Source organism: Rousettus aegyptiacus, unplaced genomic scaffold, assembly GCF_014176215.1.
Source record: "Rousettus aegyptiacus isolate mRouAeg1 unplaced genomic scaffold, mRouAeg1.p scaffold_m13_p_1, whole genome shotgun sequence".
NCBI classification, from domain to species: Eukaryota; Metazoa; Chordata; class Mammalia; order Chiroptera; family Pteropodidae; genus Rousettus; species Rousettus aegyptiacus.
The window spans coordinates 88,647,234-88,719,322 of NW_023416284.1; the positions used below are offsets into that span (position 1 = coordinate 88,647,234).

A 72,089-nucleotide genomic window follows, 5' to 3' on the forward strand; every position below is an offset into this window, starting at 1 on the left:
TCCTGGGGCCCTTGGTTAACCTATCCTATCCATTCCTTATCTCACAGGCCTGCCAGTTCCGGAAGGAAATGAGTGTGGGGTGTGGCTGTGGCTCTGTGACCCCTTATGGCTGCCACCACGAGGCTACCAGCCAGCGCTACTTGGTCAAGTGAAGGCATGGGTCAAGATAGCCAAAATCTTTCTTTGGCCTTTCTTCTTCCTCTCTTAAATAGACTCATTCAAAATGAAACAAAACAAAACATAATAAAACAAACTCATGGAGGTAGACAATAGATTAGTGGTCCCCCAAGGAAATGGGGGTGGGCGTGGGGATGGAGTGAGGAAAGAATGAAATGGGCAAACGGGGTCAAGTGTATGGTGATAGATGGAAATTAGACTTTTGGTGTGGCGAGCACCATGTAGTATATACAGATGTTGAATTATAATGTTGTACACCTGAAACTTAGATAATGTTATAAACCAATGTTACCTCAATAAAAAAAAGACATTTGGGGGACAATTAAGAAAAACTAAACCCCACCCTACCAAAACAAAAAAAGACACAGCCTTCCATTCACATTAACTGGGACCATTTCCTGAGGGTGGATTCCTGTATAAGGGAAAGTTCACTGTCCATCGCTGAGGGGGAAGTGGAGATTTCAATCTGGCACCTGCTGTCAGCATGCCATATGACACCTAACCTCTGACAGTTTTCTCATCTGTAGAAGGAAGGACCAGGACTAGATAGTGTCTGGGGTCTTCCAGCCCTCACAGCATCTGGCTCCAAGTAGTTGGAACCTTTGCCCCTCACCTTTTCTCCCCATTCTCACCCCTTTCCCCAACTATCAGAGATGCTCCTTAGCTGAGGACAATTTGCTTGGGTTCCCTAGGACACAGGAGGGGAGCTACCCCTTCACAACTCTTTTCATATGGTGCTCCCTTGGGCTGGCTCCGTAGAGCCCCAATTCTCTGAGCTCAGGACAGGTGAGGAACCCTGCTCTGTGATGCCCACCCTGGGAGGGTGGTGGACAAAATTCTTGCTAAGTAAAACAGCATCTCCTCCGCTGGTCTCCTAGCCATTGTGTATTTGCTCAAGAGCTTGGGCTTTGCCGTGGGGCAGGAACCAGCTGGGTCTGGCCTCTGCTGCTTACCAGCTGTATGACCTTGGGCAAGTCACTTCTTCCATCTGAGATTGTTTATTCTTACCTGTAAAACAGGTTTGACATTGCTAACCTCAGAGGTTATAACAAGATAAGGTGCTTGGCAAATTCTTCCATGCATAGAAATACTCGAAGGTCAGTAGCTAGTAGGGCTGTTTTGTGACCAGCTCTTCAGTCTGTAGCTCAGACATAATGACCTTGAATTACACTTGAGCCTCCATCTACCTCCAGATTCTTCTACCCCATATACCTGGGACCTCTGGGAGAGGTTGGAACGAAAAAGAAGAGGGGATGTTTATTTACTATTGACATGTAGGACTGAAGCAACATCTCTGGTTTCTACCCACTAGACGCTAGTAGCAGCCCCCTTCCAGATGTGACAAAAATGTCTCCAGACATTGCCAAATGTCCCCTGGGCGTGTGTGTGTGTGTGCAAAATTGTCCCTCCTTGTTGAGAATTGCTTTCCTAGAGGCCTGGGTCTCTGGGGGAAAGGGCGGGCTGGCATACCAAAGGAAAAGGGATTGTCAGTCACTCCTGAGTCCAGATGGAGTTACAAGGGAGGGCCTGCCTCTGCCTCAGTTTTCTCATCCTGCAGGATGCATTGCCTGAGAGGCAAGCTGCCCAGTTCTGAGTAGTCAGTCTTGGCCTGACTCCATGGAGCCTCATTAATCTCCCATTAATTACATTAATGAACAGTTGGCCTGTTCTCTTCTTCCCACCTATTCCAGCCCTGTCTATGGCTTAGGGACTAGTCATGCCAAATAATGGGAGAAATTCACATGTTCGGCTATCTAGTTCTCCCATGAGCCCCACTACTCCAAGGCCATGGCCTCTTGCCTTCTAGGTCCTGGCCTTCACTCCCTGTGTCTGCACCACTCTTCTAGAAGGGCAGTAGTTAGCTCTGGCTTCTATTCCATTCAGCTCACTAAACACTTTCTGATTGTCCACTGTGTGCCAGGTACTGATCCAGGGGCTAGGGAGGCAGCAGTGACCGAGGCAAAGACCTTGTCTTCTGGGTGCTTACTTTCCATGAGAGGAGACCCACAGTGAACAAATTAAGGGAGCAATGGGGTATGACTTAGATACCTGGATCCACAGCTTTCTCACTCCTTAGAGCTGTCCCCCCCAACTCCCATAGTCTGTCTTGTGCCACCTCAACCCTAGGCACTGCCATTTAGGAGCCTAGTATATGAATCTGAATAGTCTCTGACCCAGTGCTTGCTTCAAGCAAGGAATCAGGAGGAAGGGAAGAGGGAGACTCTGGGAGACCCTAGAAAGGAAAGATCTGCACTTCTGTGTAGGGGTAGATGGGGGCTTGGAAGCAAAGACAGGGCCCTTGGGCTAGAGTGGGAGTGAAGGGGTGAAGGGAAGCCAGAGTCTCCAGTAACTGAACATCTCTGCCAAAGATCTTGGCCTCGGCCTCAGTGCTTCTGGGTGGCCTGAACCTGCCTTTGTCCCTGGTGAGGCATTCAATGTCAGATCCTGGGGTTTTGTGTCTGTCTTGTCTCTTGTCTCTGTCGCTGACTTCACCATCTCTACGTGCTATGTCATCTTTGGACATCTGGGGGTGCCTGTCCACAGGGGCAGGCCATGCGAGGGCTCCTTCTTCTTTGCTCTTTCACCTGATATTCATGAGCAGCTCCACCCAGGGCAAAAAGAGTGGCCATGTGTTAATAAGAGGCGTGGAGGGCTGGGCTGACACGAGAGAGACAGGAGAGTGAATGTGAACCTAGAGAAGAACCAGAATTTGAATCTCCTCCCGAACCCAGGCATCTAATCTTCCTCCTCCCCATCCTGCCCAGACAGAACTCAGTCCTTCTAGAACCCTGCCATCGACTCCTCACCTCTCCAGAACCCTGGTATCCGCCCCCTACCCCCAATGCTCTCTCCCTCCACTGGGCTGAGTCAGGAGTCTGCCCCCTCCCAGCTCCTTTCCCTCCCTCGGATCCCACCCCTGTGGCAGGCACCCAGGTACTTGGCTCCCTGACGCAGCACCTGCGGTCTCCCATTATCAGGGCACCCCTGTGGGGTGAGGCAGCTCTGTTTGTTTAAGGCTTAGGCCTGAGGGGCCCCAACCCCCATGACGTCAAATCTGGCTGCATATAAGGTGAGGGACCCCAGCCCACAGCCTCAAACAGCCATCCAGTGCAGTCGAACATGGCCCAGCTGGCTCACTGCATCCACTCCACCTTTGGCCTCCACTGCTGCCTCCTCTTCCTTCTAGCTTCTCCGGAGGCAGGTAAGATGCACTCAGAGGCAAAGGGGTCACCATTACAGAGGGGGATAGAAGACAGAGAGGGCTTGTTTCTTAGCATTTATGAGGTTGAATGACCAATCATAGAAATGAACAGTGGATGAATGTGTGATGAAAAGAGAATTAGGTATGAGGCTGCAGCATACAGTTGTCAAGGGTGTTCACTGCTCAAGTTTGCTGACTGAGGGGCATGTCGGAGATGAAATTCGGTCTAGGCTCTGCTCCTCATAGTCACCAAGAGAGGGCCTTCTTCTAGTTAGCATATAGACATTGTATGGGCTGACAGTCCTTGGTGGGCAGCAGCAGGAACCTGACATTCCCTGAGCATCTGCTATGTGCAACGAGCTCGCAGGGGCTCAGGGTATTTCATCTCATTTTATCTCTTCAAATTCCCTGAGATGGTTAATAATATCCCATTTTATAATGAGGAGAGTGAGACTCTGGGAGGTGAGGGCCTTGCTCAAAGTCATGGAAGCAAGCAGGTTTCCACCACTCTACATTGACCACTGCCCTTGGGAGGTATGGGGTTCATTTGTCTCATGAGAGTTTTATTTTATGCTGACCTGGGTTCCAGTCCTGACTCTGGCCCACTTGATTAGTTCACACATCTTTAAAATGGGAACGATGCTACCCGCACAATGCCAATCATTGGTGTTTACTGAGCATTTACCATGTGCCAGGCATTGTTCTAGGCACTTCATCCATGTTTACTTATTTAATCCTCATGGCAACTCAATTAGGTGAGTGGGGTTTTGTCCCCACCTTATGGTCAGGAAACATCCCCAAGCTTAAATGAGAAAATGAATATGGAAAAGTTTGACAAGCTAAGCAGACTCTACAAGATAAAGTGAAATCACCAAATTATTTCACTTAGTTAAGAAACAGTTCTGTGACTGAACCCAGGGAGTGGAGATGCCAAACACAGGGGGAGATTGAAGGGGGCCTGGATGATTCAAAGGAGGGTCTTCACAAGGTAGACACACAAAAATTGACTCAGAGAGTCTCTATGTCCTAGATAAAGTCATCTACAGCAATGGTGCTGATGTTAGGACCAGGGCCAGGAAAGTCGTGAGTCTGGATGCTCTGGGCAGTATCTGGGGTAGGGCAGGCTGCAGCTTCCCCTTCTAAGTGTGTTTGACTAAGGGTGGCATTAGAGTATGTTTCTCCTTCCCTGAGTTAGAGGCAGAGGATTGGGTAGAATATGGATGGTAGGGGTAGTGGCTGAGACATCTTCAGGTTGCCTCTGCTAGGTCTCAGCAGTGTCCTGACTTGATGCCTTCCTCCCATATCGAGGTTTTTGGTACAGAGGCACCAGAGTTGCTGTCAGCTGCCCAATCTAACTGTCTTCAGGTCCCCTTCCTGTCAGGCTGATTGTGCCATTTGCTGCTCTGTATTACCTCCTCCTGTGGCTGCCCAGGAAGAGGAACCTGTACGGGTAGAAGGGAATGAATCATGAATCTGCTCCATACACATTCACTTTTGAGAGAGATTTACTCTAGGGCACAGGGCAGATTTAGAATTTGAATTCTGAGATAAGACATTATGGGCCAGGTGAGTGTGTCCTGGGAGATGGTCACACTAGAACTTGGCTGGAAGGGATAGAGAGGAAGGGTAGGAAAGGCAAAGATGGCTGGATGTTCAGATCTGAAGAAGAAAGCAGGAGTGTGTGAAAGGTGGGGAGAGCTTGAAGCTGGGCTGGGGTTGGGATGTGTTCAGGGTGGAACGGGGTGTTAGCACATGACTATCTAGCAGAGAGAGAGGCTGAGGTAGGGAGGGAAAAGTGATGTCTGGAGTGGATGAAGACCTTCATCTTACAGTTCCAGGAAGACCTCTGTCATTTATCCACAGGACCAGTGAGTTTCCAGACTTAGATAACTAGATCCTAGAACCCCAGAGTCTGTGTCATGCAGCCACAGAAACATAGGTTAAATCATCCAGATTAAATCATTTCTGAAGAGAACACAGGTGAAGCTGGGATCCTATGGAGACTAAAAAAGGACCTTTTCCTATGTTAAATGTTATTTCATTTAATTTCTATGACAAAAATGATATCTACTTATTTTAGAAATTAAAAAATAGAAAATATTAGAAAGAAAAAGAAAATCTCTCTTAATACTCTCTAGCCACCTGGGCAACCATTTGAGTGTATTTCTCTTTAGTCTTCTACTATGTCTGTGTTTTCGGTCACATATTGAGCTTAAACTATATAGACATTTTAACAAGCATTTACCTACATCATAGAAAATGAGGTAGCCATTTTAGAGAGGCAGGACACTAAGAAATACCAGAAATGCTCTTCTGGGGGAGACTGATCTGACGGTATGAGTTACTTAGCACCTTGCCCACCTTCTTTTCAAGCAAGTAAATGAAACAGATTGAACAGACCTTTAGAGTTGTACATAGTTTTGATGTAAGATTTGTTTTTAATTTTTTTATCCAGGCTAAACATCTATGTCCAGTGTCTTCTGTTAATGCCAGATTTTCTTCTCTGCCTATACCTCAATGACCAAAAAAGTTCTTCACAGGCCACTATTGCAGTCAGTGAAATGATTATCTCATGGTGAGAACTTCCTAGGGAAATAAAGTTGTTACTAATGATAGATCTACTGAAGAGAAGAGATAGTCGTCTTTCATGGGGGTTTAGTTGCTGATTGGTGTCATGGCTGGGCCCAAGGGGTCCCTGCAGCTTTGACTCTTTGTGAATGGAGTAGATGCTTTTGAGAGGCAGATTTTACAGTCGATGGTCCCACAGCTGTGTGATGTGCATCTGAATTCCAAGATCAATTTTCCGAATCTAGTTTTTGACTGTGTGGCTGCTGTGGTTAAAAGACAACTGGTGTCCCAGGACTGGGCTAGAGGCCTTTCATTGTCTTTCATCTCAGGGGCTCAGTTACTAGCAGAGCGTAAATTTATCCCTTGGTATTTCAACCCTTGGAGGTCACAATATGTTGTTTTATACATAATGTGCATAATGAAAGGTTGTTAGCAAGGCTTCTAAAGAGTTCATCAGTCTAAAATATTTCCTCGTTCATTCATTAAACAAATAATTTATGAAGTACCTCCCTCCTTATGAACCAGACACTGTTCTAGGCTGGAGCCAGCAATGAATAGAAAAATAATAATCCATACCATTGTGAGAATTAAACAATTGATTGTACATTAGAAAAGTATGAGTGTTATATGACACACAGAAGGAAGTGGTCCAGCAATGCTTCAGAGTTACATAGAACAGGTGGGTCAGGAGGGACACGGGGGACTGCAAAAGGCAGTCCCAGCAGGGCTGCGGCTCCTTGCTATCAGGGGAAGAATAGGGCAAAGTACAAGGTTGTTTGAAAGACTACATTTCAGATTCAGTAAATACTTTAAAGAGTCAGCGATGCAGCAGAGTCTTCTCTGCTCCATCCTTCCTTTAATCCTCAAACTAAGCTGGTGAAGTTGGCATCACTGTTATGAGAGACCAAGCCTAGACCCCAAACCTGTCCTTTGATTCTTTAAGGCCAGCGAAGTCGTCATTCTGCGCTGCTGCCTGCTTATTTACTCTGTGGATATTTATTCACCCCTTATCACATTTAAAAACATCTGAAAAGTCCGACTTTGCCAATCACTTTACCTCTTTGAACCTCCTTTCCTCACCTGTAAGACAGTAAGATGATATATTTGCCTCACAGGTTTGTGGTGAGGATTAGAAAAACAAGTATATAAATAGCATCCTTCAGGAGTTCCATAAATGTTGGCTGATCTACAGGCTGTGCAGTGTGGTAAGAACCTGGGCCTGGGCGCCAGGAACCCAGAATGTATGTTCAGTTCTGGCTTAACTTCTTACCTTTGGAGGATCCTTGTGGAGATACGTAACTCCTCTGAAACTTGTTTTCTCATATCTAAAAAGGAGAGAATAAGAAATAGCTCTCGACCTCAAAGGGCTGTTGTGAAAAGTAATGAATTAATGTATGTCCTCATTTGTAGGACATGCCTGTCTCATAGTCAGTGCTCAAAAAGTTGGCCAATGCTATTGCTGGGGATTGTGTGCAAGGCATCATTCCTTCGTGAAACTCAAGTTTCTTGGCTATAAGATAGGGAAGTTGACAGTTTTTAAGGTGCCATGTAGGGAGCTGGGAGATCAATCACTGTAGAAAAGAATTCAGAAAAAGAATGTCTGTGAGGCAACAAAAGTGCCTGACCTAGAAAAGATGCCCAGTGAACGATAGCTAGTAATAGTATTGCTGTCAGGGGAATCAGAGAATGGAGCCGGCATAGTCAGGTGAGGGCCTGACAATTCAGCCCTCTTCTCTCTCCCCAACCCTAATTTCCTCCAGGGTCTTGGGCTTCTCTACTACTTTCACCCTCTTCTAGTTTCACCCATATTTATTTTAAGTACTGAGTTTTCCAGCCCCCAACTCTCCTTGTCAGCAGGGAGGTGGGTAGATTACGGTTTCCTGTGATTGGGAATGGGTCAAAGTTCTAGTTGCCACCTTGAGCTAATAGAGACTGGAAACCTCAGTTATGTAACAACACTATCTCTCTCATTCTTTGACAATCTCCTGGCTCTTATTCTCCTGGCCAATATCAGAGACATCTCCTCTGTCCTCATTGGTTGTTTTCCTACAGAATTAAGGCCCATATCTGTTCATTGATAGGGGTGTTTTCCCTCACACTCTATCCTTAAACATAGTCAGTTTCTCTCAGAATACAGCTGCCTCATTCATTCTTTTCAAGACTCCTGAGCAAGTATCTTTTTCTCTCAAGAGGCCACATTCATCTATCCCAGATGGTTTTAGTTGTGATTTTTCTAAGAGTGGGATCCAGTGGTGGAACCAGAGAGCTGAATCATCTCATCTACTTCCCTCCATCTAGACCAAACTCCGTCAACAAAATGAAAATTTCCCATTCTCCATTGCTCTTCTTATCCTTCTCTCACTCTGTTTCTACTTACTAATCCTTATGGGAAGTTCTGCCAGAGGTCTTACTTCAATCGCTCACATTGTCACATTTGGGATGGAGCTGGGATGTTATGGACAAAAGAGGATTCTGTTATTTATTCTCTTTCTCTCTGCCATCAAAAGGGAACTCTCTTTCATAAGTATTACAAAAACCTTAGTGAAGCACTTGTGGAGCAAAATGCTAGTCAATATCTGCTCTCAAAACTTATGATTTGAGAGGCAGGGCAGTGGGTAGAGGTTGACAGTCACACAGACATCTGTAATTTCAAGATGAAGGTAGCAGGAAAGAGTAATTAACAATTTTTTTTTTGAGCACTGAGATGAAGCTGAATCTTATCTGCTTGGAAGGATCAGGAAAGACATTATAAAGCTAGAAAGATCTAAAATTGAGAAATGAAGAGTGGAGGTGGAGAAGAGGTGAAGTGGCATTATTGCTGAAGGCACAGCCTGAACAAAGGTTCAGAGACTGGAGGTGAGAATGGAGATTAGTTATCATAGTATTCTAAGGAGACTGGCTAGGGAGATATATCTGGAGTAATAAAGGGACCTCTAGAGATGGAGGTAGGCAGGGAAGCAAGAAAGGACATGGAGAAAGTTTCTTACTTGATTCTCTTTTACAGGTGCTACCCCATTTCAAGAACTTCATACAACTGGTGAATCCACCAAATCTGGTCATTTATCTGCTCCTACACCAGGATCTGTTTATAGTACTCCCTCTGACCACATTGGTCTTCATTTAGGACACAGACCTATGGACCACACTAAGTCTGCAGAAACCTATCAGCCTAAACACCATTGCAAATCCATACACCATTCCAAGCAGATTCACAAATCTATAGGTAACTCCAAAAATTCTATAACTCATCATGAAGCTTCTTCCACTTCTGAACAAAATCCTGGCAATCAAGAAAAAGACCCAATTATCCGGGACAAACGGTCTATCCCTCAAGCTGGCTCCATTAACAAACATAAAAAATCATGTGATACAAAACATCCAACCCCAAAATCCAAGAGCAAAATAACTTGTCCTAAGTCCAAAACAAGCAGACAGACAGTAACAAGAAACTCAAATAGAAGGGTAACATCTTTAGGAAATACCATCAGTATTTTAGACAGTAAAAGCACCACCTCATTCAAGACCACAACTCTTTCCCATAACTCGGTCAATTCAAACATTAACAAAAAACTCACATCTTCCTCAGAGAAAAGCACAACATTCACAAGTATGTCATACAAGGCTACAAGAAGCATAGAAATGAAAGAAAGAGCTAATGATCATACAAAAGCTACTAATTACAAAACTACGGTTGTCTCGGATAAGATGCAAACAAATGCTAGAAAACAAACATCGGAGATGCCAACAGGAGCTGAGAAGCACACACAGACACCAGAAAAACCGACCTTCGATAAAAAAGAGAGCACATCGGGCATTATGATGGTGACAGGAACCCTAGAAATGTCTACAAAATTAGGAAAACGGAGCACATTTGCCCATGTGAAAATGACCAGTGCCTCAGGAATGCCTACGAATCATCAACAACAGAGCACATTGTTCCATGAAAAGATGACAAGAGCTTCATCAATGCCTACAGAACAAGGACAACAAGGCACATTGGCTCATGAGAAGAACACTAGCACTCCGGCAATTCCCACAAAACATATACAACTCAGCACATCGGCTCACAAGAAGATCACAAGGGCCCCAGCAATGACTACAGAACATGAACTACCAAGCACATCAACCCATGAGATAATCACAAAAACCCCAGAAACTCCTGCAGAACATGGACGACAGAGCATATCAGCTCATGAGAGGATCACAAAGTCCATAGCAATGTCTACGGAACATACATCAGCAGAGGAAAAGATCACAAGGGCTCCATCAACACCTATTGAACATGAACAACATAGCACATCAGCTCATGGGAGGATCACAAAGTCCACAGCGATGTCTACGGAACATACATCAGCAGAGAAGATCAAAAGGGCCCCATCAACACCTATTGAGCATGAACAACATAGCACATCAGCTCATGGGAGGATCACAAAGTTCACAGCGATGTCTACAGAACATACATCAGCAGAGAAGATCACAAGGGCCCCATCAACACCTATTGAACATGAACAACAGAGCATATCAGCTCATGGGAGGATCACAAAGTCCACAGCGATGTCTACGGAACATACATCAGCAGAGAAGATCAAAAGGGCCCCATCAACACCTATTGAGCATGAACAACATAGCACATCAGCTCATGGGAGGATCACAAAGTCCACAGCGATGTCTATGGAACATACATCAGCAGAGGAGAAGATCACAAGGGCCCCATCAACACCTAATGAACATGAACCACATAGCACATCAGCTCATGGGAGGATCGCAAAGTCCGCAGCGATGTCTACGGAACATACATCAGCAGAGAAGATCACAAGGGCCCCGTCAACACCTATTGAACATGAACAACATAGCACATCAGCTCATGGGAGGATCACAAAGTCCACAGCGATGTCTACAGAACATACATCAGCAGAGGAGAAGATCAAAAGGGCCCCATCAACACCTATTGAACATGAACCACAGAGCATATCAGCTCATGGGAGGATCACAAAGTCCACAGCGATGTCTACAGAACATACATCAGCAGAGGAGAAGATCAAAAGGGCCCCATCAACACCTATTGAACATGAACAACAGAGCATATCAGCTCATGGGAGGATCACAAAGTTCACAGCGATGTCTACAGAACATACATCAGCAGAGAAGATCACAAGGGCCCCATCAACACCTATTGAACATGAACAACATAGCACATCAGCTCATGAGAGGATCACAAAGTCCACAGCGATGTCTACAGAACATACATCAGCAGAGAAGATCACAAGGGCCCCATCAACACCTATTGAACATGAACAACATGGCACATCAGCTCATGGGAGGATCACAAAGTCCACAGCGATGTCTATGGAACATACATCAGCAGAGGAGAAGATCACAAGGGCCCCATCAACACCTAATGAACATGAACCACATAGCACATCAGCTCATGGGAGGATCGCAAAGTCCGCAGCGATGTCTACGGAACATACATCAGCAGAGAAGATCACAAGGGCCCCGTCAACACCTATTGAACATGAACAACATAGCACATCAGCTCATGGGAGGATCACAAAGTCCACAGCGATGTCTACAGAACATACATCAGCAGAGGAGAAGATCAAAAGGGCCCCATCAACACCTATTGAACATGAACCACAGAGCACATCAGCTCATGGGAGGATCACAAAGTCCACAGCGATGTCTACAGAACATACATCAGCAGAGAAGATCACAAGGGCCCCATCAACACCTATTGAACATGAACAACATAGCACATCAGCTCATGGGAGGATCACAAAGTCCACAGCGATGTCTACAGAACATACATCAGCAGAGGAGAAGATCACAAGGGCCCCATCAACACCTATTGAACATGAACCACAGAGCACATCAGCTCATGGGAGGATCACAAAGTCCACAGCGATGTCTACGGAACATACATCAGCAGAGGAGAAGATCACAAGGGCCCCATCAACACCTATTGAACATGAACCACAGAGCACATCAGCTCATGGGAGGATCACAAAGTCCACAGCGATGTCTACGGAACATACATCAGCAGAGGAGAAGATCAAAAGGGCCCCATCAACACCTATTGAACATGAACAACATAGCACATCAGCTCATGGGAAGATCACAAAGTCCACAGCGATGTCTACAGAACATACATCAGCAGAGAAGATCACAAGGGCCCCATCAACACCTATTGAACATGAACAACATAGCACATCAGCTCATGGGAGGATCACAAAGTCCACAGCGATGTCTACGGAACATACATCAGCAGAGAAGATCACAAGGGCCCCATCAACACCTATTGAACATGAACAACATAGCACATTAGCTCATGGGAGGATCACAAGATCCCCATCATTGCCTACTAAACATGGGCAGCAGAGCACATTGGTCCTTTCAAAGAGGACAAGAGGTTTGGGTAAGACTACAAAATACCCATCAGAGACCACCACAACTACAGAAGAAACATCAAAATCCTTAGAAAAGCCCATAGTACACACAAAGAAGATCACATCTACCAAAAGAAGGACCACACCAATAAAAATCTCAATAAAGCCCACAGAAAACACTTCAAGAAATGTCGAAACCACAGAGACTATGAAATCTCTAGTCAAGGTCACAGAAGAGAAATCTATCTCTACTTCCTTTCCAAATAAAACTGCAGTTACTCCTCAGATGACAGTTGGTTCTTTTACCCCCACATCCAGCATGGAGCTCAATTCTATCACGTCAGAAGCCCCAGCCAATAAGAGCCATCCATACCAGAACAAAGGTCGCTCACAGGGAGGTCTCTCTGTCGGAGTGGCAGGGGAGAATGATTCATTTCCTGTGTGGGCCATAGTTCTTGTGGTACTGGTGGCGGTGATTCTCTTTAAGATGTTCCTTGGCCTGATCTTTTTGGTAAGGAACAGGGATGCTTCAGAAAATGAACCCATGGGATAGGGCATTGAGGAGAGGTTATGGATCAGAGCTAGAGGGTATAATGAGACTACAAAAAGAGATATGGTGGGGATGAGATAGCAATAGAGAGGTAGTGGTGGTAGAAACTGTGGGGAAAGACAATAGATTCATGGGACATGAAAAGTAGAATTGGAGGGAAGGCTGCAGGCTGAGGAAAAGGATACAGAGGAAGGAAAATTTTGAGGTTGGAGATAGAGTCTGGGATATGAGATTAGGGGATATGAGGTCAAGACAAATAGGGTAGAGGAAAGAATTGGAGATGAGGTCTAGAACTCTGTATTGAATCTGGGGGCTGGAATAAGGATCAAGTTTGGATGGAATCTTGGGAAAAGAGCAGCATAAGATCTGGATCAGGGAAAATAAAACCAAAGGGCCTGGGATAGGGGTGTTGAGGAAGCAAATGACATGATAGACAGTACTCAGTTCTCTTTTCTCCTCCCAAACACAGGTCTCCTATATGGCACGAACACACTGTACACTGATCCACAACACTGAGGACAATGACCCAGAAGATGATGTGGGTCCCCATTCTTACCCAGTCTACTTGATGGAGCAGCAAACTCTTGGTGTGGGCCAGATCTCTTCCTCACAATGATCTTTCAGAGAGTGCCCACCCCCAGCTCTTCCTTGCTCTATCCCTTTCCTGGATGAGGAATTAGACACATAGTTCCTATTTCCTTGACTCCACGAAGGGCAAAGTACTGACAGTTAATAGCATCAACCCTTCATCTGCTGTGTTGTTATTAAAACTGGTCAAGGAATGAGATGATAAGCAAGAAAGATGTGAGTTTGAGGGATAGAAAAGAAGGAATGAGTAAAGCAAGCAAGTGTTCTCTATAGAAGATGATGGTCTGAGAATGAAAAGATGTTTGATGGACACATGGGGTGGGGTTCAATACAGTACACTGAGCCCTGATGGGGGCAGCATGGCTAACGGAAGCTTGGGAACCTTAGAAGGCAAGTCCAGATCTGACATGTGAGGTGGGGTTATGAGAAGGAGGAGACTGAGAACAGAGCTCCTGAGTTTTAGGAACAATCTATACTATTCTCATCCAGTGTTATTTAGAGTGTATATAAACAGGAGTTTCTGTGAGTTCCCAGAGCCCTTACCCTTCTTCTTTTGTCTTTTGTTTTTAACAACAACAACAACAACAACAACAACAACAACAACAACAACCACCACCACCACAAAAGATCTGAGAGGAAAGAGGATTTATTTCCATCTCCACCCTACCCATTCCCAGCAGAAAGGAAAATTCCAGATAAAATCATAAACATCTCTCACTCAGATGGTTCTTCCCTGTTTCTCTCAAATTCCTTAGTTTTTCTAAATGTCTGCAGTGGGCATCCCATAGGTTTGGCTTGCTGTGTGGTGGGTAGGCACACGGTGAGGGATTTTTTTTGACCTGCAGTGTCGTCCACTGATACCCATCCCAGACCTTCCCTGACAGTGTCCCCACTCAGCATTTATTTTCCTGTTTCTTCCACCAAGAGCCAGTCCTGGCTTTATCCTGTAAGTCACTCATCTTCTCTACTACCCTTACCCTTTCTCCTCACACCTTCCCCTCAGATTCTACTTTCTCCCTTGTGAGCATTTCATCTGTGTATGTTTTCTGGATTTTCTCTTCAACTTATTAAAGCCCTTTCCTTTATTACAGAGAGGGAAAGGGAGAGTTGACAGATAACTTTCTTTTAGCTAGCTATTGGTCTTTTACTAACAAACTGTAAAATATTTACAAATAAAGAACATTATAGTTATTGGACTATCAGTCAGGAGAAAGTCCGGACTGGTGGTCCTGGCTCTGGCTGTGACCTTTTTGATGATTTTAAATGGAAATGACTAGAGGACAGGACTGAAAATCTTTGGAGGGTGGAGCTAGAGGAGACTGAATTTCTATTGCTCCTAAAATGGGTCACTCCTGGATTTAGATAAGAGCAAGTCTGAGTTTATGCCGAGCTCAATTACCTGGTGATTCAGTTGAGGATTATAAAGAATTTAAAGATATAATTCCCATCTGAGGCACAAATATAGGAAAATTAAAATTAAATAATTCAATAAGAATTATCACAAGGCATTACTACACAGAATAGTACAAGACTCTAATGAATGACACTCAATATTTATGGGCATCTACCTTGTCCCACATTTATGTTAGTGTAGCTCTGCTCCAAACCCATTCTGTGCCCATGTGTCAGTCCCAACAGAACCACTGCCCATCATCCACGGAGCTTTGGCCTCACTCTCATCAGAACATTTTCACTGATCACAAAGGCACTCTGGTCTGTCATAGGCCTTCCAACCTTATCTCCATCTAGAATCAAATAGCAGGGCCATGGGTTGCTATTTACTGATTTTGGCATCCCCATTTTGTGGGATGCTGGCAGCCTATTATGGTCAGTAATCCCAATACAGACACTCACGTCACTAAATATTCCGCCAGAGTCCAGCTCTGGGCTGGGAGGGTCTCAGGTCTGAGGATGTCTCTCTGAATCTCCATCAGAGACCAGCTCTGCTAAGGGCAGGACTCTAGCATGGGTGCCAGAAAGGAGGCATGCCAGGTGCCAGAGGGACCCCACACTTAGGTCCCTGGAGAAAGCCTTGAGGCAGAGAGGGACACCTGGGTTCTGGAAGAGGGCTAGGGTGCCTGAGAAAAAAGGCACAGGATGGTGGGATTTTAGCTGTCTGGGTAGAGGGAGACTTAGCATGTGGCATCTGCCAGGACAGGAGTGCGACTCGCCCTGGAAGGAAAGCAGATACTTCTTAACTTCAGTCTCTCACCATTGAATTTCCCCAGCTTGTACTCTAATTTAGAAAACCAAAACAAAATAAAGCAAAAGCACCTCTGCTGCTAGAGAGCCAAACATCCAACTGACCCAAATCTCCCTGCCAAAGCACTGAAACTGAGCAATGGAGTGTCAAGAGTGTCTTTTGGGGGCCTGGGGAGGTTTTACATGTCTCACAAAGGAAAGCCAGACTGTAGGCCTTGGGGCTGGTAGGCGATTTCTCCCTTCCCATCTCTCTCCCTTTTCTCTCCTTTGCTAATGATCACTTTAAAATTTAAGAGAAAACCCTTCAGCAAGCTGTAGGGTTGGGCTCTCATTAGGAAACATCACTTCACGAGTGGCTCCCTCTTCACATGTTTATGGAGCCCTGGTCCCCCCCCCCCTCCCCCACCCCCGAGAGAGAGCATCTTCCCAGGAGCGAGCTCCCAAGACCCTTAGGGCTTGGAGTAAGTGTGAGGGGCCAGAGCAAAGGGGCGAGCCCAACGGGGCGGTCAGGATGCGGGGAGAGAGCCTGGAGCAGTGGGGGCTCCGGGTTGCTGGAGTCCACGGCCTTCCCCCCTTCCCTCCTCCACTGGCCGGCGGCTCCCGGACTTCGCTTGCTGACAGAACAAATTAGTGGCTCGCGGTCGCTGGCACCCAGGTGTCTGCTCGAACAGGGCTGAGTTGGGAGGAGCCGCCGCCCCCGCGAGCGCGCGCGGGGACCCTCGCCTGCGACTCCTGCCGGTTCTGGTCTGCCGGGCGCCCTGCCGGGCTCGGTCGCAGGACGAACCCCTCTTCCGGACCCGGCTCCGGCTCTAAGCGCTAGACTACCAGGCCGGGTCTGACTTCCACTGCCGTACAGAGATAGCAGAGGTAGCCAGGATTTGCACTGTGCTTTCCTGTACACGCATCCTTCCATCCCCCCAAACCCTGCAAGTTCTTTCTTAAGCTCGTTTCACATATGCGAAAACCCAGGAGCAAAGAAGTGTCTTGTTCAAATCCATAGGCTCCTGTGGAACAGTTTATTTATTTCTCTCAGCCTCAGTTTCACTTTGTTCCTTAGTGGCGCCAGCTTCCGTGTACCAGGGACAGCATGGCTTGGAGGGGTGGGATGTTACAGGGACCACCTAAGAACAAAGTGTAACTGAGCTTTGTGTCAGAGTGTGTCCAGCTCCTTCTTGCAGAGTCCGGGCCTCCCCCTGCAATTCCTTGAATTCAGGTTCACAGAGCCTCGTTCTTCTGACCTGAAGGTTAGTACCTCAGAGCAGGTTTTTTCTGCCATCTAGCCCTCTGTCACCTTCTGAGACTCATGAATTGCCCTCATAGCTGCAGGTTCATCATTCTCCCTAACAGTGCCCAGTTCTACTTTGTAGCTGACTGTGCAGCACTCACAATCCACAAGCCCCTGGACAGTGAGTGCTGGTACGATAAGGATAAGACCCAATGCTTTGAGACCCATTACCTTCATTTTTCTCCTCTCTGCCTCCTACAAAGACTTCTGTCCCAGAAATGAGACATCCCCAGAGAAAACAAGTTATTTGTTTTGTTTTGTTTTGTTTTTACTGACATCTGGCCCCAGGGTGGGTGTCCTCTCCTCTGACAGATTTGATCTCCTTGTTCTCTGCCTCTCCTTCTTCCTCACACCTAAATTGTCAGATGACCCTCCCTGAAAAGGGAGAGTCCAGAAGTCATGGCCTCTCTTGCCTGGTAGCAACTATAAGTGCCACAGCTATGGCCAAGCGAGAGTAGAAAGTAAGCCAGACATATTATGGGAGCAACTCTTGGAACCCAGGAGTCTAGCTGTTCTTGACTTTCAGGAAACTTACCCTAACTGATCTTGCACCTCCTAGAACCCTGGCCTTGGCAAGTTTTAATTCTTCATGAAACTTCATGTCCCATTGAGACACCAGGCACTAACCTCCCTCTGCAGCCCATCTCTGCTCTAGAACCCAGGCATTCTAGATACAATTTCCTATGTGGATTATTTCAAGATGAAAAGAGGGAAATTATCTCCTGCCTCCTGCATCCTGTTGCTGCTTCTCTTTGGAATCCCAGACCTGGATTGATTGATCACAGAGGATATGGAGGCTGTGAAAGGTCGGAAGGAGACAAGGGTTCCTGTCTCAGGCACTCTGCTCTCATAGTCTCATTCTTTTTCTGGAAACAAAGATAATGAACTTCTTTTTTGCCTATTTCTGTGAAAGTCAATACTGACTATAGCCCCCACTGACCATAATTCTGACCCCCACCATCGCCTTACTGCAAATTCACCTGTATGCTCTCCCTCCAACCCTCAGCTCTTAGCATGAACACAAATAGTAGCTGCGTTTTCATTTCCCTTAGAATCCTAGAGTGTGTAGCTGCTTGATACATGTTTTACATCTAACTTGAAAATCCTAGTTTCTATATCATTCTTAATTTCTAACTAGAGCTAGGCTCCAGGTTTAAATAAAGCCAAGTCAAGTGAAAATATCCCTTCCAGAAATGCTGCCTAAATTTAAATCCTTGGTCAGCTCTCATAATCCCCAGGTAGAGAAACACATGCGGAGGGACCACAGAGAGCCCAGGGCTGTGGAAGTTGCGAGTGAAATTAGCCCTAGGAGAAGCAAACTCTGAGCTTCCACATTTCTAGCCATTCCACCTGACTTCTCTCCTAGACTCCTGCAGAATTCCATGTTTCTCTTCTTAATAACTAAAACTCAATGTCGACAACTTATAAAGCCCCTTCACTTCCATTGTAGGATGGTATGCCTAAGAAGGGAGTGAGGAGGGTAGGTGTAGAATCTACAGAAACAGGTTGAATGAACAGGAGGGCTTTTTGTTCATTCAGAAATATTTCCTTCTATGTTTGTTTCTTGTGTCTTCCCTCTGCTCTCTCTCAATGACAGTCTGCTGGAGACTGCTGTCTTGCACATCTTGTTCTCTTCCTCCTCCCTGCATCTCTGTGAGCCCATTCATTTTTGCGCTACTTTTTCTGCAGATGACTGCCAGACTCATCTCTAGATTGTTCTTGCTCTGAAATCCAGTCCTATATTTTTAAGGTTCCTCCCCCCATAACATCTTCACCTGGATGCCACATCATATTGAACATGACATTCATGTATTCATTTTGCAAATATTTTAGGAGCACTTGCTCAGTGCTAGATCTGAAGAACAAAGCAGTGACAGGTTCTGCCTTTAGGGATCTCATAGCCTACCGGGTAAAGGCAGATGCCACACAAAGAATGACACATAAATTAAAAAAAGTTACAAGTGTGCAAAAATGCCAACAGGCACTGCCTCATGTTCCTACCATCAGATATATACAGTCGCCCTCATCTGCATTCATTCTCTCTCTCTTCTTCGTCCTTACACTGAAGGAGTGTCTGGTCACCTGGGCTCTGGTTCCCATCTCACCTTTCCTGCATTCTCAGTGTCCCCCTTTCTCTCTCTCTCCCACACTTCTTTCTTTTTCCTCTCCAGCATCCTTCCCATCAGTGTCCAAACAAACTCTGGAATGGTGTGCACAAGAATTACCTGGAAGAGCTGTTATTTATTTCTTTTTTTTGATATAATCGACATACAACATGGCATTAGTTTCAGGTGTACAACATAATGATTGAATATTTGTATATATTGTAAAATGATCATCACAGTAACATTAATCACCACATATAGTTACACTTTATTTTGTGAAATGAGTATTTTTAAGATCTATTATCTTAGCAATTTTCAAATATACAATGCAGTATTACTTCTTATAGTCATCAGGTGTATGTTACATCCCCAGGACTTCTTCATATTATAACTGGAAGTTTGTACCTTTTGACTGCCTTCATCCATTTTGCCCACCCCCCATTTCCCGCCTCTGGCAACCACTAGTCTTATTCTCTGTATCTATCAGTTTGATTTTTTTCTTTAGATCCCGTATGTAAGTGAGAGCATACAGTATTTGTCTTTCTCTGTCCAACTTGTTTCACTTAGCATAATGCCCTCAAGGCCCATCCATGTTGTTGCAAATGGCAAGATTTCCTCCACCCCCACCCCGTCCTTTTTATGCAGAGTAATATTTTATTGTACATATATGAGATTATTTATAAAATGCAGGTTTTGGTTCTTTCCCTTGTGGTTCCTAAGTTTGGAGTGGGGGCTGGAATCTGCATTTCAACAAGCTCCCAGGCAATCCTGATGACCATGGTTCAGGGTCCACACTTTGAAAATCTCAGCTCTTCCAGTGTCCATCTTAACAACACATAGTGTTCCCAGCAATGCCCTGTTTCATCGTCAAATTTCTTGAAATATTTTCCTATAAATATTGTTTTCATTTTCTCATGTCCTATTCACTGTGTGTATGTTTGTTTCCTTTGCAAATTTTACCAGAGTAATTCATGTAAATAGTTTTTAAATTCCAATAGTCTGAAAGTCTCATTACAAAAAACAGCCACCTCTGATGCTCCCACTCCTTTTCACTTTTGAGTCCTGCCTCCAGAGGCAATGACTTCCGATTGTTAGCTTTTTTCTCTAGTATTTGCACCTATGGATTTAAACATCACACCTGTTTTATACTGCTATTCATAGATTTTAAACAAAGACTCTTTTATTGGGTTAGATAGTATTGTAAGGCTCGAAATAGTTTCTTATTCCAATTTTTCTTCTTAAAAGATTGAATAATTTAGATGTTTCCAATATTGTGAAGAACAAATGTCCTTTTAAAAACAAAACAAAACAAATTTTAAAAATTCTAATTAATTTTCTTATTAGCAAACTTCACTTTTATCAGCAATTATTAAATAAAATAAAATCTCTAATAATAAATTACACGAACCCAAGGAAGAATATCCATGCCTGTTGCTCCATTTGTTCAGAATGTAATTTATCTAGAATTTGGCTCACAAGTTTTAAAATCAACTGTATTAAAACATGACAGTATATTTCCAATTAACTCCTGCTTGTGTCTTAGGAAAGCTGTCATGGAAAGAAAAGGACCGTTTCACAGGTAGTCGACATAGATGGCAAATTTGGGGAATTGGGAACTACAAGTTACAGTCTTTATTAGCATTCCAAACCATGGCTGTAATGAAGTATGGAATACTCTTAAATAAATTCCAAATGCATAAAAAGGCATACCAGAATTTTTCCTTTTTCCTTTTTTTTTGCAAAGCAAAATACTAGCACAGTCCTGAATATTCATCTTCTTCTGTCAGCTGTGGTGGATCACCCCCAGGCTTGGGCTGCGGTGTTGCTGCTGACTTCCTTCTGCCCCTTCTTCTCTTAATTTTTCTCCTCCTCCTTTTTCTTAATGTTTTTATTGTGGTAAAATATGCATAACATAGAACTGACCATTTTAACCATTTTTTAAGTGTACAGTATAGTGGCATTAAGTGCATTCACATGGTCTTGCAATCATCCACAGTGATTTCTTCTTGATCCTCCTTCTGAAACCAGTGCATTCAGGTACAATTTAGCATGCTCGCTGTCCACGTACTTGCAGTGTGGAGAGTTGCAGACCTCTGACACTGCAGCTTGATCCTGCTGGTCAGCTTCCAGAAGCTGTTCTAGGCCAGCACAGCTGTCACTTCCATGGGCCCTGGTATGCTAAGCTCTCCCTGACAGCCTCCTGCAGCCATGTGGTCATTTCTGTGCAGGTGAGCTAAGACTGGAGCAACTTTTTTCTTATAACCAGTTGAATAATTCTCAATTTCCTTATAAATATATATTTTTTTCCTTCTGAATAGAGAGCTGTCTGGTCAACCCTGCATCCTTATACTAGCACTCTTGAGCCTTTTCCTAAGCATTTAATTGCCTGTTGAAGTGTTCCTCATTTTTAAACACATTGGTGGTCTGTCAATACAGTCATACAGACTTTCCTGGATCTGCGCTTGCTGTGAGCTTTCCAGTACTTCAGTGTTCCAGTGCCTCTGGGGCTGGTGTATTGGGAGTGGTGTTTTCTAGAACTGTCATGCTGGCTTTCTCAGTTAAATAGTTCTTGCATCACCTTCAGCATCATGTTAGCTAGCTCAGAAGCTCTGCTTTTCCATATTCAGAAGTGGCGTTGTCATAATCTGGCTTCTATTTGAAAAAACCAGTTTTCAGGTATTTCTCTGCTTTGGCTAGGTGCTCCAGCCCTTCATTTCTCTTCTGAGCCATCATTTCCACAGTCTGTCCCTGATGTGGAAGACAAGAGAACCTCTTTCTGTTAGCCTCTGAAAGAGCCCTGGTTGACTATTCATAGATCTTTTATTTCAGACATTATCTATCTTTCTGCCTCACTTGAATATAAGTTCTGTATGTTTTTTTTTTAACCACTGAGTTCATGCCTAGGACACCACACACCTTATAGAAGGTTTTAAAGGACTATTTTTGAATAAATAAATGAGAAGGACTGAATACAGAGAAAAATTTAGGCTAATCTCCCAGTCTCCTCTAATCCATTCCCACTGCTAATACTTGGTCTGCTATTTTATACTTGAAAAAATACATAAATGAAATAAATTCAGAAATCATCCCAAGGATTTTCCACTCATATTTTCTTGTGTCTCTTCACAGAGAACCTTTACAAATTGCCTGATACATCATTTCTGACCTTGACTGCCTAAAGAGACCCTGCAAAATTGAAGTTGACAGCCTGACTGCCCTCAGTTCATGTATTAGAAACTGCAGGCTTTCCTCAGTCAGGGGTGCACTGAAAACCCTAAAGAATGAACAGGGGATTTGCACTCGAGGGTCTCTGCTCAAGCGGCTCTCCCATTTTGGTGTGACCTGTGACTTCCACCTCATCTGGGGAAATCAGTCCAGATGACTTTAAGGTGGTTTTCAAATAACGGTTTCTCCTCCAACTCTCCTTAGTGTAAAGCACACAAGACAGATGATGCGCAGTTTCTGTTTGTGATGCCTCCTTAACATGGATTAGATTTTAAGATTCACGTAGGCAAGCATTCTGCCTAAAAAAAGCTGATGTCCCTGATTTGCAAAGTTTTTGAAGAAAGGAGAAGTACAAAGGAAATTGGTCAAATGATTCATTCACTCAGTACAGAAGCACAGTTGAATCAGCAGTCAAAATCTGTAATGACCACAACCATCACCATAGCATCTGTGCCTACCACAGCTTCTGAGACAACCAAAGATTCCAAGTCTACCACAGTCTATCCCACAACTTCTGAGACTGTCCGATCTTCCACCATAGAATCTCTGCCCATGGCAGTCTCTATTCCAGCCTCTGAAGCCACCAACGTAGACTCTGAGAGCACCACGTCCTCCATGGCAATGCCTGTGCCCAGCACAGCCCCAACCATAGGCTCTAAGAACAGAGCTTCTGAAACTACCATGGCCTCCACCACCACCACCACCTCTGAGACCACCATGGAATCTACCACCACAGTTGAGGCCTCCACCTATCTATCTGTCATTGTTCTGGCTTTCACCACAGCCTCTGAGATAATGACAGTATCCACCACTACAGCCTCTGTGACATCTGGAGAGTCTGTGTCCCGCACAACTACTTTGACACTAATGAAGCCACCACAGCATTTGTGCCTACCACAGTGTATCCCACACACTCTGAATGCGCTACAGCCTCTACTAGAACATCTAAAATCACTTTGCTCACTACTGTAGTGTCTGTGCCCACCACTTCCTGCATGATAACATCTTTGCTCACCAAGTCTCCACCACAGACTCCAAGGCCTCCATAGGATCTGAAACACTCACAATCATCACCACAGTCTCTGAGGTCAACACAGCCTTCACTGTGGCATCTGTTCCCATGATGACCTCTACCATAGCCTCTGAGACTACCAGGACCTTCATGGTAATGTCTGCGCCCACCACAGTCTTCACCATAGCTTCTGAAAGCACTATAGGCCCTGAACAATGTAGCTTCCTCCACAATCTCTGAGATGACTGTGGCCTCCTCTTCCACTTCTGAAGCCACCATGACCTTTACATTACCACATCCTCTACCAAAGCATCTGGATCCACCACAGTCACCACCGCAGACTCTGAGACAATAACAGTCTCCACCGAAGTCTCTGTGAAAACTGCTGAGCAGGTGCCCTCACAGCCACCACAATGTCAACGGAGACAAACACATCCGCACCCACTACTGCCTCCAGCTCAGTCTTTGAGACTCCTACAGGCTCCAAGACAATGTCTGTCCCCATCCTTGCCTCACCACAGTCCATGAGGGCACCACGACATCCGCAGAACATCCGTGCCCACAGCAACCTCCACTTTGATCTCTATCTCTGCTTCGGGACCAACCATATTCTCTGAGACCACCACATCCTCTGTATTAACAACTGTGTCCACAACAGCCTCCACCACTCATTCTAAGAACACAGCATCGTCAGAGACCACCATGGCCTCTATCACCAACTCAGACCACGAGAGCTGCCAGTGCAGCCTCTGATACCACTAGAGTCTCCACTGAAACCTCTGCAGAATCTGTGCCCCACACAGCCACCACTATGCCCCCTGAGACCATCACAGCCTCCTCTAGAGCCTTGATGGCAGCACATCCTCCATGCTAACATCTGTGCCCACCACCATATTTACCAATCACACCACCATACGCTCTGAGATCACCAGGGCTTCTACCACAGCCTCAGGGACCACTGTAGAGTCTGTGCCCACCAAGGTTTTCACCTCAACCTCTGAGGCTGCTGTGCACTTCTCCACAGCTTCTAAAAGTGCCACATCTCTATCAAAACACCTTCTGAAACCACCACAGTGTACACTATGGCCTCTGAGACCACCATAGGCTTTGACCTCTCCATGTCTTCCACCATAGCCTATGGGACACCTACTGCCCCCACAACAGTGTCTGTGCCCACAACAGCCTTGACCACAGTCTCTGAGAGGACTGCAGAGTCTTTGTCCACCACTCGCTCTGATACCACCAATGCTTCCACTGCAAGATCTGAGACCAGCATGGCCTACAGTCCAGCTTCTGAGGTCACTTCAGAGTCTGTTAACACCATGGCGTCCCCCACAGCCCCTGGGTCCACTGTGCCATTCACAACAACATCTGTGACCAGCACGGCCTCCCGCACAGGCTCTGATACCACCAAGTTCACTGCAATCTCCTCACCAACCTCTCAGCTCTCCATAGACTTTTCAACATTTTCTGTGCTTGCTACAAATAACATCACAGTTTATAAGACCCTTACTATCCCAATGGTCTCAACACAGCCTCTAAGAACACCACAGGCTCCTTCTCAGCATCTGTGCCCACCATATTTTCCTCCACAGCTTTTGGGGACACTGAGGCTTCCACTTCACCTTCTGGACCCATCACAGCCCCAGAGGTCACCACAGCCTTCACTCTGGCCTCATCACACCTCTTGGCCTCTACCTCCACCTGTGAGGCCACAGCGGTCTCCACCAATGTCCCTGTACCTTTCACAGACTCTTTCACCACCTTGGGGTCCACCAAGGCCACTGACTTTTCTACTCAGTCCATCACCAACACAGTTGTATCAAGGAATACCTACCACATCTCCCCTAAGCATGCACATTTAACTCCAGTGAAAACCACCATCTTTTCACCTGTTTCTATCGTTTATGCTCTAGACTCTTGTCAACGCATCACATATATTAGCTATAACTCATTCCCTCCTCTCGAATCTTACTTATTTCTACTCTAGCTTTACCTCCTTTTGTTTTTTGTCCAGTAATTCTTTTCCAATCAGAAATACTCCTTTGCAAATATCTCCTCACCACAAGTTAATGATATCCCATCACTTTCACCTACAGCAAACTCACCTCACCTCTGTTGACAGCCATTTCAGTTTGTCAGATACTCTCACTTCTGTGCCAAGTGTAATTAACTCTACTTAACCTGTGACACCTGTGACACCACCACATCTTCAATGTCTTGAGCCCTGGTCCAAGGATTGCAAACTACTTTTGTAAACTAAGTCTCGCTTGTTTTCTGTTTTTCCATTGTGGCCTGGAACCAGACCAACTTCCTGCATCTTTGTCACCACTGGAATGGAGTCTGTAACCACTGCTACCAACAAAACCATCCCTGGAATAGTCCCGAATTCCTCTGGCCTGGCTCCATCCACTGTGGGAACATCGTCTAGCACCTCTGTCCTAGGTACCAGGACCAACAAGAAGCGATCTACCCTTCGACCGACCTCTTCTCCTGGAACCAGCACTACCTTTCATAAGACAGGGCCTGTCCCCACGGGCATACCATATTTAGTGAGAGCCACATGCCAAAAAACATGACTAAATCAAGTGTACATTTGCGGCCTTGGGCCATCGCCCTCATCTCTCTGGCTGCAGATTAAAAGACACTACAGACAAAAGGAAGATGATGGTAAAAGATATTGCCTCGATGGACCCAGAGGGTATTGTGCTCAATGAAATAAGTTAGACAGAGAAAGACAAATATCACATTATTTTACATATATGTGGAATCTAAAGAAGAAAATTAACAACAACAAAAGTGGATATAAACTCATAGATACAGAGAATATTTTGAGGGCTACTAGATGGGAAGTGTTTGGGGGGATGATGAGAAAGGGAAAAATGATTAAGAAGTACAAATGAATAGTTGCAAAATGGAGATATAAAGTACAGCATAAGGAAAATAGTTAATGTAATAAATATGTAAGGGGAAGGGGGTATTAGATTTAGTGGGGTGATCAGTTTGTGAGTTATACAGATCTCTATTCACTATGCTGTACAACTGAAACTAACATATTATTGAATGACAACTATAATTAAAAAACCTCGTTGAATTGTACAATGTAAATACGAGCAACTAATTGTCTATTATATTTCAATAAAGCTGGGGGGGAAACTCATCTAATTGAATACCTAAGATCTATGCATATCACTGTTTATAAATTTAACCTAAAATAACCTATGTCACTTTTTGTTTTTTCTTTACTATATAATAGTTTTATCCCTGAGGGCAGTAACTAGTCTATCGGTATCACAAACTACTTTTTGTGAGCTAAGTCTTACTTGTTATGTTTTTCCAAATATAATGTTATTGGAACACAGTCACACCTATGCATTTATGTCTATAGCTGCTTTACAGTTACTTTGCACAGTTGTGACAGAGACTGTGTGACCCAAATAGCTTAGCAAATTTAATTTGAACCTTTACAAAAAAGTTTGCTAACCCTCGTTCTAGTCTTAGACCAAAATGATATTTTCCTATTCCGGCACTTGCTTTGAATAAAACCACCTCTGCACTTGCCATCAGCACTTGTGTTGGACATGATCTATCCACTTGGTTCTGAGCCTCTCAGCTATTCCAATAACTGACACAGTTCTCGCTTCAGTGTAACCACTTCTGATCTAAACACAAGCATTGCTGTGGAAGCCACCACCTCCACTGCTTCTGCTGTATTAGATCCTTTCACCTTGTTCTGAGTCCACACTCTCTTGTCCCTGGGGCCAGCCTCCTCCATGTGGATCAGGTTCTTCTAGATCTGTTCTGAGCACACTCACCTCGACTTTGTTAATCACCATAATTGTGTTAGATCATGTCACCTCTGCCCCTAGCCATGGCCACTGCCTCTCCCATGAGTAAATCTGATTCAATCATCTCTTCCTCCAGACCCCCTCCTACCTAGTGACTACATCATGAGAGTATCCAACCTTAGCACTTTTATTTGGTGGTGATTTTTGAGATTGAATAGTTCCTCCGCTTCTGCATGAATCATGGTCACACTTCTTTAATCTTCTACCTCCATGATCACCAGCACTTCCAGTGGACATATTCTACCTTCTCTTCTCCAAGACACTCACTTCTATTCTGGGGATCACAGCCTCTGGTAAATGCCTTTTTATCATCCCTCCTCCCGCCACAATATCTCCTCCAACCATCACCACCATAAATGTGTTAGATTCAACCCGTCTGCTCTAAATACATCTCTCTTCTCTTTAATTATTCTCCCTACAAATTCCGCATATTGTGTGACCTGTTTCCTAAGCACCAGGACCACTGGAATCAGACCAATTTCCTGCATCTTCGTCACCACTGGACTGGAGTCTGTGACCACTGCTACCAACAAAACTGTCCCTGGGATAGCTCTGAATTCCCCTGACCTGGCCCCATTCACTATGGGAACATCACCTACCGCCTCAGTTCCAAGTACCGGGACAACCAAGTAGGGATCTACCCTACAACTGACCTTTCCTTCTGGAAGCAGCACCACCTTTCATAAAATAGGGCCAGTCCCCACGGGCACAACCATATTTACTGAGCACCACATGTCAACAAATGTGACTAAACCAAGTAAACATTTGCAGCCCTGGGCCATCACCCTCATCTCTCAGGCTGCAGTCATGGTCAGTGTTGGGCTGTTAGTGGGAATGAGTTTTCGCCCGTGAGTCACTGTGCATGGAGATGAGGGAAACCCACCTAGAACATAGATCATGAGTGGGAATAGGCTAATGGGAAGAGGACTACTTGAATTTCCAGGATGAGAGCAATGTGTAGAGAGTCACACTTATTGTAGCCCATTACATAAGACCAGCAGGAACAAAGCTATAGTCTCACAGCCAGATGTACAGCTTTGTTGCAACAAGGGAGACTGTACACCAGGGTAACTAAGAGGATTGTTACAAAACTAAGGAAAAGAGTCATCACAGTTATGGAGGTATGCGCAGTTTTGGTGAAAGTTAAATGAACCAGAGTTTTAGTAAGCTCAAAGCAAAGCTGGGCTATGTGCACAACAGTCAATGGCAACCTAGACTGTAGATCCAAATGAAGTGGATCCAAGTTTCTTGGAAACAACAAAGTTATGATAGACATGGAATGTATTCAGAAACTCCTTATCTGCCCTTGGGTCAGAAATCAAGGCTATTTCTGCGTCAAAGTAACTTAGATTCTCCAGACAAAATTGAGATATTTCCTTCTTAGTGATGCAATTTAAAACACAAATTTGCAAATGTTTCACTGGCTACATCACTAAAGTGAGCAAGTCACTCAGAGAAGGGACTGTTATGCTTTCCAGCTGCAGTGTCCATTCCAGCTGCAGCATGTCCTTGGGGAAATGTTCTTTCCAGTGAGCCTTGTAGCTGACTCTGTCCCAGCTTCATTCCAGGTTGTCATCCCAGCTGATGAATGGCAGGGTAGACTGTTACTTTCTCAGTCTGAATTTTACTTTCTCATATAGTGTACAAATCATAAAGAAGTGAGGACTTTCTGGACTTTACAAGATGGATTACATGGGAGCCATGGCAGAAATGTCAACTTTCACATAATGAATGTCCTTAGGGTGTGACTGGACTGTTCTAAACCACAGACATCAGCCCCCATAAAGAGGAGCCAATAAGCTTAAGGATCCCACTCCATAAGGTCCATATAAGCTGAACACCTTAGACAGAGGAAGCTCAAGCCTGACCTAATAGCGTCACCAATGGATGCACTAGAGTCAAAGACTGACCCTCTGACCTGCTGTATCCAATGGCTTGGGACTGACGCACAGCTCTCTGCGCTGCTAGACCATAGCTCACTTTGGAGACACTAAGGGCTTTTATCCCTTCACTTTGTATGTAAGACTGTACTTCCCCTCTCTGTGTGTTGTGTGTTAACCTGCGTGGGTAACTGGTTGGTTTATCTGAGAAGGTTACATTCAATAAACCTGACATTGTGGAGACACAAATGCATTCAAGGGTGTTACTTCAATAGCTGCTTTTCTTGGTCGCAACACATAGCATGATATAAAGACCGCGAGAAGGAGAGAGATAGAAAATGTAAATTATAGATGCAGCAAGAAGTGAAAAAGAAGGAGAGGAAAGGTGAAGTGGGGGCTCAAGAGAGAGTTAGTGTGTAGGTCTATGTGGTGTGAATAGAGGAGAGTCGAGAGGATAATGGAAGTATATCTTTTATAAAGTAGCTAGAACAATAACACTAGAAAAATAATCTCTAGAAAGTGATGAATATTGGGCCCCTTCACTTTCATTATAGATGCTACCACGTGCTACATCTGAGAGCTCGCTTTCTCTCCTTTTATGATTTATATTTAAGTGAAAAAAAAGAACTTCTCTAGATACCTCTTAGCACAGCTAAGATAGGTGGAAATTTCAAAATATTTCACTAAGTACTAAGGGTGGATGACAAAGAAATAGCCTTAGCAAGAACAGAGGCCACAGAAACGTTCACCCTGTTATAGGAGTATCTTCTGATGCTCTGAGAGCTGACATTTTTTGAGCCCTGGAGTCCCCTATAGATCTCTGTGGTAGGTGTGACAGCCACATACCAGTAGCCAACTGCACTTGTGTGTTCCAGTCTCTGTCCTGGTCTTAATCTTCTATTTCAATATATTTCTTTTGTTCTATTAAAATACATTTATATTTTTCCATTTTGGCTGTGCGTATTCCTGTAAGTGGTCTTCAACATTTGTAGGATGAGCCAGAGCAAATACACAATAAATAAATGAAAATTTGACATACCAGCCAACAAATGGTTGGCATAATTTACAATTAACTTATTTGAGTTTCTCATCTCAGATTTTCTGATCTTTTTCTAGGTGAGAACAAAATAAGACTCATCAGCCCTGAGGAAGCCTCTAAATGTTTAAAATAAAGATAAAATAATAACTAGTATTTTATTAACTGTTCACTAGGTTTAAGGTTCAGAGCCAAGAGTGGAAGAGAACACTGTCTCTCCCTAGTTCTGGTTACTTTCAGGCCATATATTCTTACTGACTAAGACACTGGAGGCAGAGACTGAAGTAACTTTCGGAAGACCACAGGGCAAGGCAGTGACAGAGCCAGAGCTCTAACCAAGTCAGCTTGTCAGGAGAGCCCGTGCTCTTAGCAGAAGTGTTTATAGCTCATTCTCCAAGCATTAGCTCTTTGTGGGCCTTCCTTTATCTTTTTTCCCCCCTAAATTGAAGCATAACTTATAGGAAGTATATGAATCTGAAGTGTACAACTTGATTAATTTAAAATGTGCACACACCCATTTAACCACCACCCAGTTCAAACTATTGAACATTTCTATCATCTGAGTAATTTCCTTTGTGTCCCCTCCCTGTCAATACCTGCCCAACCCAAGGTAACTACTATTCTGACTTCTAATTTATGAACTTTGATTTATATTTATCAGTCCTCAAAGATAGGTTGGTATATTAACACAATGAAAGGCTCTCTATTTCTGGGACTTTCTACTCCCTAGGTATTCCTATATAGATTTACCCTTATCTGGAAAGCTGAGTGGCAAATAACCTCACCAAGGTATCAAGCAACGATCACAGCATTCATAGAGAGAATATGTAAGTGCAATAACTAGGAAGGCTATTTCTCAGAGAACTGAATAAATAAATGAGAGGAAGAGAAACAGCACACCTACAAAAAAAATGGATGAGAACAGAGAAAACAGAAAGTACTAGAAAGTGAAAATTTGTGATTTTTGACAATCCAAGAAGGTTTAATGATATGAAAGGAGAGGTTTAAATTAAAAAAATTTCCCCTCTATTTTAGAAGGGCTTTTCTTTTCCTCTGATAAATAGAGGCATTTATAACCTCATGGCCACAGCCTTGGCTTTTGTCTGGACTGGGTTCTGGAATGTTCCGTACCCTGGAAAATGAACTGGTTCATGGAGGAGCACATGGTTTTGGGTGCAGAGTGGGCCATGAAGTGGGCCATGAGTTGAGTCACAACCAGGGATATGGTTATGGTATGAGTCATGGTGGGAGTCATGGACATGGATCACACAGATAGCCACCGAGGAAGCTATGGAGGAAAGGGAGTATGGACATAGACTGAATAATAGAGGGTGCTATTGAAAAGAAAACATTGGGGGGTGGTGGTGAAGGGTCATGGGAGAGAAGGCAGTGACCATAAAATCAGTCTGGATAGGCCTCTAGAATGTCTTCAGGGAATCGTCCATACAGATGGTCATGAGCAAGGTCAAGAAAAGAGCCAGAGAAAAGATTATTGAAAGTTTGACCAACAAATTAGCCAGAAAAACAGAGAATGGTTCTGGAGGAGACCTGCAGCCTCATCAGGTTTAGTTATGAGCTCAAGTAAAAATATTCTCTGAGCTTAAGGATAGTTAAAAATTTCTTAGGAGGTTACAGTGACCAACCTCAGAACAATTTCTCTATGATCTCCCAACATGCAAATGATAACCCATTATCTTTTGGCTTTGGATTTCTTTTTTGTTTCCTCAGGATGTAATGTGACCAGTAAGAAGAAGCATGGTATTCTTATAGCTTAAAAAAGAAAAATCTCATAGTATTTCTGATAGAAAGATGATTTGCTTGTTTGTTTATGTGTCGGGGCTTTTCTTTCCCTTTTTCCTTTGTTACTGATTGCTTACTATGTGCTAAGCATTGTATTAGGTGACTTTAAATGCACTACCATTTGATAATTTTGAAATTTATAATCTCAAAACAATTTTTTGATAACTTCTACTTATCTGGCAAGAGAGTGGACAAGATACATTAACAACTCATCTCAGTGAAAGCAACAAAAATTGCTGGATAAAATATTGAAAAATATCTTTGTAATTATATAAATTAGCTGGGCAGATAGTAGGTAATATTTAGATCAATAACCAAGAGAAGATGAGGACTCAGAGGTTGAAGGAGAGCTCTGAACCAGGCTTTGCACTGAAGGCATTAGCTACATCTGGTGAACTTTAACTTATCTTCTCACAGCTTCTTAGCATGAAGATACGGGAGGTAAAGTCCAGGATCTGCACAGGGGTAGAGTTTAATAGAAAACCCTAAATAAAGCTGAGATCTAACAGGGTTAAAGCTTAAGTGCATGGTTAAACTAGAACAAAACTACATTGCCTATCATGCACATTTGGGACCGAGAAAAATGTCTATTTCTAAACTTGACATGGAGTGGAGGGGGTGAAAAATCTCCCTTGAGAATTTGTAAATTGGATGATCATCTTCACTTTTTTTTAAAGTCACAGTAAGGCAAACTTGTTGAATCATTTTGTAATGAGACCAAAAATTAGAAAAACCACACTCATAGCATAAAGGTATTTCTTAAACGGGGAAAAATGACAATCCTTTCTTTGCTTAAACAATCTTTGCTTAAATTAGCAGTCTAAAAGGACAAAAGCAATAGAAAAGGTTAAAAATGCTGTTAATTTCTAAGACTTCCACAGGAAAAAAATACTTAACAACTATCCTCTGGATTCTAAGAAGAAAGGGATTCACACCAGAGACATCTTCATTGAAAGATGATATTACATCAAGGATTATCTAGGCAAAAATTGTCGGTTGATATTTCAGGTGTCCCAGCTGTACAAATGGCTTTTGTGGCTGGTTGAGGGGCCGATTCCAAAAATAGTGGGAGTTCTCCCTCTAATTTATCAGGTTTTAATCCTGACTGTGGAGCTGTTTGATGAAAGGTACACAGTAGGAATTCTGCAAGTTCTTGTTAGCAACATGACCTTCACTGATCTGATGTCCATTCTTTCCTTTTTTAATTGAGGTACAATGGACATATTATATTAGTTTAGTGTACAACGCAATAATTTGATATTTTATACACTGTGAAATGATCACTACAGTAAGTCTAGTTAACATCTGTCTAGGTTTGGAGCTTCAACTCATACAAACTGGATATTAGGAAAACCATCTTAGATCTACTCAGTGCCCTCTAGGTCTCCTTCATCTTTGGGAAGATTTTTTCTCCTTACTGCTTTGTCTCTGCCAAATCTATGTGACAAGTAAGGAGAAAATCACTGGGATGTGCTACAAATTAAAATCTCAAAATGCACTTAGAATCTATATATTTATGTTTTTCTTTGTTTTTTTTTTCCTTTGTCCTTTATTATCTCATGCTTATTATGTGCCAAACACTGTGCTGTGCCTTTAAATACACCAGCATTTATTTCTCAGAACAATCCAATGAGAACTTAAATTTCTGGGTTTATAACGGGCTAGGTATCTTGACTTAAAATACCCTGAAAAACTTAAAATGGTGGACTGAAAAATCTTCTTAGATGAACCAGTGAGTCAACAGGAAAGTAAGGAATGCTAAAATTAAAGACTAAGTTAAGGCAGGCACCCAAGGAGGTAAGGGGAGTACTGAAGCCAACTTTTGACAAACCCGGTGAACTTAAGCTTTAGTAGCACAACCTCAATAGGACCAGCTAAGGTAGTAACTCTAGGAGAAGACCCTCACATTAATCCGAAACCTTTCGAGAGAGTGTAAACTAAAAATAAACCCACCCCTCCCCTAAGGAAATGCAAGTAAAATTGTCTTTAAACTAGATGCAAGGAAAAGGAGAAGAGGGGGAATTATCTCTTGAGAAATAGCTCGTAACTACAACACTACTTTATATGGTTTTCAGCCCCAAATCATGGGTAATTCAAAAGACCTCAAGCCTACCATTTATGCAAAGTATATTTTTACCAGCTTTATTGAAATAAAGTAGACAATTAGATGCTTGTATTTATATTGTACAATTCAATGAGTTTTTTAAAAAGAATTATCCTTGGCACACAATAATATATTAGTTTCAGTTGTACAACATAGTGATTAGAGATCTATATAACTTCACAAAGCAGTCAGCCCACTATAACAGGCACTCATCTTCCCCCTTACATATTTATTACAACATTGTTAACTATTTTCCTTATGCTACACTTTTTATCTCCACGTCTTTTTTGTAACTACCCATTTATAATTCTTAATCCCTTTGCCCTTTTTCATTGTCCTGCCCACCACCCCTCCCCTTTAGTAGTCCTCAAAATATTCTCTGTATCTATGTTTGTTTCCGTTGTTGTTGTTATTGTTGTTTATTTGTTCTTTAGATTCCACATGTATGTGAAATTATACGATATTTGTCTTTCTCTGTCTGACTTACTCCACTCAGCACAATACCCTTTAGGTCCATCAAGGCAATATCTTTTTCTATCCCCTTCCTTTCAGTTTATGAAGTGAGTCTCTTGTAGGAAGACTATATAGGGGTCTTGTTTTCTTATTCATTCAGCCACCCTCTCTCTTGGTTGGAGCACTTAATTCTTTTCCATGTGAGGTGCATGTTGATAGGAATGTAATTATTACTATTCTTTATTCATGGTTTTGATATATATATATATATAGTTTTGATATATATAAAAATATAAATATAAATATATATAATATATATATAATTTCCTTCTTAAAGAAGTCTCTCCAACATTTCCAGTAATATTGGCTTGGTGTTGATAAATTCCTTTAGCTTATTTTTGTCTGGGAAGCTCTTTATCTGTCCATCAACTCTAAACGATAGCTTTGCTGGGTGAAGTATTCTTGGTTATAGATTTTGGGTTTTTATCACATTGAATATTTTGTGCCAAGCCTTTCTGTCCTGCATAGTTTCTTTTGAGAAATCAGCTGCCAGTCTTATGAGTGCTCTTTTGTAGATAGCTAACTGCTTTTCACTTGATGCTTTTAAGATTCTCTCTTTGTATTTAACCTTTGGCATTTTAATTATGATGTGTCTTGGTGTGAACCTCTTTAGGTTCATCTTTTTGGAGGTCTTTCTGTATGTCTATTTCCTTCACCAGATGAGGGCAGTTTTCCACCATTATTTCTTCAAATAGCTTTTCCACTTCTTGTTCTTCCTCTTCAGGTACCCTTATGACATGGATATTTTTACATTTAATAGTGTCCCATAGGCTTACTAAATTATTATTATAGTCTTGGCTTCTTTTTTCTTGTCATTCTAACTGAGTATCCCTGGATTCTTAATCCTCTGTATTAGTGGTTCAATCTTCTTCTTTATCTACTCTGTTGATTCCCTCTAATATATTCTCCACCACAGATAATGTGTTCTTCATTTATGACTGGTTCCTTTTATAATTTTCATTTCTATTTTTATGTTTTTTTTATATCTTTGTTAAAATTCCCACTGATTTTGTCTACATTTCCCCTAAGTTCATTGAGCCTCTTTATAACCAGTGTTTTGAACTCTGCATGTTAGATTGCTTGACTCCATTATTCCTGGATCTCTGTTCTGATCTCTCTTACAGTTTCTACTTCTTTGTCTTCCCATTTTGGCTGTCTTTCCGTGTCTGTTTCTATATACTAAGCAAAGCTCCTAAGTCTCCCAGTCTTTGTGTAGAAGGCGTCTACTGGCACAGTCCTGAGAAGGGTTCAGCTACAGGCCAACTTCAGCCCAAACCTGTGCCCCTGTTAAGATTCAACAAGCAATCCATAGATGCTGTGCTTTTAGTTACCTCAAGAGGCCCCGCAGTTGCCACCAGTGTGAGTTTTGGTGCTGCTCAGCAAGGAGCACCAGACTCACCAAGGGCACTCTTGGATGTGTTTTGGGTAGGGCTGTGAGTTGGGGGAGGTGAAATTTCATGGAATCCTCTGGGTGGAACAACCTCTATTATCCAGTTTGATGCAGTCTCAGCTATGGTGGATCTGCATCCGTACACTGTGAGGAGGGAGGGATCAACAGAGGAACAATGGTTACTGCTAGCACTTCTGCCAAGGAGAAGCTTCACCTCTGGCCCTTGCTCTGACAATTCAATGTTCCCCTGTAAGTCCCTGGTGCTCTCTCCATGCAGCTGACCCAGCGCTGGTGCCCAGAGTGAGCAGGTCCATCACCACGAAAGTCCACTTGCAGTCACGGCCCCTTTAAGAGGCATCTGCAGCTGCTGACTTCCATGCTGCAGCCTCTGTCCCACTCAGCTGCTTTGACCGAACAGCCTCACCTCTTTGCCCGCTCCTACCTTCTACTGTTGCTGGGTGAGTTCTTATTTCTCTCCCTAGTTGTAGTGCTTCTGTTCATCTATATCCCAGATGACTCTGATTACTGTTTATCCATGTTTCTGTCACAACTTTGATTTGGTTGACAGAGGGATGAACAAAGTTTTTATTATCTATGCCATTTTTTTCAATCTTCAAGCCTATCATTTAATCTAAAAGAATCCTCCATTGGTAATGCCTCCAAATGCTTAGCCAAAATATGCAAGTTCAAGGAACTTTTACAGATAACATTACAAGAAAAATAAATTTGTAGTCATAAATCTCAACCACAAATGAAAACAGACACCAGGAGTGAAAGCCAGCAAGAAACAAAACAAAACAAAACAAAACAAAACAAAACAAAACAAAACAAAACAAAACAAAATAGTAGGATCAGATCCACAAAAGCTGTAGGTATTGGAATAATTAAATACAGAATATAATCCAAGTAGGTTTATATGTGTATCATAGCTTTATGGTAGTCTGCTAATACCATTCTCCATCTTTAAACAATAGAATTTTCAGATTTCAGTTGCGCACATATCCACTCATCTAAAAAGTATATTTCTCAGTCTCTTTTGAAACTTACTGTAGCTATGTGACCTTGTTCTGTCTTATGGCGTATAAGTAGACAATAATCTCTCATGAAGTGAAAAAACAAGATGGATTTGAAATACTTAATAACATTAGGATATGAGTTGGGAGATGGGTAATAAGGATTAAAGTGTTTCAAGGTCCTCATACTGTTTTGAAGAAGAGTAAAAATATTAATTACATTTAGACTCTGATAAATTAAGTATGCATGTAACAATTTTTTTTTTTTTTAGGATGGCCTCTAAAAGGTAAGATCTAGACTTGAATTCAGGACCTCTGCCTCCACACAGTTCTAGAGAGGATAGAGAAGGTTTCTTTCTTAGAGTTTTATTGGCTTTTCAGCCACAGAATAAGATTGTTAGGAGTCCAACCTGTCACTTACCCCTTACCCTCAGCCTCAGAGACTGTTCATCACAGCCACTAAGCAGTTTTGTGCCTGAGTCTTTCCCAACATACTCTGTACTTTCCTGACTCTCAGACTCACTCATTTCAAGCTCCTTTGTGTCTCTAGCCCCCTCCTGCCTACCAGCTTCTTTATAATAGTTCTAATAGGTTGGGGATGCTCATTCACCTAAAAATAAACTATCTGAGATGTCACCTCTTCCACGAAACTTCTCCTCATTGACGTGAATGAAGACAGCTGACTTCTGTTACACACACTATGTATAGCACTCCCATCAATACCACCCCTCTTGCCCTGGACACAAGATGCCTTCACCATGAACTCCCCAACTCTTCCACTCATTTAAGTTTGTCCAGTCATGCTCATTTATCTGACTGTGTGTCTTTTCTGCTGCTACATCCATGTCCAGACACAATGCAAAGCTCCTGAAGTACTTGGACTATAGATCTCTCTTCTCCAACAGACTTGAAGTCTCCTGGTATGGTGTCCGAGGTACACCCTACTGAGAGATGCTTCACTGAGGCTTATGAAAAGGGACATTTATAGGATACCAGGGTGGAAAAGCTCTTATAAATTCCTCTGAAAGCAAGCAACAAGAAAATCCTGTGGTTGAGTGTCATAAGGGGGCCCTATGCCACCCCTGCATCTTCTGAGACTGACATACCTGAGAGACCTCAAGGATGGCTTCATTAATCTCTAGATCTCTCTTCCCCTGTTCATTCAGTGTGCATTGTTGAATGCCTACAGCATACACAGCAGTGCTCCATCTGTTTTCTGTTTATAAGCCAGAAGCCTTCATCCCTAGTTACTGCTCTTTTATGAGTCTCATATTTCTGTTTGGTTTAGAGATGTGGGATCCTGCACCCTCAGCTCAGTCCATTAGGGCTTCTTCCTTGCTAAGTCAGTACACAAGATTTCCTGACCAGGAAATAGAGTCTTAACGTAGAACAGGTTTTTGGCCCCATCCCGGCCTCAGAGGGTGGGTCCTTTCCACTCTGACAACCTTGATCTTCTTATCCCATTCTACTTCCTGCTGTAACCCAGCCCAGTGCTCTGTCTAGTGTGATCATGTCATTCTCCTTTTTCACCTTCCTCTTGACCCCTAAACTATTTCTTCCCAGGCTCAGTATTGTTTTGTTAGCTGCTCACAGTTGATAGAAGAACAAGTCAACTTCCCCACTCCTCCCCAACCCATATGAAGGTATAAAGGCCCCTGAAGCTTTTGCACAATAAAGAAAGAGGCAACGACATCACATGGAAGAAGTTTAAGAAACCTGGCACCCTAATCTCTCAACCCACCATCCCCCCAAGCTCAAGGTTCTTCCCAAGAACACGTATTTGGGAGACCCAAGCTCCTGGAGCTCTAGCCTTTTATATCTTCCCTTGAACTCTCCTTTCTCAAGAATATTGCTCTTTGCCTTCTAGGTCTTGATCACATCTGGGATCCAGGCATCTTGCTTTCCAGCCACCGAGAGGCAGATCGAGATGCAGATTGAGATGCAGAAAGAAAACATTCCTGTTAAGTATTGGTTACTATTGCATCTCCTACTTTTAGAATATGGTGAGTGATTTTCTTTAAAAGTGGGTGGTCTGAGAACCTCTGAGGGCTTTTGGTGGTGGTGACCACTACTAGGCTAGCTCTGGTTCTCCTCCATGGAGTGAGGACCATCATTTTACTCCAATCACTTCAGTCTAATAATGTATCACCAGGGAGACAGTCAGAGCACAGTGGTTAAAACTGTGGACTCTGGTCTCAGATTGCCTGCATATGAATTATGGCTCCATCTTTCACCTGTGTACTTTGGGTGAGTTGTTTAACTTCTCTGTGCCTCAGTTTCTGCATCTATAAAATGGTAATAACCTGTGTGATATAGCTGAGGGTTAAATATTAGGAATAAGAAGTTGACTATTTAAAAAAATATCACTCATCTATATTTTACAAACTTAATTTCTCTCCTGTTCCTAATACTAATTGCACATCAGCCTAAGTTAGCCTCAGACCGAGGAGAATAGGATTCAAGAGTCAAAACTGACTCCTACCCTGTATTCACACCCCTGGCACTCAAACACTCCCTGGGCCGACTCCTATTGAACAACTGGAAAGCAGGACTTCTTTGAGAATTTATTATTTTGGATCAAAATTAGCCCTCTTATCATTTTGATTCCTCTATTCTGTTCTTTAAAACTTCTCAGATCAAATTCACTATCTCTTTCACATGTCACCCCTTCTTTTGGTCATTTTACTTTCTTAATTTTACTCATGATTCTGATCTTAACCCCAATTTGTACCTTATGCAAAATTTGGGAACCTTCCCAAAATAGAGTTACCTTCAATCTTCTGTTAGTTCAAATAAGACTGAGAAAAAAATACACATGTGCAGAGCAAAGTGATAGGCGCCCATGTTCCAAATAGTAATAAAATGGGCCACGATGAGATAAATACAGGCTCTGGGAATCCTGAGTGTCTTTGTCCTTTAGAGTAGTGAGGGGTTAAAAAACAGGCATAACCTTAACTCCAGCTGAGCCTCCAAGAAGATTGAAAGGCTTCTCTATACCTGTAGATATTGATTTATAGCCCTTAATACTGGGATATCTTATACATTTAAGCTACATATAACTTGTTCTTCTCCAGCTTTTGCCATAGTTATCAGGAGCCCCTAGAACTTTAATGCATATAAAAACATTAGCCCCTTTAGAAGAGGCAGCTATCTGGGTCCCATCTCAAACTCTGACTTGCTTAATCTGGAGTGGTTTGAGTAGGAAACTTTATTTTCAACAAGCTCTCCAGATAATCCTATTGTGGGTATTTTCTGAATAACACTCTGGAAATATTTTCCAAGAAGGGAGTAATACTTCTTTAAGAATGAATTAATCAATGTATACTAATTTCACCTGGGTCCTACAATTCCTTTATGATACTTTTAATCTTGTATAGCAGATTTTGGAATGAGCTTACTGCCAGTGAAAACAGGTCTTGCAAACCTGGTATTCAGGTTAGGTGGGGAGGGTGACTGAAAATGGTGGCTGAAAGTGAAGATTCCATAGCCTGTGTTCAAATTTCTGTTATATGACTTACCAGCTGTATAAACTTGGGCTAGACTCCATTTCTAAGCCTCAATTTCTTTATCTTAGGCAATAATAATAGTATCTATTTCGTAGGCCCATCGTGAGCATTAAATTATCTATGTAATGAATTTAACCAAGTGTTAAGCAGAAAGTATATATGCTCAACATATATTTATCATCATGTATCATTATTGTCAGGCATAACCTCTGGTGATAGTAGCACATCTGTTAACACCCGTTCTAATGTAGCCTCCAGTGGGGCTGGTATAGCCTCCAACACTGGATCCAGTGGGACCAGTACAGCCTCCAGTACTGCATCCAGCGTGACCCTCAGTGGGACCAGCACAGCTTCCAACGCTGGATCCAGCGTGACCTCCAGTGGGACCAGCACAGCTGCCAACGCTGGATCCAGCGTGACCTCCAGTGGGTCCAGCACAGCTGCCAACGCTGGATCCAGCGTGACCTCCAGTGGGACCAGCACAGCTGCCAACGCTGGATCCAGCGTGACCTCCAGTGGGACCAGCACAGCTGCCAACGCTGGATCCAGCGTGACCTCCAGTGGGACCAGCACAGCTGCCAACGCTGGATCCAGCGTGACCTCCAGTGGGACCAGCACAGCTGCCAACGCTGGATCCAGCGTGACCTCCAGTGGGACCAGCACAGCTGCCAACGCTGGATCCAGCGTGACCTCCAGTGGGACCAGCACAGCTGCCAACGCTGGATCCAGCGTGACCTCCAGTGGGACCAGCACAGCTGCCAACATTGGATCCAGCGTGACCTCCAGTGGGACCAGCATAGCTGCCAACACTGGGTCCAGCGTGACCTCCAGTGGAATCAGCACAGCCTCCAGTACTGGATCTAGCACAGCTGCCAACACTGGATCCAGTACAACCATAGGAGGCTCGGGCACACCTTCTTCAACTAGAATGCACGCAACTTCCAATAGAATTAGCACAAGTGCTGCTACTTCAAAGAATAAAGTGGAGCCCAGTGGGTCGCTGAAGCCATGGGAAATCTTCCTCATTACTCTAGTCTCAGCTGTAGTGGCTGTGGGATTCTTTGCTGGGCTCTTCTTCTGTGTGGTAAGTGCCTAATACGTAGGGAAGTGCCTGGGAGAGGGAGTAGCAGGAACATAAGGAAATAGGGTATGAATAGTAGGGGAACCAAGTTGAGTAGGGAGGAAAGAAAGATCAGGAGGAAGTTACTAAAGAGAAATAGCAAACTAGAACCAGAGGAGCCAATCAATGTGCAGAGGAAACCATTGCCTTGAGGGAAAAGGAGGCCAAACAAAGGAATAAAAGTGGATGAAAGGAGCACTAGGTGACTGATGGTTTGAAGTGGGAGAAGATTCCAGAAGGAGTCCATGGTGAAGATTTGGGAGAGGGGGATATAATTCTGAAACTATTCACTCTCTTTTTCTAGAGAAACTCCCTGTCCCTGAGAGATGTCTTTGACACAGGTGTCTACCATCCCCACGGCCTCCACCTTTCCCCAGGCCCTGGAGGGAATCATGGAGATCACCACAGGCCTCGGTGGGGCTCTGACTGGTTCTGGAGGAGACCAGTATCTTCCACAGCCATGGAGATGAGAGGGAGATACAATGGACCTTAAGCAGCTGCTGAAGCCAGAGTGCCAAATTCTTCATGGAGGAAGCTGACCTGAGGGACTAGAGTTCTAAATGTCTTCTCATTCATCTGCAGGATTCCCCTCCTAACTTTGGGTCTGTGACAGCTTTTATGAAGATACTTCCTCCCTCTCTCTTGCTTTTACTGGACATTGGAAAGAGGAGTCTCTATTGGTAATTTAGCTAAGAAATAAACACATCCAAAATATATGTACATGAGTGGGTGTTTACAGCGCCGTGTTGAATTTCCCAGTTATATGAGAGAACCTCTATGCTGAAATCCACCTGGTGATAAAAATCTTCATAGTAAAATCTAGAGACTTCATTCATGTTTGTCTCCATTTTCTAATTCTTCTTGTCCCAAGTAGGACCTCAGTATCCTTGAGACTCACTCAGGTTGACAGGGGAATTGAGTTGAAAGAAATGAGGAGGAAGGGAATGTACCAGGATTCTATAGACTCATCGCACAGGCCTGTCATACACAGAGATCTCGTGTGGCACATAGGGACTCCAGAGCATGACAATGTGGAGAGGCACAGTTACATGTGTTATGGGCTGAGGTGTATTTGCTCAGTCACAGTATTTGGGGCATTTACATGTGCTTCAGACCTGGGCTACTTGTCAGAATGAAGGTGGTAGCTGGTGCTTTTCTCAGAGAGAAAGCGCTTTCTATTTATTTTACCAGGGAAAGGTCTCTGTGGCCTTAACCTTTCTGGTTAAGGTCTAACCTTTTAAGAGGCTCATGGGGTAAAGCCTGAGATTCTCAGGAATTCCCTACCAGAAGGGCTGCACATATCCTTTCAGTGGAACCTAGGGAGAAGGGTAGCTGCTTTGGAAAGTTAAGTTGTTTCAGATTCCATGAGGCAGTGAGAGGACTCTCACCTCTGACAGAGCCCTCAGGAGGGAATTAGCAGATTGTTGATAAGTTCACCCCAAATCACAGCAGTGGGAATTGCTTTGCCTTCCAACACTCACTGCGTTTCTCAAAACCCAAAGAGTTGAAACTAATTAATAATGCCACGCTAAGCCATAAACAGGCTAATTATCATCCCCTTACTTAAAGGGATCCAGCAACAAGAAGGAGAAGTTGAGTTGAACCACCTGAGAAGGTGCTTCCCACTGGTGTGAACTGCGGAGACCATAATGTGAAAAACATGAAAATAAATGAGATAAGGCCAGGGGATTCATTTAGGTAATTAAAAATGATAAAATATGCATATTCACACATAAAATTTTAGACAAAATGAAAAAGACTGGCCATTATTGAGAATAAAATTAACCTGGAAGAGCAAGTGGGAAAAATAGCTCAATTAGACACAGCAATACAGAGATGAAAACCACCTGGAAAATGTAAGACACTTGGAGGATAGACTCAGGAGAACTAACATGTGAATGAGAGCAAGCAAAAGAATAATAGAGAAGATTGAGTTTTCAGATTGAAAGGGTTCTCTAACCCCAAAACCACTGAGTTACCTATTTTAAATAGGTGAACTATATACTAAATAAACTATATCTCAATAAAGCTATTAAAATATTATTACCAAGCATTATAAAAATTGTGTAAATAAAAATTTTGGTTTTCAAAGACACACAACAAGTGACTCAAAACAATGGGCAGTTGGAATAGAGGGAGATGAAAGGGAGTAAACCATGGTGAACAGTTTATCTTGTGATTAATTCACATGGTTATTCTGTGACTACTCGCTACTCCCAGAAACTGGAACATATTTATAGAGTAGAAGGCATTGTTACTCAACTTTTGTCATGAACTTGTCATAAAACACATTCACATGAATGCAGATGTTTTAATCCGGCAAAGCCCCAGCTCACCAAGCATACTTGACCCAAGCAGAGTCCAGGAAGTGGACAGAATTAAGTGCTGCCCCTTCCAGACCTTGCACTTTTACACTGTTGGTCTAGCACGGTGATCTTTGAAGGAGTCTGTCCCATGCTCTAGGAGGTACACCAAAAGAACATTATGAAGGTGTGGGAATTTTACCGGCATTATTTTCCAGATCTTCAACTTTCACATATGTATTTTTGCCTAAAACTAATATGTCTGAGGAGTTCTCTGTGGTCAGAGCATCTGTTATACTTTTCTAAATCCCCGCTTACGACCACTCACCTTTTTCTTTTCTAGCCCTTATATTATTATGGTGCAAATGAAGGGATAACTCAAAAATATCTTCTAATTTAGGCATCATATACCCAGAATAGGGCTTGATGATTATCCCTGCCTCATATAAATTCCTATCGTGTAATAAACTGGTAACTTTTGGCACATGTTAAGATGTTATCTATTCAGATATATTGCAGAGTGAGGTAGCAGGAGTAATAAAATTTCTGTTTAACGAACTCTTCTATTCCACCCTGTATCAAAGAATGCGTTCCTCTTAAGGGAGCATCTCATGAAAGCAGAGCAAAGACGGCATCAGTGAGAAATAATAAAGGTGGCAGTGCCTTATTTAACCTAGGCAAAAACCCTACGGCAAGTCAACTGACCTTATCTGTCTGCTTATTTTAGAATATTCAGGATCTGTAAAAATTTGCTGGGAAACAGCACCTTACATGAAGCACACGTCCCGGGCTTGTATATCATCCTCTGTAAGGTCTAGGTCACAGTTGTATATTTTGCATAATTTCAATGAGAAAGATGTTACTAGTTCCTCATTTATTTCCAACTGATTGTTCTATCTTAAGATGAAAGGAAAATAGTGAGGCTGTACAGCATGTCAGCTAAGAGCACAGGTTGAGTAACTAGAATTTCTGGTTTCAAATCTAAACTCACTGTGACTTTGCACAAATTTCTTAATTCTCCTGGATCTCAGTTTGCTCATGTACAGAAATGAAGGGATAACATATTCACTTCCCGAGGTTGCTATGAAGCCCTTCAAATAGTCCTGCATTGGTAAATATTCTATTAATTTTGTTATTATTTTTTTATATTAGGTAAGTTAATGTTTCATATTTTCTTGAAAATATGGAAAAATATTTCCTAGGGAAAACATTTTAATTTACTTTTTACCAAAATGTTATTGAGGACTGTAAAATCTACACTTAAATTCACAGAAAACTTTTAAAAAGTTTATAAACATATCTTTTAATACAGCAAACATGATAAAATGATAAAGAATATCTGAAGCAAAAAAATATTACAATTGAATAATGTGGGGCAAGCAATGTGTACACAGAGCAAAAGGAACTATGTAACACCCAAACTGTTGAGGAAGAATTTGTTTATATACTATTCAAAAGGATAATGGTGGATATTGTGATGCTACAGTGTTTAGAGTCTATCTGAAACATTTTAAAGAGTAGTAAAACTGTCTTATTATTTTAACGTCTATATTAACAATGTGGTAGAAATTATATTTTTCTTAAAATGGTAAATTTATGATTAAAATGTTCACATAAACAGATGAGAGAATACATAGTTTTTCAAAATTCTTTTTGAGTATATGAGCAGAAAAATTGAAGACTGATTACTGCTCAAGCATGTAAGGACATCTCTACAGAAATGTAGTTCAAAATATTTGATGAAGTTCTAGCAACATCATGAGGGATCTTCACCTCCTGTCTAAGGGTGACTACTGCCATAGGGTGCCAGCTTGTAGGAAGATGGTTCGCAGGCAAAGATCATAATGGTCTGTATTTCACAGAAAATCTTGTTTCCGTTTGTTTTATTTTCTGATAAACCATTTGTTATATGGGAAGAGAGCTTTGTGACTCCTTGTAATGACAATGAATCTGCTTGAATTGAGGATAAATTAAAATTATAAAGAGAAAGTCCTCTTGTCCAGTCAGGTTGAAAAAGATCTGAGGCAGACATGGTAAGGTTGAGGGACATGGCAGAAAGAAGCTGGAACTTGGGCATTTTCTAAATAAAACTTTCAGCACAAGAGGTACAAGGATGAATTTCAAATCTGCACTATATGTTTACAAATTGTCTATTTTACATAAGTGTTTAGTCCCTGAAATTCCTTACACTGTGATAAACTAATCACTTGCCTCTCTAAAACAAACAAATGTTCTGAGCCTTCAGTTCCTTTGTACTCTTCCGTTCATAGTCATCACAACTGACTCTCTAAACAGGCACTCAAAAAAAATCTCTGATCAGTCAGTTTCACTCAGGCAGCCTACTCCTAACTCATTAATTCTCCTAACCTGTGCCTTCTGATGACTTTCATTTTTTTTTTTTTTTTTTTTTTTTATGCTCCACTTGGCTGGTCTCTGTAGCTTCTGTGGTCTTCTATTTTAGGTTCCCTCCAACAGTGAAAGCTTTGGGATTTCCATATAGGATGAAACTGGGAACAGGCAATCTGTTTGCATGTGCCACACTCTATAAATGGCTAAAAGCACAGGCTCTGAAACTGGCCTGTTAGTTTAATTCCCGATTCTATCACTTACTAGCTTTGTGAGTTTGGCCAGGTTACTTGACTTCTTTCTCTGTGACTTAGTTCCCTCATTTATAAAGTGGAGACAATAGTAGCATTGTGTCTTAAGGTTGTTGGACGCCGACACAGGCTCCCAGTGACCAATGGGATGAGAGTGGAGGGGAGACCCCTTGAAAGGGAAGAACCAACCCCGAGAGGGGGCACTGAACTTCATATGGGCTAAATGTTTATCAAAAAGAGACTTTTAAAAGTTTTCCCTTTAACAAATGTTTTAAATTAAGGCTTAAAATATATGCAGTAAAATGTGCAAAGTGGATACATCACAGGCGTTCAAGTCATTGCCTTGTAACATACCCATACACATATGTATCCACGATCTAGACCCTCCTGTGTAGCATTCCTGTTACCCCAGAAGGCTCCCCCCATCTCTCCCCCTCAATACCACCCTCACAGGTAGCCACTATTCTGACTTACTTTTCTCTACACTTGGCTTTCATGTACATGAACGCATAAATATTTACTCCAAAAAAAGACTGTTTTAAAAGGAAATGAAATTGAAACACCAACATTTGTCAAACTGAAATCCATAGCCTCATTCCTTACCACAGCCCGCCCTGCCATTGGCAGGATGGAAGCCTGACAACCAAGTCAGATCAGTTATAGCAAATCGAGTTACATTTTTGTCCTTGCATATCCAAATTACATGGTGTAAAGTTCAACTCGCTGCTAGTTGTGAGGCCTAGAAAGAGGGACCTTCATGAGTTAGAACTCCTGGCCCATGGTGAAAGAGCCGCTGCCAAAGACAGGCCTGGGTACCGTGCCCCCTCTCCTCCCCTATCATCCCATTGATGCTAGAAGTGAAAGGTTCATTTTCGGAGAGTCACACAGCTGTGTGCTGCCCTGCATCCAGGAAAGAATACTCTGGAGAAAACCTCTAGTGTGTCTCCAAATCCAACGCTTCCTCCAAATAGAAACTTATTGACCTTTAAGTCCCATTTGCTTCCTTTTCTTCTCTTCTTTTCTTCTTCTACACAGGCCTCCTGCTTTGGAAATGAAGCACACACTCAAAGAAAACAGACCAGATCATCTCTCGTTCAAAGGGTGAGTCCCTTCCATCTGACAAACTTGATCCCCTCATTGTGCTTCCTTCCCCTCACCTCTTCCTGCCTGTACCCCTCTGCTCTTATCAACTTGTCCTTCTCTTCTGCCTTGACTCCTACAGGGTACCTCTCTCCAAACAGCCCTGAATGGCAGAATGCATAGTAGAGAGATGTCCCTTCTAGGGAGGAAGGGCCAGAAGCTCTGGTCTCCCCTACCCAGAGGCAGGTATAAATAAATGCCTCACATATGCTCACGAGAAAAGAGAAAAAAAACTGGAAATCAAACTGTGGGGCAATTTGTGGAGCTCCTCAGCCCCGCGGGCTGGAGGTTCACTCTGGCACTGGCTGGCCTTCTGGGCTTTTCTTGAAACTTTACTTTCTGTCAAGGCCCTGGGGGTATGCCCCTTGCCTCTCCTTGGCAGGTCACCTTTCCTCTGGAACCCAGGCATTCTAGATGATAACTTCCCCCTGTGAATCATTTCAAGATGAGGAGAGAGAAAATCTCTCCTGCTTTCCCAGGTCTGTGGCTGCTGCTCTTTGAACTCCTGCGACAGGGTAAATGACTTAAGAGTTACCGGAGGAGAAGGGTATGGAAGTCACAAGTCTGAGATAGGGGTGCCCAGCCCAGGCATGATTCCTCTTCCAGAAGCAAAATGATTCACTCTTTTGCCCATTTCTGCAGAAGCCAGAACTGACTGTGACCCTGACGCTGCCTTTGTCAACTCCCCCAGCTGTGAGTGTGAGCACAGTGGAGCGTCACACTTACTTTGTATTTTGCGTAAATGTTTGGTTTTTAACGGGAACATCCTAGTTCTAACCGCATTATTTTTTCTCTCACCCTACCTCTCCTTCTTTCCCGCAGTCATATTTATCCCTCAAATATTTACCCCAGGTATACCAGGATTTTATCCTCGCCTACATTCTTCTCCCTCCCCCTCTTTTCATCTTTTCCCTCCTCTCCCTTTTATAGTCTCTATCCCTTTCCTTCCTCTCTCTCTCTCCCTCTTTCCTTCCTTTTAGCCTCTCTCCTGTCTTCCTTTTCCTCTCTCCCCTTTTTTGTCCTTCCTCTCACCCTTCTCTCCCTCATCCATTCTCTCCCTTTTCCTGCCTCCCCTTTCTCCCCCTTTCTTCCTTTCCTTGTCCTTCTCCCTGCCCTACCTCCCCTCTCCGCTCTTCTTCCTTTCCTTCGCGGGCAGCCTCCCTACTCCCTCCTTCCGCTTCCCCTCCCCGCTCCCCCCCCGCCCCCCGCCCCCCCTCTCCCCCTCCATCATCAGTATTCTGCTCGCGTCTTGGCCGCTCTTGGCTGCTCTTGGTCGCTGCTGCACCGTCCCAGGCCGGGGCCGGGGTCTGGGAGCCTGGGGAGAGCGGCGCCGGCGGTCCGCGGAGGTGGGAGAGAAGGAGCGAAGGCTGGAAGGAAGGAAGCAAGGGAAGAAAGGAAGGCGAGAAGGAAGGCGGGCTGCGTCTCCTGGAACCCCGCCGCTGCAGCTGCGGAAGCCTCCTCCCCATCCTGGAGCCTAACGCATTCCTAATTCCAAATTAGAGCCAGGTTCTGAGTCTAAAGTTAAACAGAGGTATTCTTTCCTTGAAGGCTGCCCGATTTCAAATCCACGCTTCGTCCCTCGGAATTCCTCACCGAAACAAGTTGGATGTTGACCGCTGGGAAACCAGGGCCCTACTCTGGAGTCAGCGGTGGTTATTATGAGAGGAAATAGCCTGAGAGAGAAGTGAATCAGGGCTTCAGTGTGATGTGAACCGATTGCCTGAGCTGGTTCCATCGACTCCTGTTTTGGATTTCTTACGATATCAAAATTTCTTCCTTAATTATTAGATACAGCGTATCTATTTCCTTTACCTTTGCTATAGGATGATAGGTGAAGAAGAGGGAGGTGCAGAATGGAAAGAAAAGGTCTAGGTTGAATGAGGTAGGGGGTTTGGAGGTGATTTCTCTCCTTACTTCCCCAGTATATGTTTCTTACATCTTTTTCTAAATTTGCTCCCTCACTCTGCTCTGGCACTCCCTCCTTCAAGAGTATATACATTTTTTCTTCCCCTTTCTTGCGAGCCCCTTCATCCTGAATGCTTCAACTATTCTCTACTTACAGATGACTCCGAAATCCACCTCTAACCTGTCCTGGTCCCTAACATCAGTCCTATCTATCTGATTTTAAATGATAATCTCTTACTTCACCAAGCATGTCATTCATGTGGTCTTTCGACAAACATTTATGGAGCCTGGCACTGCTGCGTGCTAGGCCATGGTAAAGAATGGTGCACAAAGTCACGGTTCCGCCTTCATGGAACTCCTAGTCTCCTGTGAAAGATCTCAGACAAGAACAAGATTTCATTACTGAAAAGAATAAGTGTGCAAGATACTGACAGGTACTTCCTAATTTTCCCTCCACCAGGTCTATAAAGTAACCCATCATGCCCCCCATCAGCTCAGTTACAGGAATTTTCAGGATTATCACTTACAGCCTCCCCCACCCCCAATCTGGGTTCCAGATGCCTTCTCACCCTTCTTCCATCTCAGGGGCCTTGAGTCTTCTCCTCCCCTCTTTTTCTCCCTTCCACCTTTCTTAAATTCTTCCTGTTAGCACCCAAACAGGCTCTAGTGCAGTGTGCATAAATATCACTCAGGGAAATAATCAAAAACCTAGGTTCTGGGGTTCTGGTCCCCAGAAATCCTGATTCTGTAAGCTTTGAGGGGAAGTACTGAGACCTTGTTAGCAAGCTTCTCAGGCAATCTAATCATAGAGGCCCCTGGCCTAAAAATTGTTGTAATAATGTCCATCCTAACACCTCCCCACCCACATTATTCCCTAGCCATTGTCTCTCCTTCCATTCTCCATCATCTACCTTTAAAAAAGTTTCCTACATTTGCTATTCCACTTTTCACCTCCCATTTACTTGTTTATTTAATTTTAATTTTATTTTCTTAGGTAATATATGTAAATAGTTCTGTAAAAGAAAGAATACTACAAGGCTTATAATAAACTTCAGACCCTGACCACTTTCTCCTACTGCTTTTCATTAGTGAGTCCTACTCCCCAGAATTTCTTTTGGCATTTACCTTCATATTTCTAATTAACATTCTTATGCTACTATTCCTCTTTTGATGGTAGATTTTTTTTTCTTGCTTGAAGTATGATTTATTGACTTTCTAATGAAAAGGGGTATTTAGCTCTTGGGCCTTTCCCCTGCACATATGCATCTCATACTTTATCTCATAATTCTTCCAAAATATTCCTATCAAATCTTTGGTGTTAAATTAGCTTTAGTATCTACATTTTGATAACTATATAAGTAATATTTATAGTTTGTCATACATTACATTGATTACTTTCTTGTAAATTTTCATTTTTCTAAGTATTCATAATAACCACATTTTAAAACTTGCTTTGTTTTCTGCATATATTTTAATTCACCCAAAACCTCCATCAGAAGTATAAATTTCAAGGAAAAGAGATTTTGTTTTAAGCAAACGAAGTGTGAGTTATATACATCCCTTCTCTTCTCAGTCCTCTGGCCAGGGCTTAGATGTGTAGCCATACCTAGCTACAAGATAGGTTAGGAAATGTAATCTAGTCGTGTGCCTAGAAAGAAGAGAAAAATATATTCAACAGTCTGTAGACCTTATATATTTGAAAATGCCTTTATTCCCTCCACACAGTTTAGTTGGTTATGGAACACAGCTGGGTACCCTATCCCCTCAGAATTTTGAAGGCATTAATACACTATTTCTAGAGTCTAGATAATGAAGTCCGATAATCTTTCAATTACTGATTGCTTATATGAGACCCATTTTCTTTCTCTGAAAGATTTAAGATTTTAAAAACTAGTGTTTCAAAATCTCATGATTCAGTGCTAGAATGTGGATTCTTCTTTTATTGTGTTAGGAACTTATAGAGTAAAAAGTTATGTCAGTCATTTCTGGGAAATTTTCTTGCATTTTTTTCTGATAATAGCCTCTCATTCATTCCTCTGTTCTGTCTTTCCGAAAATCTTAATATCTGGATGTTTGATCTCCTGAATGGACATTCTAATTTTCTGATATTTCTTCTTTTTACTTCAGAGCCCTCTGACTCTGTCACTAGTTTTCTTCTGAAGAGACTTCCTCGGCTTTTAAGCCTTCTAATTCTTCCAGTGAATTTGGAAATTTTGGGTTTTTAAAAATATTTCAAAATTTTTTTTTGTCTGTATGTTCTTTTAAAATGGCATTATTTTATTTTATTTTATTTTTCATGGGTGCTGTATTTTCACTTATCTTGCTGAGGACATTTGGAGTTGTTTTTTCTCTCTGAATTGTCTCAGCTGTCTCTGAGTTTCCTTCATAGAAGATTTGGTCTTTGTACTTCAAGTTAGAGACTTTCCTCAAACATGAAGTGATCTCAGAATATCTTTTGTATTTAAGAGTGAGGCACTAAAATGATGACTAGAGACTCTGTGTTCAAGGGTAGAGCCTGCTAACTGATAGACGTAGGTCTAAGGTTAATTTGGCAGAGGTGTGGCAGCTTTGATTGGAAAGACCCTAAAAATGTCAGTATCTGCAGATCTTTTCTGGTGTGGGATAATTTCTTTCCACAATAGGAATTTTCCAGATTTGTGCCTGGAGAGTGTAACCACAGATACCAATGTGCTAAAAGCTGAATAGAGTAAGAGGCAATAGAGTTTTACAGTTGGGTATGTAAGCATTTGCTTAATTGTATACTTTCAGTACAATGCTTCAATCCTGACCTCAGCAGGCCTGGGATCCCTGAACCAGAGTATCTTTGATTTCAATATCTCCAGAGATAAAACCCCAGGCTCATATGAGGATCAGAGGCATATTCGCTTAACTACTTGAGTGGAAGAACGGATATAGGACTGAGACATGGGTTCTAGCTGCACTGTATTTCAACCATCTCTCTTGTATTTAGTCACACACTACATCCATATCTTCAGAGGAACCTGGTTGCAATTCCTGGTTGCTTACTAGGATTCCACAGAATAACTTACCAGTAATTGACTCTTACCCCTGATGTAGGCTTGAATATTGGAGCATTTTCTGTTCTGTTGGAGAGTTATCACTCACCAACCTGCTGTTCATTATCTTAAAAAAATGTTCATATATTTTCTGCTGTGGTCATCCCTCCAGTTCTTTGTCCTTACAGAGTTATACCTTCTTTATTTCTTTACTTTTGATTCTTCTGTGAAATTCTTAAGCCCCTAAACATATACATTCATTTTTCTGTTTACTCTAATCATAGTTTCCCCATCATGCAAATATAGTCTCAATACAGTAAATTCTTACTTCTGTATTGTCTCCCAATCCAAAGGACACTTCTTAGGCCCTATCTTACCTGATTTCTTTGCAACGGTCAACTTAGATAATCACCATATTTTTCCAGAGCCTCTCTATTGTCTTAGTGTTGGGTGAGGGGCTGACAAACAAAATGAATGCAGTAAGGCTTCCTCCCAGCAAGCAATGCAGTTCCTGGACAACCTTAGCTACAGTGTCCCAGGTGGCCTTAGCTACAGCATCCCCAGTGACTTTAGATACAGCGTCCTATGTAACCTTAGATATATAGCTTCCTATACAACCTGTAGATTGTGACTGATTATAGTACCTGGCCTAAAGCCACTATTATGCATCTTATTATAAGAACAGCCCCACCTGTGTAGGCTAGGGGGGAGCTGGAGTTTTGCCTGTGCCTTGCTGTGTCCTGCTATGCCTGGATAAAGCTATGTCACATCTGCCCATGGCTCCTTACATATTCTTCCAGCTGCCAGAACCATGCACCCCAAACTTCGGTGCTCTGAACTTGCGGAACAATTGGCATACTCAGCAGGATTGCCAGGTAAGGGGACCCTCCATCCCAGAGGAGGAGGAGGAAGGTATGTGGCCCCACACAGCATGTGGTATCCTGTCGCCATGGTTCTTATGACTTGGACTTTCCCGAAGGGATGGGAAGAGGTAGATGTTGCCCTGGCTAGTACTGAGAAGGCACTTTGCTCCCTAGAGGGGCACTTGCCAGAAAAGGCCAGAGTTGCCGCTGATCTTATAGGTTAGCTATTGCTAGCTGCACTGAAACACAACATGGACAAAGCCTTCCCAGAAGCTGCACAGGTCCATGAATTGCATACAAAAGAGGAGGCTCTAGAGGTTTGTTTGCAGCAGTTAGAGGATGAGCTATCCTGAGATGCAGTACATGACACCCTGGAGGTGGAAGAGGAGCCTGGAGAAAACACCAGGTGAGTATAAGCCTAGCCTATCATGCACCAGAAGGTAAAACATGAACAGCCCCTAGACCTGGAGACAGCAGGAGTACAGGCCAGAGGCCCCACTGTGACAGAATATACCATTTACACTCCTTTCACCCCTACTGAGTTAAGGGAGTTGGGGAAGCAATCCCAGCAGAGATCAGGGGAGCCCCTATTGGCACGGCTGTTTTATTTGTGGGATGAAGGGGTAGACAGCATAGTTTGCTCCCCAGATGAAATGGAGAGGCTGGCCTCCTTTATAGTACACCCCTCCCTGCGGCAATGCCTATAGAACTGTCACGGTCTGGCCCAAGGGCAAAGTAATCACACCCTGATTGACTGGATAATGGCTCCTGTGCAAACTGTCTGGGATGATGCAGGAGTACCAGACACAGTAAGTAAATGGCAATCATTTGCGGAGTTGGTGCAAATCATCCACGAGCTAGGTATGTGACAGGCTATGTCTAATTTGAACACATGTGGACCAGATGATGAATGGTTCACCTCAGGAATGAGGGACTTAGTCCTGGGGACTGCACTGTCCTCTTCCTTTGGGTCCTTGGTAGCCATCTTGGCCTCCTATGCTGGATGGCCACCCTGGGAGACATTGAAGAGCGGCGGCAGGACCGTGGTAACCAAGGTGTCCATGCAGTTAAGTCTCCGTCTTCCTCAGCAAGAAAGGCAGGGAAGATGGTGAAGAAGCCTCCTGCTACTGCGGTACCCACACGGGTGACCCAAGCACAAATGTGGACAGATTTGCTGGTGGTGGGTGTAGACCTAGAAAAAATTGATAGACAGCCCAATGCTGTGCTGTTAGAATTGTGGCAGCAGTTGAAACCGATACAGCAGTTCCAAAAAAATACAAAGCTGGTATCTGATAGAGCCGGTTGGTGGCTCTGAAAGACTTCCTGACAGTCCCAGACATGCTCTCCCGTATGACTAGGAAGAAGGCCAAGGTGCCAGTCTGGAAGGGATGAGCAGGGACCAGAGGCCACATGTAGAACTTGCAATCCACTGGTCCCCCAAAAATGTCCAATGCATGCTAGCATTGGTAGACACTGGGGCCGACTGCAGCCTGATACACGGCAACCTAGAGAGATTCCCGGGGCCAGCAGTGTACATTGATGGCTATGGAGGCAAGACCATAAAAACCATAAAGACAAAAGCTGTGACTGTACCCCTAGGGATTGGGCATTTGCCTCCATGCCCCTACAAGGAATAATATGTGTCCCCGCTCCCAGACTACATCCTAGAGGAGGACATTTTGCAAGGCTTGTGCTTGCAAACGTCAGCAGGGAAGTTTTGCCTGAGGGTAAGAGTGGTAAAAGCTGTGGTGCATGGACACACTCAACAACCCTCTCCCCCCCCCAGCCCCTGCAAGAAGTGCTGCCCCCCACGGAGAGTGGTGAATGTCAAGCAATATCGCCTGCTGGGAGGCCAGGCAGAGATCAGAGCTACTACTCAGGAATTAGAAAAGGCACAGATAGTACACCCCACACACAGCCCTTTCAATGCCTCGTGTGGCCTGTCCAGAAGCCTGATGGCACTTGGAGAATGACTGTTGACCACCATGAGCTGAGCAAAGTAACATCGCCATTGCATGCTGCAGTGCCCTCCATCCATGAACTCATGGACAGATTAATCGTATTGGGAACACACCACTATGTAGTGGACTTGGCTAACGCCTTTTTCTCCATTGACTTGGTTCCTAGCAGTCAAGAGCAATTTGCCTTCACATTGGAAGGACGACAATAGATATTCCTGATGCTGCCCCAGTGATATCTGCATAGCCCAACCATCTGTCATGGTTTGGTAGCAAAGGACTTGGCTGAATGGCGTTGTCCACTGACTGTTGTGTTGTTCCATTATGTTGATGATATCATGTTAACTTTTGCTTCCCTTCCAGATTTATAGAAAACTGCCCTGGTGCTGGCGCAACACTTGAAAACATGTGGCTGGGCCGTGAACAATACCAAGATACAGGACCCTGATTTATCTGCCAAATTCTTGGGTGTCATCTGGTCGGGTAAGACAAAAGCTATTCCTGAGGCAGTGATTAATAAAATCCAGAACTACAGAGATATGTGAGCTTGCTAGGGTATTGGAGGGCCTTCATACCCCATTTGGCACAAATGGCCCACCCCCTTTATACCTTAGTAAAAAAGAGAGTTACATAGGATTGGACTGAACAGGTAGAAAAGGCCTTTTTGAGAACCAAAAGAGCTGTCCAGTAGACGCAGGCTCTGAGAGTCATTGATCCTGGACAGCCATTCGAATTGGATGTACACATGACCCAGGAAGGCTATGACAGGGTACCCTGGCAATGCTTGGAGCGAGTACCTATCGAGTTTTGGTTTCAGCTCTGGGGGAGTAGAGAGCAGGTACTCACTGACAGAGAAACAATTAGCTGCCGCCTACAGGTGACAGAAGCCATTACTGGGACTGCCAAGGTGGTAGTAAAGACCACATACCTCATACAAGGGTGGGTCTGTACTTGAATCAGTTCCCCTAAGACTGGAGTAGCACAGACACCAACTCTAGCCAAATGGGGTGCATACTTAGAGCAGAGAAGTGTACTGGCAACCAGCCCACTAACAACTGAACTGCAGCAGGTCTTAAGACCCATAGAGTTTATGACTGGTACAGAGATACAACAACAAGAGCCTATAGATGTCGAGCCATCTCTGTTTAAAGAGGCGAAGCCCCCTGTCCCAGATAATGCTTGGTATACTGACGGCTCAAGTCGAGGGCCCACTGCCATGTGGGTGGCCATAGGAGTGCAGCTGGCTACTGACAGTGTAGGGTTTAACCCTGTGGCTCTCCACTTGGAGGTGGCAACAGTGTAGGGTAGGACACTGACCCCCGTGGGGACAAGCCATGTAGCAAAACTTGTGGGACTTAGGTCAAGACAAAGACGTTACCATCTATCATGTCACTGGACATGCCCTGTTAGTGTCACTGGAAAATGATGAAGCAGATGCTCTAGCCAAAGTGAGGTGGCTAGAAGGGTTCCTTGCTACAGATGTAGCCCACTGGTTATACCGATGGTTGCAACATGCAGGGGCTAAGACAATGTGGCCTGTGAGAAAACTATGGGACATACCAAATACATGGGCTCAGGTACAGGATGCTTGTGAACAGTGCCCCATCTGTGTATGGGACATCCTGAAACCCTGACGATGTCAACAGGAGTTTGGTCAAGTGCCCAGAGGGCACATCCCTCTGACACAATGGCAAGTAGATTACATTCGGCCGTTGCCAGAGGCCCAGGGTGCAGTGTGTGCACTCTCTGTGGTTGAGATTGCTACTGGTTAGCTTTTTCCCGGCCTGGTGTGGCCATTAACTAGAGACACACTATTAAAGTGTCGACATGCTTGTGTGCCTTTTATGGTTGGCCCCTAGTCATTGAAAGTGATATGGGCACCCATTTTATATGACCTGAATTCCTAGCCTGGGCCAAATGGATAGATATTCACTGGCACTTGCATACTCCTTATAATTCCTAGGCTGCAAGAATGACTGAACATTATAACGGGTTGTTGAAGAGACACTTGTGGGTCTCTACTACCCCACTGGGTTTGAGCGCACAGGCCACCCGGTTATGGGAAGTGATAAGGAGTCTGAATGAAAAACCTCAGGCTGGAGGACCAGCCCCAGTAGAAGCTCTGCTGCACTGGGTTGCAGCACCCATCCAATTACAGGTTACCACATCTGAGGTGTTGTTAAAACCTGGGCATGGATTGAATGGCAATATTTTGCTGCCTACTCCTACCTGCCTGCAAGCAGGGGAGACAAGACAATGGTCTTGTAAGTGGAAGATACAAGCCCCACTTTGTTGGGGGCTTGGGCTGATTGCTGCCTGGGGAAGAGGCTTGTCGGCCAACTTAACAGTTATACCCTGGCCACCACAAGTGACTGTCAAGTACCTGAGAACTTTTGGAAATGAACAACCTGAGAGCATTCTGAAGGGCACATTTATTCTCTCATTCTGGCCTATAATGAGCTCTCTGGTACTATGTTATGTGTCCCAGCCAGTTGCAGAAACAAAGGAAGAGATAGTGTGGTACCACCGACCTGGGCGGCCAGCTGTGGCAGCTACTGTCTTCTCCAAGGATAAAACGTTGGCCTGTATTTTGCTAACAGGGAGAGATTTACCTCTCCTGGTTCTGCTCTCTTCTCTCTCTTTCCACTACTAGGCAAGTGTGTGCCAGTATCATGGTGGATTGAGCACACACCTATGCCACAGTCTCCAACGTCTCCAACTGCTCAACGACAAGTGGATAGCATAATGCGGAAGCGAAATAACCACAGCCAGCCATGGCTGGGGTACTCTGTGTACACTGGGTGGAACTGGTTAATGAGTGAGGAAGTCAACATAAAGGGAATGGTCCCCGATTGTATTGAGAAGCCAAATGGTACCTGCCCTCTGGGCTGGGTGCCTCAGCTGTTGTGTGCCAATATAACAGTTGTTACTTACCCCACACACTGGTGGACAGGATTGAAAACATCAGGGGCTGGTCCCCACTTTCCCCTTACCCCTTGGTAGTCTCTTGGTGGTGCAGACACTGTGGTGGTTTTATTCCTTGGCCATTGTCCTGTCTGCTGCAGGTAATGTTGTAGTTGAAACACAAGTCACAACTTTGGCCACCCACACAGCTCGGGCTCTGAATCCGACCCGTACCACCTGGATTCTGCTCACTGATGAAGTGGACCAAGTAAGAAAGGTGGTGCTGCAGATCTGGATGGCTTTAGACATCCTAACCATAGCCCAAGGAGGAACCTGTGCAATCCTCCACACGCAATGCTGTGTATACATCCCAGACAATAAGAAAAATATCCTCAAAGCCTTAGGAGGGTTGAACCAAGAGAGACGGGCCATCTAACAACTAACTGGTGACCCCCTACAGGAGTGGTAGGCCAATCTCGCCTCGACATGATGATGGGTCCTTGCTGTCCTTAGGGTAGGGGCCTGTGTCTTGGTGACATGCTGTTGCCCCCTGTATTGTTGCTGTGGGATGTTTGTGCAAGGGTCCACTCTGTTGTCATGGCTATCAACAAAACTCATGGCTAGATAATGGAGGAGCTCTGAAGGGGTGGAATGTTGGGTGAGGGGACTGACAAACAAAAATGGATGCAGTCAGGCTCCCTCCCAACAAGCCGTGCAATTCCCAGGTAGCCTTAGCTACAGCATCCCAGGTGGCCTTAGCTATAGCATCCCAAGTAACCTTAGATATAGCGTCCTACGTAACCTTAGATACAGCGTCCTATACAACCTATAGATTGTGATTGATTATAGTACCTAGCCTTAAGCCATTATTATGCACCCTGGTATAAGAACAGCCCTGCCTGTGAGGCTGGGGTGAGCTGGAGCTGTGCCTGCGCCTTGCTGTGTTCTGCTATGCCTGAATAAAGCTATGTCATATCTGCCCATGGCTCCTTGCATGTTCTTCCAGCTTCCAGAACCATGCACCACAAGCTTCAGTGCCTCAAATCTGCAGAACACTTAGCTTCCTTGATATCACCATTTAGTTTTCTTTCTTTTTTATTGGCTGCTTCTTCTCAGTTTCATTTATTAGATTTTCCTCCTCTATCTGACATTTGAATAATAAAGTATCCAGGCTTGGTCCAGACCCCTCTTCTCCAGCTATTCTCTCCCCTGACAAATAATCTCAGTCAGTCTCATGACTTTAATACAATCTATATTTACATGACTTACAACTTTATTTTCATTGTTTTGATCTCTCGACTGAGATCTAACTCAGGTGTTTAACTGCCAACCAGACAGTCTCTTGAATATCTAATAGCATATAAAACTCAAAATTTTTAATATTTCCAACCTCTATTTCCTTTCTTATCCATCTGAGTAAATACAACCAATATCTAACTCTTTGCTCAAACCCCAAATCTAAGAGTTGTCCTTGACTTCTCTCTTTCCCTGTCAACCACATCAGCAGTCTTTTAACGCATCCCATTAAGTCTATTTTTTTAATTTCCAGGCATATCGTGTATTCATCCACTTAACTTTATCTCCCCTGCTATAACCCTAGTCCAATTAATAACCAGTTCTCTTAACCAACTTTTCTGTTTCCACTCTTGCCCTCATGTATCCACTTTCCACATAGCAGGCCGAGTGTGATCTTTTAAAAACACAATCAGTTTGTCTTCCCTTTTTCTTTCTCTTCTCTTCCCAAACAGTTAAGTCCTAAAGTCATTAGGTTGGGCAGAACAAAGCAGATATTAATGGTGGAGAGGAGGGGAGATATTAGCGGCCCAGAGCAGGATATAAGAAAGTGTTTCCATGGATTGACAGCCTTATGAGGGTGAGAAGTTCTCACACAGTGGGATGAAGACAGCATGGCCCAGTACAGGGGGCTGAAAATAAATGAAAGAATATCATGGGAATAGCTGTAGGACAATATCAAGAAGTCTACCATATGTGTAGTTGGAGTTCCAGAAAAGGAAAGAAAAAAAATGTTGAAGAAATGGCTGAAAAAATTTCCAATTTGATGAATACTATAGACTCACAGATCTCAATAACTCAATGAATCTCATGCAAAATAAACATTTAAAAATCATACCAAGGTCCAACACAATCAAATTGCTAAAAATCAACACTAAACAGGAAATATTAAAAACAGCTGGAGAAGAAAATACACATTATATAGACAATAACAAAGACAAGAATGATAACAGACTTGTAATGATAAACAATGCAAACAAGAAATTAATGAAGCAATATCATTGAGATCCTGAAATAAAAAAAAGCCTTATCAATCTAGACTTTTACAAAGTAAAAATATCTGTCTAAAATTAAAGTGAAGTACAGGCTTTTTTAGACAAACAAAAGCTGGAAGACTATCTCTTACAGACATGCACTACAAGTCATGTAAAAGAAATTTCTTCAGGAAGAAATCTGGATCTATGCCAAAGGATAAAGTATTCTGGAAATGGTAATATGTGGATAAAAATAAAAAACTTTCTAATTTGAAATCTCTTTAAAAGAATATATACCATTAACAAATAATAATAATAAATAGTAAGGTTATACATATGTAGACATAAAATGCATAACTACAGAGGCACAAAGAACAGAAGGAGGAAATGGAAGTATATTGTAAGATTCTTATGCTCTATGTGAAGAGGTGTAATATTACTGGGAGGTACATTGTGATATATTAAAAATGTATATTGTAAACCCTATAGAAATGACAAACACACATATAAAAATAAGAGGGATGTCAAATAAACCAATAGTGGAAAGAAAATGGAATAAAAGATACTCACTTAATCCAGAAGAAAGCAGGAAACAAGGAGGAAAGAAATAAAAACAGATGGAATAAATAGGAAACAACAAGATAATAGATTTGAACCCAACTCTATTGGTAATAACACTAAACATAAGAGGTCCAAACACTACAGTTAAAAGGCAGAGATGATCACATTGGCTGAAAAAGGAAGCCTCAATTAAATGTTGCTCACACAAAAAAAATGCATTTTAATTATAATTATACAAACAGGCTAAAAATCAAAGGATGAAAAAGATGGTTATACAATATGTTAGCTAAGCTAATACCAATCAAAAAAAGTTTGACTGGCTCTTTTAATATCAGACAAAACAGACTTAAGAGGGAGGGATATTATTAAGAATCAAGAAGGAAAATTCATAATTATTAAATAGTTAATCTCAACAAAAGACTTATTAAACACGAAGGAGGAAAAACCAGCCTGGCTACAATACCTTAATCAAGTAATCCTAATGAACATCATCAGTGATGGGACATAATGATATTATTTGCCACCTGATAGTATGCAAAAAGAAGAATACTAGAATACTTCAGTGATATTCCTGCCAAAGGCTAGTAATATAAACTTAATCATGAAGAAATATCACATAAATCCAATTTGAGGGACATTCTAGAAAATAACTGACCTATTATTTTTGAAAATGTCAAGGTCATGAAAGTCAAAGGAAGATGAAGAACTGCTCTAGATTGAAAAAGACCAGAGACATGACAATGAAGAGCAACATGTGTTTCTGATTTGGATCAATTAGCTATGAGACATTATTGGGACAACTGACAAAACTTTAAGGAGGTATGAGGATTAGATGGCAGTAATATATCAATGTGAATTTTCTGATTTTAATGGTTGTATTATGGTTGTGTATGGGTACACAGTATTAAATAACGATGGGATAGCAGATTACAAAATAAATCCCAACTGGTTCAGAGGAAAAAAATTCTTTGTTGTGTACTTACTACAAAAGAATTTGTGACATTTTTCAAAATAAAAACATATTAAGAAAAAGTAATCAGATTATGTTATTACAATGACTTCTTGTTGTATTTTAAATAAAACTTAACCTCTTTACCATGGTCTACAAATGATCCTCTAAGCTTGTTTCTTACAATTTTCTTCTTCAATAACTATATTTCAGCCAATTTGTTCTATTTATTCTTTGATCACATCAAGCTCATTAACAACTCAGAATATTTCACTTGTGCCATCATTCTGTGACATGCTTCTCCTGGCTTGTCAGATGGCTGCCTTCTTATCCTTCAGATGGCTCATATATCATCTCCTCAGAGAGATCTTTCCTGGCTATAATATCTAAAGTTATCTTTAACAGCATATAATGTAATGTGTATTTATTTATATTCATTACATGTTTTGTCTGTTGACAGTGATATGCTCAGAATTTAGCAAAATACAAGGAATATTTTAAGAATTCAACACTTCGGAATAAGTGGATGAGTAAATAGTATTGATTATATATTAAATTAATATCATCCTAAACTTTTAAATTTACCCCTAATCTATTCCCACCACCTCCTTTGGGCTCAAATTATTTTTATTTATTTCCCTGTCTTTATTGAAATATAATAGACAACTAGTTGCCTGCATTTACATTGTACAATTCAATAAGTTTTTTTCAAATATAGTTGGTATACAACACGCTAGCCTAAGCTGTACAACATATTGATCAGAGATCCACACAACTCTCAAAGTGTTCACTCCACCAAATTTATCACTCCTCCTCCCCCCATATTCATTACAACATTATTAACCATCTTTCATACAGCAAAATGCATCTGAGAGTCATTTGTTATTGTTTACATCAGTATTTCCTTTTTGTTGCTGAGTAGTCTTCCATTGTATGGATATATCACAGTGTGTTTACTGATTTACCAGTTACAAGATGATTGAGTTGTTCCCAGGTTTTGAATAAAACTTCTGAAAACATTTATTTTTATTTTATTACTTTCTATCTTTAATTTTTATATTGATTTCAGGTGTACAACATAGTTATTATAAGTCTGGTACCCATTTGACACCACACATAGTTATTATAATATTATTGACTATATTCCCTATGCTGTAATTTACATACCCAGGACTGTTTTTATAACTTGCAATTTGCACATTTTAATCCCTTCACTTTTTTCACCCATCCCTCTAATGTCTTCTCATTTGGCAACCAAAAATTTGTTCTCTGGATCAATGAGTTTTTTTTTGTTTTGTTTATTCCTTTATTTTGTTTTTCAGATTCCACATATAAGTGAAATTATATGGCATTTGTCTTTCACTGTTTGATTTATTTCACTTAGCGTAATACCTTCTGGGTCCACCCATGTTGTCACAAATGACAAAATTTCATTCTTTTTTATGACTGAGTAATATTCCATTGTATGTATGTGTCACTTCTTATTCATCCATTTTTTTAATGATGGACGTTTTGGTTGCTTTCATATTTTGGCAATTGTAAATAATGCTACAATGAACATAGGGATGCATGTATCTTTTAAAGTTACTGTTTTGGATTTCTTTAGAGAAATACCCAGAAGTGGAATTGCAGGATTATATCATAGTTCCAATTTTTTGAGGAACCTGCATACTGTCTTCCTTAGTGGCTTTGCCAATTTGCAATCCCATCTACAGTGGACAAGGGTTTTCTTTTATCCACATCCTGGCCAAACTTGTTTGTTGATTCATTGATGGCAGTCATTCTGACAGGTGTGAGCTGATATTTCATTGTGGTTTTAATTTGCAATTTCCTGATAATTAGTGGTGTTCAGCATCTTCTCATCTGTTTCTTGGCCATCTGTGTGTTCTCTTTACAGAAATGTCTATTCAGGTCCTCTGCCCATTTTTCATTCAGATTTTTTTTTAATGTTAAGTTGTATGAGCTCTTTATATATTTTGGATATTAATCCCTTATGGTATGTATCATTGGTGGATATCTCCTCCCATTCAGTAGGTTCTGCTTTCATTTTGTGAATGGTTTTTTGTTGTTGTTGTTGTTGTGTAAAAACTCTTTAGTTTGATGTAGTCCCATTTGTTTATTTTTTTTTCTTTCATTTCCCTTGCCTGTGGAGATGTTTCCAAAAAATATTCTAAGAGTAATATTAAAGAGTTTACTGCCTATGTTTTCTTCTAGGAGTTTTGTGGTTTCAGGTCTTACATTCATGTCTTTAATTCATTTTGAGTTTATTTTTGTATATGGTGTAAGAAGGAGGTTGGCTTCATTTTTTTTGGCATGTATCTGTACAGTTTTCCACAAACTACATATGGAAGAGACTGCCTTTACCCCATTTATTTTTGCTTTTTTTTTTTTCACAGATTATTTTTGGGCTCTCAATTCTGTTCCATTGATCTATATGTCTGTTTTTATTTCAGTACCACAGTGTTTTGATTATTATAGCCTTGTGTATAGTTTGATATCAGGTAGTGTGATACCTCCAACTTTGTTCTTGCTCAAGATTGCCATGGCTATTTGCGATATTTTATGATTTCATATAAATTTTAGAATTATTTTTTTTAGTTCTGTGAAAAATGCCATTGGTATTTTTGATAGAGATTCCACTGAATCTGTAGATTGCTTTGAGTACTATGAACATTTTAAAGATGTTAATTCTTTCTATCCATGAGCATACTATATCCTTCCATATATTTGTATCTTCTATAACTTTTTCTTCAATGTCTTACAGTTTTCCTAGTATAGGTCTTTCACCTCCTTGGTTAAATATATTTCCAGCCACTTAATTCTTTTTGATGCAATTGTAAGTGGGATTGTTTTCTTAATTTCTCTTCCTGATAGTTATTGAGGTATAAAAATGCAACGAACTACTGAATACTAAGTTTATATCCTGCTACTTTACTAAATACATTCACTAGTTCTAATATTTTTTGGTGGATTCTTTAAGGTTCTCTACATGTGGTATCATATAAATAATGCAAATAATGACAGTGTTACTTCTTTTTAAACTTGGATGTATTTTATTTTGTTGTCTTGCCTGATTGCTGTGGATGGGACTTCCAATACTATGCTGAATAAAAGTGGTTAAAGTGGACATTCTTGTTGTGTTCCCGATCTTAAAGAAAAAGCTTTTAGCTTTTTCACTCTTGAGTGTGATATTAGCTGTGGTTTATCATATATGGCCTTTATTATGTTAAATTATGTTCCCTCTATTCCCACTTTGCTGAGAGTTGTTTTTTTAAGAGTCAAAAGGAGAGTTTATTAGAAAAGAGATAACACTCCACAGAAGGAGTTTTATTTCCTCTCAGAGGCAGAGAGTGAGAAGGACAGTGAGACAGACAGTGAGAGAGACAGTGAGAGAGAGAGACAGCATAAGGCACTGAGAGGGACCCTGAGTGTTCAGGGAATTCAGTTTATATATCATTCTTTAGTTCCCATTTCGTTTTATATGAACATACAGTGAGGAAAGGGAAGAGTATGTAGTGTGAAAAGGTAAGAATATGTAGAGTGAAAGGCCTACTGGCAGTTCCTAGCCTTTAATCCATAGGTTCTCCATAGTTTTAGCCATAAGGAATGACTCTCATGACTCTCGGTTCCTGTTTCCCCTTCATAGGTGTGGAGAATGGGTTGTTAGCAATCCCAGCAGAAATCTTCCTTTGTTCTGCAGGTGTCCTCCTGGCCTGGCTGAAGGGCTGATTAGCATATTGCAGTCTCTGATTGTGGCTTGATTAACATTTAATTCTCTTGCCTCCTCCTTACATTATTCCCCCCTCAGAGGTTTTATTCTCTTATTCTTAAAAGGATGTTGAAGGAGGAAGGTCTGTCTTCTGTAACTTCTTCAAAGATGAGATAGTGCTTGTAGATCATGCTTACTGGGAGTAAAAATCTCTGAAAGCCTATTCTAAGGGCCTCAAGAGGCAGAGTACGTGAGGTTGTTCCAGCATGTAGAAGTTGCATGAAGCCTTGTAGCCTAGAAGATATAAATTTAACAAAAGATTGAAAAGACAAATGCCAAAATTAATAGTAGAGGTAATTGACAATGAAATTACTTTTTCACAGCAGTTTGTTAATTCAAGGTAAAGATATCTAGTGAAAGGAAATTGAATCATTTTGAAGAGAGAGTAGTGGCATAGATACCAGGCTAAAAGAATAATTATTCAGAAAAGTTCTCTGATTCCCTGGGACATATGGACTTACCTATTTTCTGGAACAAGAGCTTAAGATCTTCCATGGGTTCACAGGAATAGGTCACATTTCCCAGTTCATTTTCTGGTGGTACCTGTGAGAACTCATAAGAAACTGGTTTAATTTGAGATAAATATACCTAACTGTTGATTCCTTGTAATTTGACAGCAATTGGGGAACTTAACAAAAACTTGGTAGGGCCATTTCTGTTTGCATTGAGGGATGACTTTCAGTAGATCACAGGGAGGGAACTTATCTGCTCCATAGGAAATCCTGACATAGAGGTGAGTTGTCTTAGAATGGTCTAGCCTTAGGTTCCCCACAGACATGCTTTGTGTGAGGGGCAAGGGGGGCTGCCCCCTTTTTAGCTGCACCTCATTTCCTGGGAAGAGGCACTCTTCGCACTAGACCCTGGTCCTGATGAGTGGCAGAAAATTTTATTGCTGGTCCGGGTTCACAATGGGAAAAGTAAATTATCTTAAATTCGGCTGGTTATTTATTCTTGTCACAGTGCAGTTAGCATTGGAGAGAGGCCCATGGGATAAGCCAGGACAGAGTAGATAGCTCTAGCACCTAGTAAAAACTCAGATTTTCCATATTAAGGGCGATCTGAGGCTTCACTGTTGTGATTGCAATGGATTTCCCTAGGACTTGAGCTGATGAGCACGAGGGTCTCCAATGTTGGAGAAGGGAGCAGCCCTCTCATGAGAGGCTTCCTATGAGGTGAGAAGGCTTAGGAGGTCCACCCCTCCCTGGCCTCTCAAGGCTGGATAGACACTTGCCCTTCTAGTACCCTTCCTTCTTGCAGTTTGCACATTGATTATGCCCCAGCCCTGATGATGCCAATCATGGCCGACCAAGATGGAGGCCCTCCAAGGACTGAAAGGTTTTATTGCCTAGGGTCACCTCAAGATGATTCCTGTATCATAACAGCTACAATTTATGGCTTTTGGTACTCTGCTTCCTTTTCTCTCTGGTTCCAGTTATTGAATACCTTAAAGACCTCTGGCACCAAGGCAGCCTGCAGAGTTTTGGGACTAGGCCCCAACTTCTGGAGCTTCCTTTTGAATACTGGGCACAGTCCAAGTTGTGAAATGTATAGCTAGGAGTGTCTGGCCCTCAGACTCTGGGCCAATGTTAATATATTCTTAAAAGCCTCAGAAAACTGGTTAAGGCAACATAAAACACAGAAAATTATTTTGATGAAGCTTGGAATTTTTGTTTTCTACGCAGAAAATTTTTCCATAATATTAGTAGCAGACTAAAGCAATAGTCTAAGAAACATTAAAACACAACTCTAATTTCATATTAGCTTACTTTTGACATGTACATTTCTAATCTTGTTTAGCTTAATCACATAAAATTTCCTCTCAGGATTGCTCTTCACAAACCTACAACTTTCCTCATTCCTTCAGTTTGCCTCTTCTCACTCATTCAGAAATACAGAAATAACCAACCTTAAGACAAATACCTTTCCTTCAATTCCCTTCATCATATATCTCCATACTTTATCCCTTCTGTTGCCAAAACCATACATTTTCCTTTTCACCATAATTAGAATTCTTAACTCAACCAACATATTACATATAACACCAATGAATACAAATCAGAGGTCATGCACAGACTCTTATTATTTCCCCATCATCTGTTTGTAACTTCCCTGGGGGTGTATATCTAGTTTCCTCAGGGAGCAATGGAATAGATGGGGTCCCCAGAGAACTTGGTTCCCCCTCAGAGTCTGAGGGTGAAGGAGTGGGAGAAAATTCCTGATTATTTTGAAATCTCCGGGAAAGTGCTCTTATCATTGGGCCATCTAATAAGTCTGGGTAAAGGAGAATAGAAGCTTGTACATAGGGCACTTCTTCCCACTTTTTCTGTTTCTTGCAAAGATCTAATTGTAGAGCAGTATTGTAGTTTAGCAAACCATTTATAGGCCAAACTTCTTGGTCTCCCTCCCATCCTTGGTTTGGAAGGGGGAGGGGCACCTACAGGTCCTTGCTGGGAGGAATTGCTGCAGCATGTTTCACTGACAGCTGGGCCAAGGGGCTAAATTCCTGCCTTCCTTGTGGGGCACAAGCTGAGAAGTGCCCTGGTCACTGGGGAGGAAGAAGAAAATATATTCTACCTTTACTGGGAGTTGAACCTTGGCACCCTGGATAAAAGCACTGAACCTTAACCCCAAGATACCAAGGAACACAATCTTAGCTGTGCCTGAATCTGAAAGTGCATTACTCCACCCCCTGAGAGGGGTGCCCGTGTGCCCTGTGGCTAGGTGCCACCTGGAAAGGTAGAAGGGGGAAAGGGGACAGCAGCATGGGTCTGGATCCGCTGCTGCCAGAGGGAGGGGGCAAATGCAGTAGGGGTCTGGGCGTGTCACTGCTATGAGCATGCATGCATGCACAGGGGTTTACCTGTGCCTCCAACAGGGATGCAGGCAGGGGTCCCCAGCTGCCAGAGGGAAACAGCAGCATGGGTCTGGGCCTGCAGCTGCCGCGAGCATTTGCAAGGATTTACCTTCAGCTCCAAGGGGGAGAGACAGAGAGACACAGAAATTCAGGGATAGCATCAGAAGTCTAGCTTTTCAGGAAGAAAAACTACCTTCAAGTTCTGTACTGTAGGGGATGCAGACCAGGGAACATGATGCAATCAGAGCTGGCTGGTCTAGTGCTCAGCTCTGAGCTATTTGGGCCCACTCTGAGATTGCTTCAGCATCCCGGAGCCAATCAAGAAATGATGACAGGACAGATAGGAAACGAGTTAGGAGAGTTCGGTGGAGTTTCTACCAAGACCCTGCCTCCTTCCCACTAGAGTTCCCACTAGAGAAAAGAAGGAAGGAGGAAAAGCTTAAGGGGTGAGGTTGGGGAGTAAGCCCAGGCAAGCTTCAACAGCCCATTGCTTCCCCAGTTGTGAGCCCCCAGTGAAAATGAGAGCAAGGGATCAACAGAAAGGAACAGAGGATTCCCAATGAGGCTTTCCCGTCCTGTTGTGGCCAAAAGGTGCTGCATAGTCTTTCAATTTGGAGTTCAAATGGGGTTCCTCAGCCGGTCTACTCTGCAATTCAGATGGAGATGCCAAGTCAGGGAAGTTAGAGGAAGAAAAATAGGAAAAGTAGACAGGACCTATGGACTCCTGCTTGGTGAACAAGTCTCTCACCAGCCCCCTAGAAACAGCACCAACCATTTGCCCAAGGCCAATTGATCTGCACAGCGTAGGGAAATGAATCCCAGCCACTCTCAGATGAGAAGAGCCATGGTACACTTGGGTAGAACGAGTTTATGTCCTTTTGTCCTTTCATGGTTAGCCAGAAAAAATGATGCAGGACAGTACTAATTTCCTCTAGTAGTGGGGAGACGAAGCCCTGCACCCAGAGAAGAGGGTCCTTTGGCAGAGAGTAGAGAAAGAATTTAACACACATGCCAAAGTTAAGAGTCAAAAGGAGGTTTATTAGAAAAGGGATAGCACTTTACAGACAGAGTGTGGTCTTCTCTCAGAGGCAGAGTGTGAGAGGGATAATGAGAGAGACAGTGAGAGAGACAGTGTAAAGGTACTGAGAGGGACCTGCTGAGAGTTTTTTTAAATCATAAATGAATGTTACTTTGTCAAATGCTCTTTCTGCATCTATTGATATTATTATATTTTTTTTGTCCTTAATTTTGTTTATGTAGTGTATCACATAAATTTATTTTGAGATATTGAACTAACCTTACATTCTATGAATAAATTTTACTTAATCATATTGGTCATGGTGTATGATCTTTTTTTAATATACAGCTGAACTCGGTTTCTATTTTGTTAAGGATTTTTGCATCTATGTTCATCAGGGATATTGGCCTATTTTTTTTTTGTTTGTTTTCTTTTTCTTTTTTTGTAGTGTCTACCTGGTTTTGGTATCAGGTTGGCCTTGTAAAATGAGTTCAGAAACTTTCCCTCTTCTTCAGTGTTTTGAAATAGTTTTTGAAGGATAGGTATTAATTCTTTGGATGTTTGGTAAAATTCACCTGTGAAGCCATCTCATCCAGGGCTTTTGTTTGTGGAGAGTTATTTGATTATCGATTTGATTTAGTTAGTAGTTATTGGTCTTTTCAGATTTTTTTTTCTGATTCAGCCTTGGAAGATTATATATTTCTAGGAATTTACCGATTTTTTCAGGTTTTACAATTTGTTGGTAAATAACTATTCACAGTATTTCCTGATAATCCTTTGTATTTCTGTGATGTCTCTTCTTATCTTTCATTTCTTATTTTAATTATTTGGGTTCTCTATCTTTTTTCTTGATGTGCCTAGTAAAAGATTTATCAATTTTGTTTATCTTTTCAAAGAATCAGCTCTTGATTTCATTGATATTTTGTATATATTTTTAGACTCTATTTATTTTAGTTTTACTCTGATCTTTGTTATTTCCTTTCTTCTACTCATTTTTGTTTTTCTTTTCTAGTTCCTTTAGGTGTAAGGTTAGATTATTTATTTGAGATTTTTCTTGTTTCTTGAAAGAGGACTGTATTGCTATAAATTTGCCTCTTAGAGCTGCCTTGGCTATGTCTCATAGATATTGAGTCGTGTTTTCATTTTTATTTGTCCAAAGATGTCTTCGATTTCTTCCTTGATTTCATTGTTAACCCATTCATTGTTTAGTAGTATGTTATTTAGCCTCCACTTGTTTATTCTTCAGTTTTCCTCTCGTAATTGATTTCTAGTTTCAGATCATTGTGATTGGAGGTCATGCTTAGTCTTCTTAAATTTATTGAGACTTGTTTTGTGGCCTTACATGTGGTCTATTCTGGAAAATATTCCATGTGCACTTGAAAAAAATGTATATTCTACTGCTTTGGGGGTGAATGTTCGAAAAACATCTAATGAGTCCATTTGGTCTAATGTGTCATTTAAGGCCACTGTTTCCTGGATGGTTTTCTGTCTGAATGATCTTTCCATTGATGTCAATGAGGTATAACCATATTACTGTCAATCTCTTCTATCATGTCTGTCAATATTTGCTTTATATACTTTGGTGTTCCTATGTTGGGTACATTTATGTTTATGAAAGTTATATCCTCTTGTTGGATTTATCCCTTTATCATCATAAAATGTTCTTTTTTGTCTCCTATTTCAGTCTTTGTTTTAAAGTCTCTTTTTTCTGGTATAGGTATTGCTACTCCAACTTTTTTTCATTCCATTTGCATAAAATAGATTTATCTATCTCTTTACTTTCAGTTTGTTTGTGTCTTCTGATCCGAAGTGGATCTCCTATAGGCAGTATATGTATGGGTCTTTGTTTTTGATTGGAGGATTTAGTCCATTTCCATTTAAAGTAATTATTAATAGATATGTAGTTGTTGCCATTTTATTAATTGTTTTATGATTGTTTTTGTAGTTTTCTGTTCTTTCCTTATTTTCTTGCTTTTTCCTCTTGTGTGTTGATGACTTTCCATAGTGTCATGTTTGGATTCCTTTCTTTTTATTTGTTGTGTATTTCTTGCAGATTTTTGTTATTGTGGTGACCGTGTGCTTCATATATGTCTCTGTTTAATTGGTAGTTGCTGAAGTTCAAACACATCCTAAACTCACTATTTTTACTCATTCCCTTCATATTTATGTTTTTTTTCATTATCCTTTACTTCTTTCTTCTGTGTGTGTTTCTGTGTATCTCTTAATTTATTGTTATAATTACATATGGTCTTCCTACTTTTGCCTTTTATCCTTTGTACTAGTTTTAAAGTTGGTTGAGCCACTGGTTTTACTAAGTGTTTGCCTTTGTCAGTAAGAATTTTTTTCTTATATTTTCTAATTCATATTTTTGATCTTTTTTCTTAAAGAAATCTCTTTAACATTTCTTGTAATTTGGGTTTAATGATAGTTAAATCCTTTAGCTTTTAAAATGAAAAAGAATTTTTTAGTCTGGG

General features: G+C 42.2%; 2 protein-coding genes and 1 pseudogene across 2 annotated transcripts; 2 read left to right on the forward strand and 1 right to left on the reverse strand.

The window, feature by feature from the left end:
• The first annotated feature begins 3,297 nt into the window (after positions 1–3,297).
• MUCL3 (mucin like 3) lies at positions 3,298–13,499 on the forward strand. The gene is made up of 4 exons (XM_036234577.1): positions 3,298–3,379; positions 8,952–9,554; positions 11,748–12,844; positions 13,353–13,499. Exons 1-4 carry the CDS (start codon positions 3,298–3,300, stop codon positions 13,497–13,499), a joined length of 1,929 nt encoding a protein of 642 aa, XP_036090470.1.
• A 7,550-nt stretch (positions 13,500–21,049) lies between these two features.
• LOC107498055 lies at positions 21,050–21,796 on the reverse strand (annotated as a pseudogene).
• A 2,586-nt stretch (positions 21,797–24,382) lies between these two features.
• Positions 24,383–42,003, forward strand: MUC21 (mucin 21, cell surface associated). The gene is made up of 5 exons (XM_036234708.1): positions 24,383–24,584; positions 24,896–25,038; positions 38,752–38,849; positions 40,610–41,474; positions 41,815–42,003. Exons 1-5 carry the CDS (start codon positions 24,383–24,385, stop codon positions 42,001–42,003), a joined length of 1,497 nt encoding a protein of 498 aa, XP_036090601.1.
• The last annotated feature ends 30,086 nt before the right edge of the window (positions 42,004–72,089 follow it).

What these genes read in the sequence shown, in the direction of transcription:
- MUCL3 (XM_036234577.1), top strand. Translation starts at nt 3,298, where the DNA reads ATGGCCCAGCTGGCTCACTGCATCCACTCCACCTTTGGCCTCCACTGC. An exon ending in GAAAAGCACAACATTCACAA is followed by an intron (nt 9,555 to 11,747) that starts GTATGTCATACA and finishes CGATGTCTACAG; the next exon opens with AACATACATCAGCAGAGGAG. An exon ending in TCCTTGGCCTGATCTTTTTG is followed by an intron (nt 12,845 to 13,352) that starts GTAAGGAACAGG and finishes TCCCAAACACAG; the next exon opens with GTCTCCTATATGGCACGAAC.
- MUC21 (XM_036234708.1), top strand. Translation starts at nt 24,383, where the DNA reads ATGGCCTCTGAGACCACCATAGGCTTTGACCTCTCCATGTCTTCCACC. An exon ending in CGGTCTCCACCAATGTCCCT is followed by an intron (nt 25,039 to 38,751) that starts GTACCTTTCACA and finishes TTTGCCTTCTAG; the next exon opens with GTCTTGATCACATCTGGGAT. An exon ending in AAAGAAAACATTCCTGTTAA is followed by an intron (nt 38,850 to 40,609) that starts GTATTGGTTACT and finishes CTCTGGTGATAG; the next exon opens with TAGCACATCTGTTAACACCC.